General features: G+C 46.0%; 2 protein-coding genes and 1 non-coding gene across 4 annotated transcripts; 1 reads left to right on the top strand and 2 right to left on the bottom strand.

Moving 5' to 3' along the window:
- Positions 1-10,181: 10,181 nt before the first annotated feature.
- Ackr1 (atypical chemokine receptor 1 (Duffy blood group)) lies at positions 10,182-13,459 on the bottom strand. The gene is made up of 2 exons (XM_046429037.2): positions 11,614-13,459; positions 10,182-11,205 (listed from the first exon to the last, which is right to left on the bottom strand). Exons 1-2 carry the CDS (start codon positions 11,632-11,634, stop codon positions 10,204-10,206), a joined length of 1,023 nt encoding a protein of 340 aa, XP_046284993.1. The 5' UTR covers positions 11,635-13,459; the 3' UTR covers positions 10,182-10,203.
- Positions 13,460-14,531: 1,072 nt separating this feature from the next.
- Positions 14,532-45,617, bottom strand: Cadm3 (cell adhesion molecule 3). 2 transcript variants are annotated; one of them, XM_046429035.2, is made up of 10 exons: positions 45,385-45,617; positions 27,494-27,595; positions 25,026-25,166; positions 24,384-24,536; positions 23,574-23,711; positions 22,966-23,136; positions 20,612-20,702; positions 20,009-20,178; positions 16,998-17,123; positions 14,532-15,820 (listed from the first exon to the last, which is right to left on the bottom strand). In XM_046429035.2, exons 1-10 carry the CDS (start codon positions 45,464-45,466, stop codon positions 15,702-15,704), a joined length of 1,293 nt encoding a protein of 430 aa, XP_046284991.1. In that variant the 5' UTR covers positions 45,467-45,617; the 3' UTR covers positions 14,532-15,701. The 2 variants fall into 2 exon arrangements, with proteins under 2 accessions (XP_046284991.1, XP_046284992.1); XM_046429036.2 differs by lacking the exon at positions 27,494-27,595 and having other exon boundaries at positions 45,385-45,616.
- Positions 45,618-69,809: 24,192 nt separating this feature from the next.
- Trnar-ucu (transfer RNA arginine (anticodon UCU)) lies at positions 69,810-69,883 on the top strand. The gene has a single exon. It is a non-coding gene; the product is annotated as a tRNA-Arg (tRNA).
- The last annotated feature ends 1,053 nt before the right edge of the window (positions 69,884-70,936 follow it).

Genomic DNA, 70,936 nt, shown 5'->3' with positions numbered 1-70,936 from the left:
GGCATGTTTTAAGACTCTCTTTGGCTGCAGGTGGAATTGTTTGGGGGTGAGTCAGGCTGGAGCCTGGGAGGCTCTTCAGGAGGCTGGAAAAGCTAGCTCCCCCATCTGCACCAGAGAAGCTGCTATGTGATCCAAGCCAGCATCCTACACTGTGGCCCAGAGATGCTCTCTGCACAGTTAGGAGGCAGGTTAAGTCTGTCTTCGGTTTCTGCTCTTTTCTTTGATTTGATTTCTTATCTCTCCTCAGCTGCTTCATCTCCCATTGCCCTTGACCCTCCTCCCAGTAACATTTCTAATACATTAACTTGTAAGCAGTGTCTATTTAATTCATTTTCCATGTTAGAGAGAGTTCTAAAAGAAAAGAGGAACATAAGATAAGGCAGTGTTTACCAATGAGAGAGAGAGAGAGAATCAAACGGCAGTCACTTCAGGCATCCCTGCTGTGTGTAGAGAGGGGATTCAGCTGTGAGGGGCTCTGTGCCACCAAATGCATACGAGACCTGGCTGCTGGAATGGCGTAGCATGGCCTCTGCCTTGAAGGGTATGGAGCCCAGATGCAGGGTCCAGAGCAGGAGACTGTGTGTGGCTGTGCACATCATGTGTAAGCATGCTTGGTTGCCCTTGTGTCTGTGGATACAGGACATGGGACTCTGTGTATAGTGACCCTGTGTGGTCTCCTGCAACTAGCAAAAGCACTGCTTATCCACCCTGTGGCCAGCTGTGCAGTGCCCACCCTGACCCTTCTCTCCCTTTATCCCCGACGTACTGACCCTTTCCTGCAGTCACCTTTCCTTGGAGGCCTCTCCCACCCAGAGTAGAAGAAAAAAAGAAATGTAGGAAGACTTGTGCCATTTGTGGGGAGAGGTTTGGGGAACGTATATATTTCCGAGGCAGAGAGAGCCTAGGTAAGAATGGACGATGTGACTTTTTGTCACTTTTTCTAAAACATGGAAACTGTTCAGGGATTGACCCCACTGCATGGCGATTCTTCAGTTTTGAGGTGGAGTCTGGAGACTAGGGAAAGGACCTATCTGCCGAAGCTGGGCAGGAAGGACAAATGGAAGACTGTGGATAAAGACAAAGGCCATGTTGAATATTCAGCCAAATGTGGAATTCTTCTTCAACTTCAATGTGTGAAGTAATTGCTTAGGTTCTTGTTCAAGTGCAGATTCTGATTCAGCAGCAGGTCTGGGGAGGGGCCCAGAGTCTGCATTTCCTACAGACTCCCATATGATAGTGATATTGTGATCACAGCTCACACTTTTGAGTGACAGTAGAATATGTAGCACTTGCGTATTTTCATTGAGTTGGGGGAAGCTGAGCAGACAGATTCTCCCAGTGACTCCACCCTCTCATAACAAGGAGCTTCCAAATGACATCATAGTCCAAGGAATGGAAACCACAGGAGAGGAATCGTGAGCAGTATTGGAATGTGGTTGTTTGAGGGTCCCCAAAATAAGGTTAGGTTTGATCAAGGAGACTGCAGAGGGACCACTACTTTTTGACAGTCCATGAGTATTTAATGATCTTCTGTAAATAATACCATAGGGCAGCACAAGCGAGCCCAAATACCAGCAAAATGTCCACGAGTATCCCTTATTACTACCACTACCATCTTCTCCCCTCACCTCCATGTTGACCTCTCCTGTAAAGGACTGCTTCCGAGAGAGCTACCTATTAAACACAGTTGCAGGCAGATTCTGTTAGCCCTTTGGACACAAGGCTGAATGGAGAGGCAGGGACAGAGGTAGAAGGGTAATTCCCATAGACCAGTTCCCATATGCTCCTGCCTTTGGAAGAACTTCTCTTTAGGTGGAATGGCCCCAAAAAGCAAGGAACATTTTCCCAACTGGCTGCAGGGTAAATTTTTCTTTAATACTAATAGCAATGGATTTGCTCCCAGCTGTAATTCATTTTACAGTTTCCACATCTGTCAGCTCATTTAATCTGTACATCGGACCTGTGAGCTAAATAGGGCAAGTGTTATTACGTGATTTCTCACAGATATGAACGTTAAAACTCAGAAAGCTGGTTAGGGGAGGTAGCACAGGATACACGACCCAGGTCTCCCAACTCAACCCAGTGCTGTAGCCAACCACCCAAGACTGCTGTGTTACATATTTCCCCCAAGGAATAAAAATGACTCTGTAAATCCATGATTAATGGCCTGGTACCTTGAGGAAACCCTATCTGGTTAGTAAAAACTGTGTATCGCTCAACCTTCTCTAATTTTAGATCATCTAAGACAAGGCAAAAAAGGGAAATAGGGTGAATTTGGAAAGCAATTTCTGAGATCTGTCACTTCTAGTTTTTAACATGGATTCTAGGAAAGAACTTCCCAGAACATGTGTTAGACTCCTTTGCTTTCTTTTCTAGGACCTCTTCATTCCTCTTAGAGGCCCCCCTCAGCAAATTCCCAGGCCAAACCTGGGTCTGGAAGCAAAGTGGGAGCTGAAGTGACAGCTTCTGACCACTAGAGGGACCCCAGGCACCAGCTACATTTTCTGCAGTAATTGGTGCAGAGAAATGGTACCCACCTCTTGGAAAAATTCAGTTCAGGTGCACATCTGGCTAAGAATTCCTTCATTGTTCCACAAACCAGGTTCTGACGAGACCAAAGTATTCAAGCTTTAAATCAGAGTCATTTAATTTCCAGAATTCAAAGAGATTAAAATCATCATAAGGGAGACCCAGATACCAGAATCTATGAATATGCATTTTTATCAAGCTTTTTCATTTAATATATTACCATAGGGCTCCAGAGTGTCTGGGACCAAATATTCTGATTCATGGTACCTTAGGTTTGGTAAAAGACTATTGAAAATCTCTCTCCAGGTGGTTCTGATGCTCTGCCATTTGGGAGAAAGCCACTGGACTGGTCCCAGCTCTATCCCAATGCACAGTGTGTCCTCTACTGCATTCTGATGAACTGTTACTACAGCCTCACGTTTTGAATCTGTTCTAAAACTGTGAACTCACAACTCAGATTATTTCTACACTCTTATTCTCTTCTTGTTCATAGTCACACCAGTTCTTTTTTCTTATAACAGCATTTCTAATTTGCGGGGTGTGTGTGTGTGTGTGTGTGTGTGTGTGTGTGTGTGTGTTGGTATTTATCTATGCCTTTCATATTGGTCCCTAAAGTCCACAAGGGCAAGACATACACATGTTATGTTCGCCACTGTAAAACAAGAACATAGATCAGTGTAGAGCAATGGTGTTCTTATATGCATTATTATCTATCTACCTACCTGTTCTTCCTCCCTCCCTCCTTTCCTTCCTTCCTTTCTTCCATTAACAGGAATGTGACAGCCCATCCTTGCAGCAGATTCAACTGTGAAAAGCTTTCTCTAACATTCAGCCAAAACAAGTCTCCCTGTTATTTCTTTCCATCCAGTGATCCTAGTTCTGACATATACACGTCTAATGCTTCTTCCACAGCACAACTATTCAGCTATTTAAAGACGGCTAAGTATTTCCTGCACTCTTCCAGTGTAAGTCTCCCACAATCCGTACACACACCTTCGCTCCTTCAGCCCCGCTTTATAGCTAGCAGTAGCAGAGCTCTATTTTATCATCAATTTGGCCACCACCTATTAAGAGCTTTAATTTGTTAGTGGTTCTTTCAACACACAGGTCCCAGAGCTGAGCTCTCCATTCTAAACATGTCCTGTCCAGGGCAGGGGTGGTATTGCACGCTTCCTTGTCCCGTATGCTGTGCCTTAATGCAGGCTGAATTTGCATCAGCTTTTTGGCTGCCATACATACCATTGAATCATCGTTAGCCTGTAGCCAAGTGAAACCTCTAAGTCTCTCTTACAAGAACTTCTTTCTGTTGAGCCAAGCCTTTTCCATTGCACTTAGTGCAATTGATTTTTTTAAATGTAGGTTTTGCATTAATCTCTATTAAGTTTTATTTAATTTCTGCAGTTTTTGCTAGCTCAGTGACCTTCCCCCACTTGCTCCTTTCATATTCCCCAAAACTGTTCGTGGATAGTCCCTATCCATCAACCAAGTCTCTGAAGAGAGCTGTGTTGTTCTAAGGCTTGAAGAGGACAATGAGGTGGAAGAGAAGCACGGTTGTATTTTTGGCAGCTTCCAGGCTGAGGACAGAGGTAGTCCACTTTTTTCTCAGCTTTTTCTCAGATCTCAGACAGGAATAAACCAACCAATTATTGATCTATCTATCTATCGATAGGTCGATCTATCTATCCACCCATTCATCCATTCTTCTTTCCTTCCTTCCTTCTTTCCTTCCATTAGCAAGAATGTAAAAGCCCATACTTGTGGCACAGATTCAATTGTGAAAAGCTTTTATTAACATTCAGCCAAAACCAGTCTCCCTATTATTTCTTCCCACGGGTATTCCTAGTCCTGAACACTGGATGAACAGAACTTTCTACTCCAATGTTCCATGCCTATTCTCTCTTCTCTGGGTAATTTTTTTCAGTGTATCTGTACCTAGAATGTAGCACAACCATCTTGGAAATCCCCCCTTACATTTCTACCATCTCTGCACCTGCACATAAAGAACATTCCTAGAAAAAAATATTCTCTAAGTGGGTATGGTGGGGCATTGTAATCCTTAGCTACTCCTGTGACTGAGCCAGGAGTATAGCAAGTTCAAGGCAACCCTGGGTGAGACGCTGCTATAATATAAACTAAAAAATGCTGGGAGATGTAGCTCAGTGCAAGAGCAATCCTAGGCTCAATCTCCATTACCGTGGGGGTCAGGGAAGACCCTGAAGCTTTGGTATTGCCCGTGAAATAGAAGACTCATCTGGAAAGTCTGGATACCTGAGGGCTTTGAGGTTCTCCTGTATGTCCTGGGACCCACATATGTTCAGGGTTGTCCTGCAGAAGACCAGGAAATCTTGAGAACCGAAGAAAGAAGGGAGGGATTGGAGGACCCAAGATAGGTTCAGGGAGATGCTGATATCTAGAATTGCGTCTGACTTATTTCTACCTCTTTCAGGACTTCTCACAGCATCATCAACTTAGTGGGCAATAATTTCTGTAAGTGACACGAACTGTATACCCTTAAGTGCCTCAAAGGGTTAACCAAGTACCCAGAACTGCAGGAAGATAGATTGCCACAGGGGGGCGACAGACGCCAGGAGGTGAAAGGGGACTGGGTTCAGAGGTGGGGAAGGGGTAAGGCTGGCCCAAGCTAAGGGGAAACCGAAGGAAAAAAAATCAACACGGAGACTGAAATGACCTTTAGTTTCAAGGGAGTGTAGTTCTCTTTTTGAGCGTGATGAAATCAGAGGAGGCGGTTGGACTCTAAATTTGATTCTGGGCCAACAGAAGTCTCCTAGAATTTGGGGAAGTGTCCTGTGACTCGTTTTTCCTCAAGTACAGATGAAACATGACAGCCCTTCCCAGTTTTCCCCTGCTGTCCCAAGCCGGGCAGGGCCCCAAAGGAGAAGAAAGGACTCTTCCTCCAACACATGCTCAGGAACTGTGGGGAAGTCCCATCTGCCCCCCACCCCCCACCTCGCTCTGCCAGCCATAAATTGACACAGAAAGCAGGTTCATGGACCAGAAACCTTGTCCTGACAGTCCTTCAGGCTTTTCTGCCCTAAACAACTGGATGACATGAGAGAGAGATGCCCTAGAGGACTTAGGGAAAGAAAGTCACTTTGCAACATTTTTCTGCACCAGTTATTTGCTTGCTTGTTCCTGTTCCCCACTGGACTGGGGCCCTTCTAGCAGGTGGAGCCATGCTTTATTCATAGGGATTCAGTTCATAAATATATTTATCCCACGTTTACTGAACTCTGACTATGCACCAGCCACAAAAGAGAAAAGGGTCTTGTTCTCATACAGCTGATGCTCTAGTGGTGAAGGCAAGCAGTGAACCGGGAAGCCAATAAATGAGCGAACAAGACAGATTCTCACAGGAGTGCATGCTGCAAAGGAAACCGCCTGAGCGCATTGGTAGGGAATAAGTGGGTGCACAAGGTGACCGGGGCCACATTCCGTCTTTGAGGACTTGATATTTGCACTGAGACACCCAAGATAAGAAGGTGCAACTCTCACAGAAGGCACAGGACAGAGAGTTCCGGATTGAAGAGATGTCATGTGCAAAGACTCTTAGAGAACAAATTTGTCCATTTGTAAGACCAAAAAGTCTCCACCAGGCATAAAGCTTAGTGAGCAAGAGTCATGGGCTGATCGCGGAAGTCCTATGAGAGAGAGAGAGCAAAGCACTTGAGATTACCTTTAAGTATAGTAGGGAGGAACTAAATGCCAAATTTTGGGTATATTTTCTTAAAGAGAAACTTTGGCCAGTTTTTCTTTACTGGAGGCTGAACCGGGAATGCTTTACCACTGGGCTCCATCCCCAACCCATTTTCATTTTTATTATTTATTTTGACACAGGATCTCCCTAAGTTGCTGAGGCTGGCCTTGAACTTACAATCCTCCTGCCTCAGCCTCCAGAGTCACTGTATTGCAAGCATCCACTACCACACCTGACAACTAACACCAGATTTTCTAAGAGGTATATAATCCTTCTCCCTTCTTCCTTCTAAATAGTAGTAACACTTGATTTAAAGACAGAAGACAAGGCCCAGGCTATTAGAAAAACTAAAAAGTCAGAAGATACAGTTTGGAGCTACATAGAATATGTTCTTCTAGGACACTGAGAACTACCCAGGAAAAAAACACAATTATCCTTGGGGTAGGTGGGACTTGAGACATTATCATAGAAATCTTGAGGGGCAGGCAACTTTAAGTGCCTCCAGATATGGGAGGGGAGAAATGGCGGGATAAGTACATGCTGATGTAAATGCTAGAAACCAAGTTTGCAAATGACCAGACAGTGAATTATAGGTATTTGAGAATTATAATAAAAGTGCGTCTAAAAGATGTCCTAAAACTAAGTGCAATAAATACAAGGATACCTGATGTATCCCCCTAAAGTGTTGGCACCAAATTCTTCTAAACCAATTATCCAGAGGCCACCCCTTGGAGAGTCCCTCTTTCCTGTCTCTGATTGTTAAGGGAGAGATGACAGCTAACAGACATTTTTGCTGAACTGATTTCTAAATACTCCTTACTCCACTGTGTGTCCCACACCCCTCCTGCCCAAATCACCTAGATGTCTGGAGATGATTTGGAAGGACTTGGACTTGTTAATTAACCTAAACAGTCACATTCATCTGCAAGGTGCATTATTGTTAATTAAAACCGCGATTCTCCTTGTGCCCAGACGGCGGGCTGCGGTTGTCAGAATAATTAGATAGCATACGATGGTTTTCATGCAAATCCCTGGCAATTAGAGTTGGCGATGAATTGGGTTTAAAATCCCAGTGAAGTTCTCAATCAGAATTCCTCTGGGAGTGGCTGCAGGAAGACAGTGGTGGTGGGGATGGAGGATAGGGAAATAAAGGTGGATAAAAAGGTGTGAGGACCAGGCATTCGTTTCCTGGATCCTCCGGGAGCAGCCTCAGCCTGAAATACATGAATTATGAGCCTCGACATGATTTTTAAACTTCCCTCAAGAAACAAGTCCCTTTCCTTAATGCAAATTGACCCTCCCCAGGGTTTTGTGTACTCCCCAGAGCTAGCCTCCATGGCTCTCATCTTTCTGAGAGGATTTTTTTGCTTAGCCAGGAGGCCCCATAACTCATACACCGCTAAAGTCCCTGCCAACCCTCAGATTAAATTCTTAAGGGTTCTAAGGAAACAGGATTTGTATTCCTGAAGAGTCGCAGAAGAGATGCCAGGTTCAGGCCAATTTTAGAGTGGTCGGTGGCATGCAGTGAGTTAAATGGACAGGGGCAGCCGGTCCCCTGGAAAGCTTTAAAGAAATGGCTGAGGTCAGAGTTGGATGTAAGAAAGAACCATCCAGAAGGATAGATAGATAATGGCAGGGAAAGGGCAGCCTCTGAAGGGACCAGAGCAAGCCAGCAGGGGTGGGAATGAGGGGCAGATAACCATGGGGGACGCCAGTCTCCAACCCACTCTGACCTCTTATCAGTGACCGGCTTCTGCTTCTGCCTTTCTTTGGTGAGGGATGCGATAGCTGACAAGCTACTCCCCAAGAGTCTGGGCTCTCTCTCTACCTGGACAAGTGAGGAGGGACTTGTGTCTGTAGGCACTGGTGGGGCTGGGGGTGGGGGGGTGGTCTGAAACCAAGCCTTCTTCACATCAGGTTAAGGCTGGAAACTTCTGGAAATCCAAAACAGCCTCTCCTTCCCCTCAACTAGGTCGGCCTTTCCAAAAATCCGGTCCTTGGTCAGGGAGGAGGGCAACATCTGGCAGGACTGAGAGAGTGGTCAGAGGTTACAGGGGGGATTTTGGAAGGAGGCTAAAAAGGGAACAGGAGAAAACCAAACATAACCAGGAGAGATTTACCCACGGTGGTGAATATACCTGAGCATAATCTCGGTTTGTAAACTAGTTCCTTTTTCTTCATTTCTCTCTCTCTCTCTCTTGTCTTTCTGTTTCAGAATGTCTCCCGCGTCTCCAGCGGTCCCCAGATCCCGCCTCTCAATTTGGGCTGCACCAATCCGGAGCTAAACCTGGCGGTTGCTAAGAAACCAGAGGTGGGAGATTGAGAGGCCTTGTCACAGCACCCACCCAGGACAATTCCCTGGGCCTTCTGGACCCTCCTGCCCGACATGTTCTCCGTCCTCTCTGCTGCCCCTCCCATACCTCCTACTTATCCCCAGACCCAGAGTCAAGCAGAAATGCTTCAGGGAACAACTAGGCAGGGCCTGTTCTGGGGAAAAAATGGAAAGATGGTAACTAGGCTCAGACAGACGGGAGGGCCCTGCTCAGGTGTTCCCAGCCTTCAGTTGGGTTGTGGGGGGAGCTCTTTGTGGCTTCTCTGGGAAGAGGTGAATTTGTTGGCAATAGAGGTTGTGCCCCCATGTGAAGAGGGACTTGCTCCCCTCCCAATCGTCACCTAAACTTGGCTGGATACAGTGTGAGCAGAAGCTTCCGAGGTCATATTTAAACAGCAAGAGGATCAGGGGCCTATCTGGGAAAGAGAGGGCTTTGTACTTTGGGGTATTTATTTTGTGGGAAGTAAGAGGAAAGGTTTGTGTGGGAAAGAAACGTTAATTCAGTAACTGGGGATTGAAAGGGAAATTCTAGGGGATTCCATATAGATGAATCAGATTAGGGCCTCCCCGTTTAAGTTTCTCCATTCTTCATGACTTCTAGATTTTTCCTCCCTCTACATCGGGGGGTGGGGGGGGACACTGGGTAATTCATTTGTTTAAGGAGTAAATCCTGCAATCTGCTTCCGTTCCCTGAGAATGGGGATGGTCACAGAAGTAAGTGGGGAGAGGGACCCTGGAGAAGTCTGTGCATGCACACAGGGACGTAGGGTTCAGATACCGGCCCACCGGCAAGCACATGTAAAGAAATGTGTTATTGCATACGGGCATCATCGAAAATGCATTTAGATTCTAACAGACTGAGACACAGACATGTACACCACACACACACACACACACACACACACACACACAGAGGAATCAAGAGTAAACCTCACCCTGGACTGAGAATCATCTCTGAGGATACTTCTCCCTCCTTCCCCACCTGCCCTGATCTCTAAACAAAGCCAGAGAGGAGATAAAAGACAGAGGAGGAGTCTACACATGGTGAACAGGGAAGAGGAAATAGAGGAAATATACCTCTGGTTTTATTGTTGTTCTTCTCTCTCTCCAGTTTCTATTTTTTTTTTTTTTGGACCCTTTTCCCACTGAGCTACATCCCCAGTCCTTTTTAGTTTTTTTGTTCATTTGTTTGTTGAGACAGGATCTCACTAAGTTGCAGACGCTGGCCTCAAACTGTGATCCTCCTGCCTCAGCCTCCCTAGTAGATGGGATTGCAGGCATGGGCCACCGCTCCTAGCTTTTCCACTTTTTCTTCCTATCCCCTTTGCTCTCTGCACGAGCTTCTTTTCTTTGTTTACCTATTAAGCATGTCTGCTCCCATCGTGCTCCTGTTTCTCCTCTCTTCCCCCTTGAGAAGGCAGGAGCCTCACACCTCAAGAAGACATGTGTGTGTCCTGAGGATGTTCAGACCTCATTCCCTTTCTCCCCAGGCCGGCTCGCGAAACAGATGCTGCCAGGAAAATCTGGCAGGAAATGTCCTGCTCTCTCTCCCTTCTCCGTCCTCTCCTCTTCATCCCCAGACAAAATCAGAAACTACTCACTTCATAAAAGCCGTGTAAACTTTAATTCAGGCTGACAGGTGGGAAGGGAGGGAGGATTTGCCTTCAAAAGTGTCCAGATGAGAAGACCGTCTTGCAGGAAGGGGCAGGGAGGGCAAGGAGGCGTGGGTGGCCTTGTGGCAGAACAGGGCCACCAGCAGGGGAGACACGGCACAGTGCAGTATGGCCAGGGCTTCTGCCAGGTGCAGGGCCAGGTCCAGGATCTGCTGAGCCAGACACGTTGGCAGCAGCAAGACCTTGGACCTCACCAGGGTGTCGAATCCCAGAGCTACCCCGTGAGGCCACCAGAAAACGAACCAGACCCACAGGACACTGATCCAGGGACATGGCCCCCTGTACAACACCTTCTGCAGCCCCTTGGCTCCCAACAAACCCAGGGGCAGCAAGACAAAGATGCCAAAGCAGACTGCAGCGTGTGTGGACTGCAAAGTCCCCAGGCCCCTGCTGGACGCCAGGGTGCACAGGCCATAGGACGTGTCCGTGGCCAGGGTGATTGGCAGCCCTAATACGGCAGCCGCTCCCCAGAGCCCCACAGAGAGGCCGAGAGTGAGGCCCCAGGTGTGGCCTGTCCCCAGGTTAGGGTCCAGGCAGGCGTGGTACCCTATCAGCAGAGCCTGGGCGAAGGCTGAGCTGTACCAGACCCAGTAGCCCAGGCGGCACAGGGTAGGGTTGTGGGCGCTGTTTAGCCCTGGGGCCAGAATGGGCACCGCCATGCTGAAGAGGGCGCTTCCCACAGCCAGCTGGGCCAGGATCGGCCAACTGGGGCAGAGCTGCCAGTGGAAGAGAGATCTGCAAAGTGCCAAGAGGACAGCGCCACTAGCCACAATGCCCAGGATGCTGGCCAGGATGAAGAAGGGCAGCGAGGAGTCATCGAGCAGGTTACAGGAGTGGCAGGGGGCGACAGCGTCCGGGATGTAGATGTCCTCATAGGATTCCTCACCGTAGGAATAATTCCAAGCATAGCTTTCAAAAAACAACTGACTTCTGTTCTCGGCGAGTGAGGATTCCACCTGGAGGGTAACACACAGCAGAGGGGGCCATCAGAGCATCCGGGAACCCCACCCAGAGCCTCCTGGCACCTCGGGAACTTGGGAAGGGAGGTGGAGAAGGAGAGCCGAGGGAGGCTGAGTAGCCCGAGCAGGGACAGGGTGTGGAACAGCCAGGGAAGGGGTAGGACCCGAGGAACAGAAGGCAGAGGGCAGGGTCATCCAGGACCTGGATGGAACTGGCTGAGAAATGAAGGGAAAGGGAAAAGATGTTCAGGGGAGACTGGGTAAGGAGGAGAGAAGGAAGCAGATTGTTAAGAGGAGATAGAGCGAGGAGGGGGATAAGAGACAGGAGAAAAGGAAGGAGCTCGGGGCTCACCCAGGGCCATGGGGCCAAGAGGCGGGCAGTGGTGGAGGGGCTCTCCCACTCACCCGGGGCAGGCAGTTCCCCATCGCACTGTGCGCTCAGGGCAGGCCGAGAGAAGGGCTGGGACACTCTGTCTGCAGCTGTGGTTCCAAGATAAGTGCTGAGGCCTAATGAAGGCCCTCGGGCTCTGGGCAGGGCCACGGGGGCAGGGGCAGCGCTCAGGAAGCCTTACCCCCACGCCCACTGCCTGCCTGAGCCCGAGGTCCACATGGGAGGGCCTGGCCCCGGGCTTCCTGTTTTGAGGCTGGGTCTGGCAGGTCAAGACAGTCTCAGGAAAACACCACGGCCAGGACCAGAAAGGGGGCATTTTCCCGAAGATGGAAAGGGAGAAACCTGGGGGCTTTCCAGCAAGTGGAGACTCTTCAAGCACAAGGAAGGAAGAAAGGAGACGGCCAGGGGCGGCTTGGGGGGCAGAGACAAGAGAAGAGCTGGGAAGCTGGAGAGCCATGGCAGCAGATGACCTCAGAGCTGCCCGGCCCCTTGGACGGAGTCCAAGGAGAGAGTTCCAAAGCCGCGGGTGTGTGGGAAGGTGTGTTCATGGTGCTTGGGGTTGGATCTGTCCAGCCTCGGGTGGGGGTATGCATTTAGGTGGGGGGCTCTTTGTGTGTATTAGGTAGAACAATTTACCTCTGTGTGTGTGTGTGTGAGAGAGAGAGAGAGAGAGAGAGAGAGAGAGAGAGAGAGAGAGAGGTAGCCATGTGCCCCACATCTGAGTGTGTGTTAGGTGCTGGCGGTGTCTGGGGAGTGTGAATGGCTATCTGAGGTGTGGTGTGCTGGTGTGAGAGGGAAGGAGGACTGAAGGAGCTGCCAAGGCCGAATCATGACCCTCCTCTGGGGACTGACGGAGCATTTGCTTCACCACCTATGGGCTCAGTGAATGTCTCTTCCACACCAAGCGGAGCGCTTGGTCTGCCATGTTCAAGTAAGGCTCTTGGGGACAATGAGACACCATATTTTTTACCCCATGGGGTAACTTCTATTCATGTTTCTGTTGGGGACATAAGGGTTCTGGGGTTGCTTCATTGGCCTGACATCTCAGCAATAAGTAAGGTTTCTTCTGGGGGACAGCGGGGAGTGGAACTGCTAGTTCTCTGGATGGCAGAAACCAAGGGCATCTTCCCTGCAGGCAGATGCTCCTGAGCCCATGGCTCTTCTCCTTGTTGGGCCCTCCTTCGGCTGCTTTCCCAGGATCTCTGCTATTTCGTCACCCCCTTTCTGCATTTTATTTCTTCAGTGTGGGCTTTGTAGCCTGCATTTGGGGAGGCATGGGTCATAGAACGTCCAAGTCAGAACAGTGAGACAGGAGCAGGACAGGGGACACTGGGATTCATCTTTTCAAGAAAGCATGGAATGTTTTAACTCCAGTTCTGTCCAGGACCTTTATCTCAGTCACATAGAGGGGTACCTGGGGGCAAAACACCTCAGACCTTGTAGAAATGCCTCCATGATCTCCCAGGATACAGGGTCTCAGTTGAACAGGAGGAGGGCTGGAAAGCTAAGTTTGGCCATGATCGGGTCACTCTCCTTCCTGGACAGTGTTGAGGGTGCCTCCAAGGGCCAGGCAGAGGACTGGGGGAACAGTCAGATGTCCCACCCCAAACTCTCCCTGGAAAGGGAGGACCCAGCAAAAGGGGGTGAAGACACTCGTCTCCCTTGTTTCCAGACATAGAGGCTCTCGAGAGAACATGGCAAGGACACGGCAGCCCCTTGAGATGGCAGGTGCAAGGTGCAAGGGATTCCGGAACAGCCCTTGGCTACTCGCAGCCCTGCAGGGTGACAGCCGCAGAAAGGAGGCAGCCGGACGACACGGGTAATCCAGATATATTGAGGGTGATCCCTCTGAGATTAGCACAGGAGAGTTAGAAAGATTATAAAGATACACGATCCCCTCCCTGCTCCCTGCCCCCCTCCCCCCCATGGACAGACACACACAGCACAACAGCCCCGCTCCCCCCGCCCCCCGTACAAATATGGCTTCTGTGTTATATGGACAGAGTGGTTCAGCTCAAAGAGGAAAAATCATTTTTTCCCAAAAGCGGGTGCCGGGAGACAGGAAGCCCAAGAGACCTGGGGCCCCAGGCTCCCTTGCTGCTGAAAGAGGAGGGGGCCCTGGCTTAGGTGAGGGGGGAGGCTGCCTGCTGTGCCCAGGGCCCTAACCAGGGGCTGGAAGATTCACAAAGGTATTACCTGAACTGAAAGAGTGGGTCGACCTGCTGGAATGCAGATGTCCCATTTTGCACGCCCATTGTCAAAGCAGGGAGGACATGCTGGAGAGGGGGAGGGGAATGGCCAAGAGCATCCGGGGTCTGAGGGGGGGGGGGCAGGCCTGGCAGCACAAGGAGGGTGAGCAGCCTCATCTCCACAGCAGCCAGCTTGGCCACAGGAGGAAAACCGAAAACCCAAAGCAGGGGTGGGGACCCAGACCTATGGGTATCCACAGCTGGGAATCCAGGGACAGTGCCAAGGAGAGGCCTGTGGGGTGCATAGCAAAGGCTGTGACACTGACTCCATGGCTTGGAGGTGGGATGCTGAGGGAGGGGCTGGATGCTCTGTGTTTCAGGGAGAGATGAGATGAACAGCTGGGCAAAAACACATCCTGGGACTGTTTTCTCTGAAACAGATGGGCATTGGGGGGGGGTAGCATGGAAAAGACCCGGATGGAGCAACATCCCAGGTGAGGTACAAACCCTGACCAGGACTCCTCCACTCCCAAAGCCCTCCTCTCCAAGCTCCACGCCCCGTCCACCTGCCCAGGACCCCGGGTCCTTGGCCCTCCTCCTCCATCCCTCTCTGTTTCTCCTGCACACAGACACACACGCACATACAGCACATACACACCCACACACATTTACACACAGTTACACACACACACATGCGCACAGAGTTCACATTATTCCCTTAGTTTGGGCAGGAAACAGCTCAGTGCAGTGAAGCTCCTTTTAGTATTTTTGTTGTTATGTCTGCCTGGCTGCTGAGGGAGGAAGGACCAAGGGCTGGTATAGGGGACAGGAAGGGGCACAGGGTGGCACAAGATGGAGGCGGAGTTGCTGAGCAATGCCATGAGAGGAGCGGTTGCCGTGCAACAGTCCAGGGTGGTAGGTAAGAGTGAGGGACCCCTCGGCCGGGGAAGCAGATGCAGTTCAGGCCCCAGAGCAGCGCCTCTCCCACAGCTGCTGGGACTAGGAAGGGCAGCCGGGCTCTGCTGTCCCCCGAGGCCTGGCTTCATTCATCGTGAGAGGAGAGGGGTGGACAGGGCTCTTTCCACCATCCATCCTTCCTCTGCAGATCTACCCTTCCTCGCAGGGGCTCATGCCCTCGCAGTGGTAAAGCCCTGGGTCCCCACATCTCCCAGAGACCTTTTCCGCTCCGCTCACCCCTTCCTCTTTGTGATAGAAGGGAGAGCTCCAGGGTCACCGGCACCTGTCTCCCTGTCCAGGTGACACGGCTGTTCATGGCTCACAGAGGAAAAGCCACCGCCAGCCCCTGCTCACAACTTTCCCATTCCTGGGTTTCTGAAGTCTGGGAAACGCCTCTGCTGGGGGAATGGAGGGAGGAGGGCTGGGGAGAGCCCACCCTCCACACCAGCCCTATTCCTTCCCCATTTCCTACCCTTCCACCTCCATTCTCCTCGAGCGGTCCAGGTTTTCTTTTCTTTTCTTCCTTATTATTTTTTTTTTTTTGATTTTGTTTTTTTTTTCGTTTTGCGCTTTTTTTGTTTGTCTGTTTTTTTTTTTTGTTGTTGTTGTTTGTTTGTTTTTTTTTTTTTTTTGCTTTCCTCACCCCAGGAGCCCTGCCTCTCCAGCCTGGAGACGGATTTGATTTGGGATTGTTACAAAAATAATAATAACCCAAACGCAGAGAAGCCACGGAAAGGGCTGAGGGTAACCCTCCCCTCCCCCCCGCCCTCCTCCCTCCCCATTCCAAACCGAGTACAAAACCGCACCCAAAGCAGACATTCTGTACAGGGGGGTGGGTGGGCTGGGGAGCAAGCGGGAGGGGCGGCCCTGGGGTCGCTCTGTACAAGTCCGGGTTGGTGACGGCCCCAGCAGTCCCCACGGGGCCCCTGGGGGGCGCAGGAGGTGAGCAGGTGCCCCTAGATGAAATACTCCTTCTTGTCATCCCCTCCTGACTGCCCGCCTTCTGCGTTGATGATGGCGGTGTCCGCATCTGGGGCGTCGTCGGAGCCCTTGGCCTCGTGCGTCAGGTAGGTTCCTGTGTGGACAAAGAGGCTCCCGTCTCAGGAGCGGCTTCTCCGCCTCCGCAGTCCACCCTGCCCACTTCCACCTTCCCGCCCACCCACTTGCACAAGGCTTATGCACAAGGCTTCTCTCGCCTGGAGCTTGCTCCCCCCGCCTCACCTCCTTTGCATTTATTTGTTCCCAGCATCCCTCCCCTGACCACACCCAAATGAATACGGAATCCTGCCCTGATTAATTAGAATCTCCTCTAAGATACAGACAAGACAGAAAAAGAGAAAGAGGTGTGTGTCTGTGTGTTTGTGTGGGTGCACGCACATATATATGTGCAGGTACAGACTGGTGATGAGGAACTGCTATCTCAACTTATGAGTAGCTTTTTTTTTTTTTTGTTTTTTTTGCATACTGGAGATTGAACTCAGAGGTGCTTTACCACTGAGCTACATCCCCAACCTTTTTAGTTTGTATTTTGGGACAGGGTCTCACCAAGTTGCTTAGGCCCTCCTTACATTAGGAGGCTGGTGTCAAAATTGCAGTCTTCCTGCCTCAGCCACCCAAGCCAAAGGGATTGCAGGCATGGCCCACTGTGCCCTGGCTGTGCCCTGGCTGTGAGCAGCTCCGTGTGCAATGCAGTTGAGAGCTGGCTCATGGCACCAGCCCATGCAGCTAGGCTACTGGCTGGAACAATACCAAGGCAGGAGGTCTGAGTGGAAGGAATGGAAGAGGCGGCGTGGATATAGGAGGGAAAACAAACCCCCCGGACAACAGTACCCACAAAAGAGAGGAGAAACGAGATGGGGTGAGGCTGCGGAGTGAGGAGCTCAGAGAAGGAAGAAGAGGCTAACCAGAAAGGATGAGAGTACAGGAAAATGTGGGATGGAGTCATTTCAGGCGCTCTCAGTCTTACAGCAGAGACCCTGGAGGCAGGGCAGCCTGGAACAGCTGTCTGAGTGGGAAGGTTGGATTTTACTTGGATGATTACCAAGCCATTGGGCTTCTCTGTGGAGTTGGTGGTGCTCAGTGATCACGGGGTTGGCGCTCAGGGGCTTGACTCCCTTTTTTTTTTTTTTTTTTTCCCCTTCAAACTCTCCAAGGGGCAACTGAGTACCTGCAGGCCCTTGGTGTAGGCTACTTCTCCCTGCATGCCCTTGACCGATCTCCCAACCCACCCAAGTTCTCCTAATGCTTCTGACCTTTGTGCCGGATCAAGTAGTGTCCGAGGAAGATGAGCAGGATGAGCAGCAGGAAGACGATGAACGCCACGATCCCGCCGATGATGGCATGGTAGGTGCTGCTGGACGAGGGCACTGGACTGGGATCTGGAGAGAGGGAGGCACACGGTCAGATCTGGGGGAACCATTATCTCAGCATTCGAACTCAGCCCTGGGGAGTCTAACTCAGCAGAGAAAAGGCCCTTAACATCACATCGGGAGGCATTCAGCAAAGGGGAGCTGACATAGTTTGTTCTCAAGATGGCTTCGCCAAATCTGGAACATAGCAATCGTTTAAAAAAAAAAAAAAAGAAAAAAACCTGACATATTTGGGAATAAGTAAAATCTGCTCACATTCAATCTCCCAAGTGGGTTTCTTGGCACCAAAACATGACCTTGATCAAAGACCATTGCTTTAATGCCTGTTACCAACCTCTCTTTCTTTCTCACTTGTGGGTGATCACTTGTTCCTTCCCCTTAGGCCATGCCCTCTTACCCTCCAGTCTGAATGGGATTCGAAGCTAGTTCTTTAAGGGGCTTCTCAGCCTCGTTTCCTACTGCCCTGAGATCAGATAGGGAAAGAACAGTGAATGCAGCCCAAAATGAAGCACTTCAACCTTGTGCGGTGGCCCACACCTGGAACCCCACGATTTGGGAGACTAAAACCGAAAGATGGAAAGTTTGAGACCCACCTTGGAGACTTAGCAAGACCCTTTCTCAAAATAAAAACTAAAAAGTGCTGGGGATGGAGCTCAGGGGTCGGGCCCTTGACTTGTATGTGGAGGCCCCAGGTTCCATCCCCAGCACCACAAGCACAGAAATCAACAATAACAACAATGAAATATCTGCTTAGCATAAAGAAGAGTGTTCTTTCTTGGCAGGGAATCTTAATGCTCTGGTAAGCCTACGGCCTTTTGGCCTGTCTCAACAAGGAGGCCTGGGATTCCAACTGTACTGATCACCACCCAAGGGTCAAGGGACAAGGACTGACTTGTTTTCTCCCATGACAGTTGGTGTCTCTGCCACTGGATCCCCATAGCAACAGGGGATGGGTGTGGCAAAAACAGCCCCAGCCATAATCAGGGACTCAAATGTCCAAAGGCCAGTACACAGGCCCAGGACATGGTTCTGAGGTATCCAAAATTACATTAGCCACAGCTATAATTCTCCCACCCATGGAAGAGTGACTGTTTTACTGCTTTGCTTTTCAAAACTCAGCTTGAGTCTGGATGTCTCATTGACCACTTCTATATTTTTTAAAAAAACCTTTCCTATCTCTGTCTTCTCAGGCTTGACTAGACATGGTTTTTAGTTCCTTGCTTGTTTATGACTTATTTGAAAAGGAAACATTGAATCCAGGGCTGCTGATCTACATCCCCAGTCCTTAATTTTTATTTATTGATTTTTATTTTGAGACAGAGTCTCTCTAAGTTGCTCAGGGCCTCGCTAAGTTACTGAGGCTGGCCTTGAAATTGTGATCCTCCTGCCCAAGTCACAGAGATTACAAAGGCATGCCACCATTCCTGGCTTGTTCACTGGTTTCTCGTGCTTTAGAGACAGGGAGAGGATGGGTCCCCGTGCACCATGAGAGGATCGAGTGGACGTGATGGTATAACTTGGAGGAAGCCGAAGGAGTTTAACACACTATTTCCTTCTGAGATAGTACATGAGACAGTGTACACATCGAAAATTAATCCTGGATAATTATTCCAGAAACTATGGATGTGGAAATGCCTTAGAAGAGCACAAGTTTCCACTGCCAAATGACCTCTGTAGAGCCCCTGTCTCTATATTTAATTTCATCCTTGGCAAGTTTTCCACTTGGATGTTCCTGGAAGCCAAATGCAGTAACTCTGTTGGCCACCAGGCGTCAGCACTGGCAGCACATGAATCAAACGGGACTCCCTCTGGCTTTTAAGCACAGGGCAGAGAGAGGAGATCAGCAAGATACCAACTGCAGGACACAAGAACTTTCTCTCACTGCCAATCACCGTCAGACTTGGTCTGGAGTGATCTGGGGGCAGAGACCAGAGCTCAGTTCTTTGTCTTTGCTCCTGGCATCTTACAATAGCCCCGTTTGTTGTGCCGAAGCAGCTCCCCCATGCTGTGATTGGCTCCTGAAGTTGGAATCACCCATCTAGACATTCTGGTCCCAAGAACTCAGGCCTCTTATCTCCCGGAACTTGGCTCTTATCCCCCCAGGCCCAACACACATACACACACACACACACACGCACACACACGCACGCACATACTGTATTAATGGGCATTTCAAGTTAGGGAGTCTCTGAAGTTCCCATGAAGATGCATTTTCCCTATACTGCAGAAAAGTTCACAAGACTTTCTGGCAGGACTCTGCTGCCATTGGGATCTTAAAAAGAATTCTTTGCAAAGAATCCTAGAAGGGGACTCTTTGCTGGGTTTGGTGGTTGCAGTTTTGAGAAGAACTTCAGAAAATGAGCATCCACTGGTCCCTCTAGAAAATACAGCAGCTGAGAAAAGATTCTGACTCTTTCTTCTGCACAGTATAAGTTTCTCTCTTGTTTTTCTGCCTGGACCCAGTAGAGTACTACTCCCCAAAATCTGGAAACGACAGCAACTAACTATCAACCTGCATCTGATAGTTAGTCCTAGAAGGAGGAACTCTGAGATCAATTTGTTGGCCTGGGAAATACACATACACTTGAACCTGACAGGCTCCAGGGCCTCTAGGTGCAGAATTGTTCTCCTGAGGTTGGAAGATGGTACCAGTAGTTGTTGTTATTGTTTCTAGACAAAGGCAGGTGAGAACCCACCCTTTCACTGATTTTCCCTTATCACACATCCCAGAGTAGACCTAGAGCCTAAGTCCTCAGCCCTCCCGTGAGTGAGCTGTTTTTCCTTAAGTCCACTCCCAGTGGACTTAAGGGGAAAGCTCTCCGGAAGTGGGAAGAAGAAGAGTGTGAGATGCATAGAGAAGGGAGACGCTGGGAGAGGGGACCTGGAGAGCTCACCGTTGACATTGAGAGTGAAATAGGCCGTGTAGCTGCCCATGTTGCTGATGGCAGTGCAGCCGTAGATGCCGCTGTCACTCTTGTTGAGGAAGGGGAAGATGAGGGCGCTCTCCTGGGTGGTCTTCAGAGGCGGGTCACTGCCCTCCTTCATCCAAAGGTACTTCTGGGGGCTGTTGAAGTAGAACAATTACAAGTGTTAAGGAGAGCCTAAGCCAGGGGGCTGAAGAAAGAAAAATAAATGGGGAGAAGGGAAGTCAGGAACGGATAAGGCTCAAGAAGCGGTAGGATTCTGAGGGTTCCAGAGGTGGCGGGGGGGAGGGGGGGGAGGTGGCCTCTTGGGTTAATTCTAAAGGAGGAGGAGATTTCCTAACTTGCATCTTACTATAACTTTGTTCCTCGGGAGAGGCTAAGACGCTAAGCTAGAGAGGTGTCCCCACCCACTTCTGATGTTTTTCAGAAGAAACACTCAAAGGATGGATGTTGGACAGAGTCAGAGGGTTGGAGGCTCAGCTCGGACAGTGCAGGGGAGATGGGAAGAAGACATCCAGTGAAGGTGACAATCTGAGAGTGTGGAGGTATAAGAGGCCAGCAGGCGGATCTTACACGGGATTGCCACGACCCTCACAGTGCAGCGACAGCTTCTGGCCTTCACGGGGATGTGGAGGGTCCGGCCTAATCATTGCAGTCGGTGTGTCTGTGAAGAAGGAAAGGTTGTCAACACAAAATTCCCCATTCCTACTTAGGAGATCTCCCAAATCTTGAAATCACCCCGTTACACACTATGGCTTTTACCCATCAATGTCTCAAAAATCCTAAGAGGCTTTCCTTCCCTTAGACTAACCACCTAGAGATAGGGTGATCTCAGAGGGTCTGCCCTTGGTGGGGCAGACAGGAGGTCTTCACAGAGCTGAGAAGGGGAATAAGTGATTTATTCATGCCTAGCCAACTGCCTTGCACACAGACAGGACCTAATGCATATTTTTAACGGAACAAAGGCACCTGAACTTGACACTGACGGAGTTCACAACCTCTTAGTTCTGTGTACTCTGCCAGGGAGCTTAGAACCGGCAGCAACGTTTGAACACAAAACAGCACTTCGAAGGGTCAGTCCAAACACAAAATGAGAGCTTTGAAACAGCAAGAGATGGGGGGGTCATATTTTGGCTGCAAAAAATGGACTGACACAATACAGATGAGCTCTGGGAAGGAATAATGGCATCTGCCATTGACGCCAAAGGGCTGCTTAAGAGGCTAGGTCCAGATGGTGGCTTAGAACAATACCACCAGATGCTGGTTTAGAACGGCAGATAAAGAGACTGTGCTTCCCCTAAGGAAAAAGCCAACCTTAACAACCAGTTAATGAACGTGTTCCAATCAAATAAAACAGGCCAAAGAGAGTCAGGCCAGGTGAGAGAATGGGTGTTCTGGGGCCCCACAGCCGCAGAAACCTCTAGCACAGTGCCTGGAGTACAATATTTGTTGCCTGACTGCTGATCCACGCTTGGGCCAGAAGATCCCTGGAGAGTGATTGCCAGATGGTCTGGTATCTCACAGAGGAGTTAAGAAGGGAAAGGGCCTTCTTTACCTGGCCAGAGAACAGGGCTCAGGGGAAATGCCCAAGGCCAGGAGGCTCACACTCAGAGCTGGTGATTACGGGGTCCTTTGAAGTTTACAGAGTTCTTTCATATGTATTGTTTCATTTATCCTCAGGATAACTCAATGAAGCAAGCAGGAGGCACAGAGAAATGAAGCTTTGGTCAAAATAACATTGCTAGTAAGTAGAGGCACTGCGGCCAGCTCATCCGTGTGCAGACTGAGTACCCTGCGAATGGTCAGTGGTGCTACTCTGCACCTACTTCATGTTCAAGTTTGAATAATGGGTCTAGCCACTGATGAAATGGCATTGAAGTTAAGAAGAATGCTCCACCTGATTATCCCATAAAGAGGTTAAGGACTTCAGTTATTTTCAAAAGCTGCCCAACTGTTTTTTTTTCTTTTTTTAACGTTAGGACAAGAAACCCATTATTTTGTTACTCTTGAATCCTCTACCTTTGGATTTTGGCTATTCTTTTCCCCTGGGTTCCCCGTACCTAAGGAAAGTTCTTTCAGAAAATTTCCTTATTTCTTCAGATGAGAAACTTGCAAGTGTCCAAACTTCCTCAGAAGTTTCTGTCCATGCTAAAGGCAGATTCCATAGAGGGGTCATAGATCCCTGGAAAGGGTGGGAGGACTGATGGTGACGGTGGACCTTGCAGCTCAGCAGACCAAGAAAATTCATGGAGCTGGGGCAAACAGAAGAGTAAAGATCTGGGAATAGTTGGGAAAAGATCTGGGAATAGGTGATGGGTGCCAGGAAGACTGTATTTTCCTTGCATTCGTACTTTTTGGAAGTCATAGAATGTCAGCCCCAAAGGAAGCCTCAGTGATCCCCTTCTCCATCTGTCTTGTTTCACAAATAAAGAGTCAAGTTCCGTGGGGTGAACTTAACATCACTTAGCTAGTAAGTGGTGGAGGACAGACTAGAAACTATATCCTGGGACTTCTGATTTGCTCCAGTTATCGCTGTAATTTGCAATCTAATTGCCTACGGTACACTGGCTGAACTCCGAGGTTGGTAAACTGACCCTTGGACCAAATCCTGCCAGTTGCACACCTTTGTAAATAAAGTTTTATTGGAACACAGCCCAGCTCATTTGTTTGCCTACTGTCTGTGTCTGCTCCCCTGCAGCAAAGGCAGAGTTAAGTGGTCAAGAAAGAGACTGTATGACTCTCCTAGGCTACAATATTTATTGCTGGGCCCTTTACAGAAAGAGGTGAAGCACTGCTACCTGTGGGCTCCTTTTTACGTTTTCACTTCCGTGTGTGTGTGGTCCCTCATGGACATCAGGCTCTCTTTCCTTTGTACCCAACCCCCAACTCATACCTGGTCCTTCTTCACCCCCAAGCCCATGACATACATAAAACTTCAATATGTTGAGAGGTGGATCTGTCAGCTCCCTTTAGAGATTCGTGGTTCACTGAGCACACAATGTCTGCTCCGTCGTCCTCCCGGGTAACCTGTAATGTCACTGAGCTGCTCACAGTGAAGGTCTTCCCGTTGGAGTCTTCCTGTATTCGGGTTGGTTCTCCTGGAAAACAGAAACAGGAAGACACACACAGATGTGAGTCCTAACATACAGCTATCACGTGGGCCCTCCTGAAGACACAGATGGTGCGTCTCAACTTAGACAAACTGTAGATAGGTGTTACTTGTAATCCCAGTTACTCAGGAGACTGAGGCAGGAGGTTTGCAAAATCGAGACCAGCCTCAGCAACTTGGCCAGGTCCTTCTCAAAATAAAAAATAAAAAGGTCTGGGGATATAACTCATTGACAAAGGACCCCTGGGTTCAACCAGTTGACAACTGGATCTGTATACACAAGGAGAATGTAGGCCCTGACACATACCCAAATATCAGCCATTCCCTTTCTCTTTCTATCCCATGGCTCATATGCACATACACAGACATATACCCACCTTCCCAACACCCCCTCCTCCTCCCATAGCCCGAGTGGGAGGTACTCACCATGGAGTTCTTGGTCACCCTTCCTCCAGGTAAGCTGGGCTGCAGGTTTGCTCCCAGAAGAGTGACAGTTTAGCGTCATTGTGTCCTTTTCTCGTAATGATGATTTGTAACCAGTGATGATGGGCTTCTGTGGGATTCCTGCCATGGATAGGGGATGGCCAGGATAGGAAGGAGAGGCACCATGAGGTCACACTGCAGCTCTCCCTGTGGAGATAGCCTCTCTAGGGGTCAGTACATCTGGTGCTATTTTGATTTAGAAAGATGAAGAGAAGACTAGAGAAATCATCTTTCTCTTTGATCTCCTTTCTGAGAACCAGAAGAGAGGACATAGGGGAAGAGGTGTGCTAGCAGGTAGATTACCATACCTGAGAAAATACTATGTGACTGGACACCCCAGAGCCCAACTGAGTAGCCACAGAAATACTGTGAGACTCAAGGAAGCAAAGACTCAAATCGAAATACAGTATGAAGATGGCAGTCTACAAACAACTGAGATATATGAAAATGATAATTAACAATACATGTACATCTTCTGTTTCCCTCACACAATTTCGGGAGATAGGTGGTATAAACATGATTAACCCTAGTTAAAAGTAAGGAAATGCCTGCTTAAAATAAGAAGTTTGTCCCAGATCAAACAGTAACTACAACAGAAAGGATTAGAACTTAGGCTGTCTTTGCATTTTTATCCCATGGCAAGAGAAGCACACGTCAAACTTTCAAAATTCTTGGAGGCCAGCCTGGCTCTGGGCTGCTGCAGGGGCCCACCTAGGAAGCGCTGTTTGCAAAGAAGCATGCTGGGGGCCTCACCGAGCACAGTGACGAGGGACTTGGCGGTTCGCACAGGCATCGTGAAGATGGAGCAGGTGTACTCGCCCTCATCTGCCAGGGCCACGTTGCTGATGCTGATGCTGAGCTCGTGGGGCGTGGAGCTAACCAGCTGAATACGATTATCTCGAAGGGCTGGAAAGATGGGGGAAAATTGGAAGCCAGTTTTCTACTGGCACCTTTCATGTTATTTATCTCACAATCCCAGGTCTGCTATCTTTGGTGGGGTAGAGACGGCAGACAGAAATCTGCTTCTGAGTTTGAGCGGTCTTTGGCTCATTCAGTGACTTTTTTTGGGCCACTGGACCCAGTAGCCTAAGAGAGACTCAGAAAAGGAGGTTGGATCTAGTCTGCTTCTTTGTGAAATGCCTGGTACAACAATGATATCAACTGCCTGGTAGGGGTCCTCTGGGCTCAAGCCCCTCTAGGACCCTATAGGACCCTGCATGGTCAAGTTCAGAGATGCATAACTGAAGTTTCTGTGGATCCATGGAGAAGCCTGTGGTCTGTTCCTTCTCCAGATAGCACATCTCTACATTACTCAGTCTCTGGACCACAGGGACAGTACCCCTCGGGCTCAGCAGTCCCCTTTCCCGAGGAGAGAGAGAATTCATGGCACACTACCTCTCTTCTCCCCAAAGTAGAGAGTCTGCTGGGCAGGATTAGACCACTGCAAGGAGGAATCCTCATGATCTTTCACTTGGCACTTGAGCACCACAGTGCCACCGGCCACCACTGTTTCATCGGATGTCCAGGGCTGACTATCTGCAAGAGGAGAGTTGGATTAGCATCCCGAGGAACCCTTAGAACTTCTACCCATTTCTGGGCCAAAGTCCATCTCATCTAACTCAGAACTATCCCAGGCTTTGGTGCCCAAGATCTCTGTGTCCTCTTTAAGACTTCATAGGGGACAAAAGAGAGGTGACGGTGGTGGTGGAGGGGAGACAGATCATATTTTCTTTTCCTTTGAATACATCAAAAACCAGTCACTTGTTGAATGTCTTCTGAATGAACTGACAGGGCCACAAACGTTGAGAGGAATAAAGGCACCCCAAATCTGCACATACTATGGCACATGTGTCTCTTCTAAAAGGTTCTACCGTTCGTCTTTGAGAACACACATACATGTCCGTCATCCTACATTTTGCCTCCCTGCCACCACCTACATGTAAAAGCAAAGACAGGAGGAGCAGTTGTGACTCATAATCCCAAAACTAAAACAGGGAAGAGGCCAAACTAGTTCCCGGGTTGTACATTCATTTATGTAACAGCTAATAAAACTGCAAAACAAACAAACAAAATATTTAAAAAAAAAAGACTGACACATTTTGACATACTTTTCAATATTTCTAACAAAAATTTTTCTTCCAACAAGTCTCTTAACACATTTCCTTTAATAGAAGTACTTCCCACCTCCCAACATACAAACCCAAACCACCATCCTGATATAAAGAGTTGAAGGTTTAAGTAATCACAGGGCATGGTGGTGCAGGCCTGTAATCCCAGCGACCCAGGAGGCTGAGGCAGGAGGATTGCAAGTTCCAGGCCAGCCTGAGCTACTTAGTGAGACCCTGTCTCAAAACAAAAAATTAAAAAAAAAAAAGGCTCAGGATGTAGTTCAGTGGGAAAATGCCTCTGAGTTCTATCCCCAGTATAAACAAACAAAAAACTTGAAGTTTTTCTTTCAACATGATAAAAGCACATTTTTCTAACCCCTCTGTCCTGAGTTAAGTTAAAAAGCAAAACAAAACAAACAAACAAAAAAAACTAATGAACAATCTTATGGATGAGCCTTTTAACCCCAAATGTGCCTTGGAGACAGGCTCAGCTGGGAGTCCCTGAGACTAGGACACCTGCTTCCTCTACCCAATATTGTTCTATGTCCCCCACAGCATGGATTCTGATTCCTAATATTGATTCCCTCATCTCTAGAATGACTTTCTATGACCCAACCACACTGACCTTCACAGAACTAATCTAAAATAAACACCTTCCAGCTCTGATTCTGAAACATCTACAAAATCGGCTCTAAGGCATTAAATTACCTAGCCAGCATTGTTCCTGTCTGAGTTGGAAACCAAGAAACTTACTTCCTATATTCCTCTATTAAGCACTTTCAAAACAATCCCACGTTCCTTCCTCTTCCCTTGTCCATTTACAATAGCCACTGACCTTCCCCTTCCCTTGTCCATTCACTCCTTCCTTTCTTAGTCACCAGAACTCCATTTCCAAGAAATAGATAAACTGAGCGTTCCTAGCAGACAGGAGCCCCTGAACAGGGAAAGTATGTGTGCTGGAGTTGATGCCCAGCATCCACCAGTCAGGGTGTCTGTTTCCAAATCAGAGTACAAAGCCTGGTAGTTACTTTTACTGTTTAGAATGTTAAAAATAAATAGAAAGATAGATAGATAAATAAAATAAAAAGAACAACAATGAAGAAGACTTTAAGAATCATGGAATCTAATTACTTCATTGTACAGGCAGTGAGGCAATGGAGGTGAAATGACTTTCTAAGGTCACTCTAATTCTAGATGGGACTAGAACTCTACTGTCTCTCCATGCAGTGCTCTTTTTATTGGAATGCTTCTCAAAGTAACTATTTAACTTGAGAAATAAAACTATGATTTTGAGATTAGCTTGCCAGTGACTGAGCCGGCTGAGTAAATTTGCAAGCGATATATTCTTAAAACCTCTCCGTGAAAGGTTTGAGAAACCTTTGATTTACCACAGCCACAGAACAATTTTTAGCTAGTAATCCCTTTGTCTCTGACTCCTTTTGATCATCCTTGATTGGATCTTTCCAGCACCTCTCTATTCTGAGTAACCTATTTCTCTGGAATCATTTTATTTTTGGAAAGAGGTGTAGGGGTACCGAGGTCTCTGTACTGGAGTGAGGGAAGAAGGAGGAGCAGGTGCACGGTGAACTTGCTGGTGCAGAACTAAGAACTAAATGTCAAATGGGAAGGAGGAAAAAGTTGTGTGGTAATGAGGGGGGTGGTGAGGACATGGTGTGCAGGCAAGATGAGTGGCAGATGATGTGAGGATGAGCGAGGGATCCGAGGGACGTTGACATGAGGGGCCTGGATTCTCACCTTGACTGGCCAGCATGTCAGGGCTGCTCCAGACTGTGGAGCTGATGGGCTCGTCCAGTGGAGCCAGAGTTCCCAGCTCCAAATCCTGCTCCTGCCAGTAGCCTGGGGAGAGAATCTCCATCAAGGATGAGCCCTGCATATACTGCTACAGTTTGGGTCTATACTTTCATTGTGGGGATGCGGGAGAAGCTAGGCCCCTATGGAAAGGAGGCTCATCAGGATACCTAAGAGAAAGGAGAGACATTAACTAGAGTCCTGAAAAAAGGAAGTGATTTCTCCTTTGACAGGGTAAATTAAAGGAGGATGCTGCGTCTTATCACATGCTAGAGGCAAAGAGATCTTAAGGATCACCGGGTCCATCCAGTTCTTCCATTTCACAGATAAGGACAGTGAAGCCCAGAGAGACTATAAGTGGATTGGTGAAGGGCAGTACAGAAACATGATAGATAGCCAGAGATTTTTCATTTCTTATGCAAGATTTTTTTTTTTTTTTTGCTGCACCATATTATCTACCAAAATGACTACAGGTTTAATTATTAGAAGACACTTTCCCATTTAATCCTTTGACTAAATCTGTAAAATAAGTACCCTGGCATTATTCCTGTTTTGGAAGCATAACAAATGACTTGCCTAAGGTCATACAAATAGAACAAAGACTAGAGATTAAAGGACCAGATTCCAAATACAAAGCTCTATTGGTTTCAAAGTGAGACTCTCATTATCTCCGAGTTCAAGGTCAGGGTTGAAAAAGCCCCGACGTGCCTTGCCAGATTGTCACCTCTTGTGGGGTGCTGAGAGTCTAGGTTTTCCTTTTGGGCCTTCCGCCCCCCTCTCCTTCCTCAGGCACGACACAACTCCTTTCTTCTTCCTCCTAGGCAGCTCCTAAACCTGTTTGTTAGGTACCGAAGTGTGGCGGGCCTGCTTCTCCAACCCAGATCCAACAGGCAGAGGGACAAAGAAACTGGCCCCGCGAAATCCTTTCAGGATCTCCCGCCAGAGAGCCCCGAAGTAGCCAATCACGTGCCTAAAAACTCCGTGAGGTCACCGGCTGCTGAGCAGAGCCTGGGGCGGCCACTCCTCCCCGGCCCGGGAGTCCCCGGGAGAAGTTCACCAGTGGTCCCTGCGCGCTCCTGAGCCAGCGGGGGACCCGCGGCTGGGCGCGGGGGCAGAAAGGACAAGAAAGGGGCGCTGGGACCCAGGCAGGGCAGGTGGATGGGTAGAAACCGAAGTAAGAAGTGGGGCCAAGGCTCTGGGTTCCCGGGAAAGAAAAGGGACCAGGATGAGGGAGAGAATTGTTGAACCAGAAGAAAAAGGAAAGAGGGGGGGGGGACAAGGGGTAGGGGAGAAATCTAGGGGAAAGAAGAGAGGGGGAAAAAGAGGGGGCAGGGGAGAGGGGTGGGAGTCAGGAAGGAAGGGTGAGTACCAGGGATTTTCTTGCATCAGAAAGGGCTCTAAGAGAGAGCTTTAGAGGTCCACTGCCTCTGCAGAGGCAGCTCCTCTTTCCCGGACATCTCCCAGGAAATTTGAGAAATTGCTCTGTTCTGCCCAACTGGGGAGAGGGAGTAAGGCTGAGAAGCCAGAAGCCCTGTTAACAGGTAGCAAGTAGCAAGCAGTGGGCAGGGGAGGGAGATGAGGGCTGAACTCCTGAGAGGCCAAAGAAGGGTCCAGGGCTGTCAAGTCCAGCAGAGAGGCAGTCCCTGGGTGCCCAGCCCTTGCCCTGCTTCTTTCTCTGGACATCAAGAATGGAGGAAACTTGAAGTCGGTGAGTGTCTCCTATTATTTTCCAGGTTGGGTGTCTGGGTGTGCTGTATCAACGCACAGTAGAAAACCAAATGGGTTGTACACAGGTATGGGATGGTGGAGGGACAGAGAGAAGCCAGAGAAGGGATCTCTGCTCAGTCCCACAGTACTGGTACCCAGTGCACAAAATCAGCACCCAAGCAGTGCACTTGCTCAGTTGAGCAGAGGAAAGAGCCATCTTAGGGGACTTTCAGTTTGCAGAGTGGATTTTTCAACCATGAATTCCATTAATCTTGAAACAGTTCTAGAGTTAAGTGGCCATCTTTAAGATGAAGTCCAGAGAGTATCTAAGGTGCACCCAAAGAGCATACCTCTTATGAATCCTTTCTCTGGTGCTGCTCCCCCCCAAAACTTTTTGAACAACTCCTGTTCCGGCGTATGGCATTGTGATGGACTTATTTAGTTCCCATTCTCCTCTGCTAAGTTTTGAGCTGGTTAAGAGCCGGAGCCTCACCTTTTTCCTATTTGATCTTTAGCACTTAGCCCATCGTGGGCTGTCAGTACATTTAATTGGCTCTGGTAATGCGTTCAGCTACAGTTGGTCTTGTGCTAGGTGTACTGTTAATCAGGCAGAGTATGCACTGTGTCCTTCAGCTTGGCTGTAGTCTTCGTTCTCCTGATTCTTCTCTCATCAGTGATTTTTTTTTTTTTAGCATTCTGCTCATGTGCTTTTCTCCTTGTTTCTATTTCTTTGATCCCTCCCCTCTTCCTGCATTTTGTTGTCACTGGTTTTGTCTGCATAGGAAGAATAAATGCAATGGTGATGTGTGTCATTCAAACCACCCGGAGTTGTCCAGATGAGGGGAATGGTGGCAAACACCTAAAATAAACGGCATATTTGGGATATTTATGATATATATTGCCTCTGTAGGTTTGCAGAGAACTCATGTGTTTTAAGAATGTTTAAGAGGTGGCTGGGATTCCCCCGCCCCCCCCCCCCCCGCAGGTGACATGTTTCTCTCTAGTACTAAAAGGTACTTATGATCTCATGTCTTCTCTTGAGAATTGTCTGTTTATGTGTCCCAAAGTTTCCTTGCCGTTTTTATGAAACTGTAGACCTGTACTGATAAATTCTGAATGGTCATCCCCCTGGGAGTGAATGAGTGACTATAATGCCATCAACAGAAGCATGGATAAGTAGCAGAAATTAAAAGCTGGTTTATGAAAGGCTTGCATCTTCTTTGGTTTCAGATTTTACCAGTCATTTATGACATCATCATGATTTCCCTCAAAGAATTCAGATTGGAACGGGAAGGGAGACCAGGAGTGTTCTGAAAGGGAGTTGTGGACTTTGAAGTGGAATTAGTAAGAATTCTGCTCAAGGACCTTGGAAGGAGCTTGTGTCACATAAGTCAGACAATTGAGACCACAAGACCATTACTGAAGGAAGGCCCTTGCTGTTTGGGTAGAACAATGGATGGATGAAAAGACTGGCTAAGAGCAGGAGCCTTGGCTTCAGTCATATTGGTCACGTTTTATATGCTTAGAAACCTCCACTGACTCTCCAGATAACATCAGATGTGCTAAGCTGGCCTTCAAGGTCCTTTAACAGTCTGAGGTCAAATGCCTTTCAATTTTGTCTTTTCTCCACTAAACTCATCCCATATTCCAGACGTATGAGCTATTTAGAATTTCATTTGCTCACCTGTGTCTATTCCCCTTTCTGTAATAACTTGGTTGCTGATGCTCTGCACCCGACTTCACATGTCTAAACCCTGTCTCTCCTTAAAGCCTACTGTTTGTAAGCACCTGTTTCAAGAAGTTGTCCCTGTTGGTCACACAAGAGAATAATGTCACATTTCTCTCATTTACAACACTTTATCTGCTTTTCTTAAATGATGAATCATTTTTCACTTTGTGCTTCACATTTAGCTTCCCTCCTAAATTATAAAAGTTCTACAAGCAGGGTTGATAATTCATCTTTGTATCCAATACTGACCCCATACATAGAGCATATTGCATATAGCAGGTGCTCGATAAATATCTAATTATTAAATGAATCAGATGCTGAACATCTACTATTGTGAGACATAGGCTCAAAATCTGTCCAAACCCAACAGAATAGGAAACATCAGGCCAAGGAGAGGGGAGACCTCCTAGAAATGGAAGCTCTAGAAATATACAAGACAGAGGGACTTCATACTTATCAATACTTTATGTATGTCAAGATTCCAGTAAGTTGCTCCATATACTGTATTCCAGACAAGATTTTTTTTTTGTGTGTGTGTGTGTGTGGTACTGAACCCAGGGGTGCTTTACCACTGAGCTACATCCCCAGCCCCCTTTTTATTTTGAGACAGGGTCTCACTGAGTTTCTCAGACTGGCCTTGAACTTGCAATCCTCCTGCCTCAGCTTCCCAAGTAGCTGGGATTATAGGCATGCACCACTGTATATGCTTTTAAGAAGAATTATCATGCACATGTTAGAGCTCAGTTAAGGAAACTTGTCCATATAATTCATCTAATAAGTGTTGGGATGTGATGGACTTTGAACTTAGTTTTCACTGACCACACAGCCCAGGCTTTCTGCATCTTTTCACTGAATATTCTGTTCTCCTTTGCAGAATTATGTGTTTTTTTGTGTGTGGTGGTCAGTTAGAGATAAGAGGGGAAAGATCCCTTTTTTTGTGTTGCCTTCCCGGGAACGGCTCCCCTAAACCCTATTCGTGATGCTCACCTGCGGTATGATAAGAACAGCACAGCAAGTTGGAAAGGGCTGCTTCTGCTGGTGGTGATGCTATGATTGGTGCCCACTGAATTACATTTTCAACTGGATCTCTGAATTGTTCACTATACCTTTGGTCCCATTTCTTGTACCCCTTCAGTGATTCACGATGTGGGATTTTTAGTTAATCAAGCAACAGACATGTTTAATTAAAAGTAACAAAATCTTTTCATGTTGTTGTAGCATTCTAGCACTTAGGCTAAAAACGAAAAGATTATCTTCTTGTTTGCCTTCAGTTGCTTTGGGGCTTCTTGATTCTCGTCTTGTTTACCCATGGGTTCTGGTATCTTTAGGATTCTCAGCATTTTAAAGGACAAAGTAGCCCTTTCACCCACTGGTTTCCTTCTGATTGATTGTTCATATTAAGAGTAGCAGAGGTGGGAATTGGAGACTTACTAATGTGCTTCTTTAAAGCATACATTGACACCTATGATTCAGCTCTTCACTGCAAGCACAGGACCTCACACATAGTAAGTGCTCAATAAATATTTATTGAATAAATAAATGAGTGACTCAAATGAATAAAAATGTATTATGTCTCCAATTTAAGTGACTCTAGGAGGGAAGTCTATGATAGTCTGCCAGTGTAATATCCTTGATTGCTTGGTTTATGTATCTTTCCTGCCCTGTGTGTTTTGAGAGCTACAGTGCATGGGCCCTAGGGCTGTAAATAGGGTGCACATTCAGGATGGCAGGGCAAGGGGGCAGGAGCCATCCTGTATAAATGCTGATGGTCTTACCAGTGCTTGGGGCCGGAGCCCCACTTCCCTGATGGTAGAGAAAACCTGCTCCCTGAGTAGGAGTTGATGGGGATGATGATGATGGTGGTGATGACTCAGCATTTCTCTAGCTCCAGAGTTAAAAATACTGCTCCTCCCAGCCTACTTGTTATTCCTCACGACTACCATGACAGGTGGGTGGAGGAGTGTTATCTCCAAGGCAAACACATATTGGGGGCTGTGGCCCAGAACACTGAAGGGACCCACTTTTAGAAGGCTGTAGCCACCATTAGGAAGCTCACTGCTAGGCACCTTGACCAGAGTCTCCCACTCCTAATTTCTCTCCCACTCCAGCGTCTTCGTGAATTCTTACGTATATTTGGGTTGTACATGGAAGGCAATGGTCATGGTAAAATCAGGCTTACAATTTGACTCCTGGGGCTTTGGTCTATGCTTGGAGCCACAATTCTGTTTGGCAGACAACGGCTGATGGTGCAATTGGAGGAAATGGGACCCATCTGAAAGCCAGATTTGATAACTCTAAGATATGGGGGAGTCATTTTGACTTTAAAGCAAAAAAAAAAAAAAAAAAAAATCCCCTTCCTCCCACAAAAAACCAACAAGAAACAAAACCTACCCTGATGATAAAGAACTCTCTTTACACTTCATTTCTTATAGTCACTCTGTGTAGCCATGATCACATCACATTTGCTGAAGTCACTGTGGAGTCACCAGTCTTGGACTTGGTTGGCCTGTGTTCCAAAATATTCCCTCCTGCATTCCTCCATTCCCCTCTAATTTGGCCTGCCCTCCCCTAAATTTGCTATTCGCTAATATCCGTGATAGTCCAGCATGGTCAAATGGAAGCTAGGCCCTAAGAGATGGCCCAGGGTGTCTTCAGGGACCTTCTGTCTTTTCAGGTGTTGGGGGTATGTTCCTTCTTCTCTGTTGCTCTTCAGGGATGAGCCTTGGTCACCCCACAGGCAGCAGAATGTCCTCAAGGATCTCCTCTCCTTCTTTCTGCCCCGCTCCAGCTAGCAGGCACTTCAGAACTTCCCAGCTGAGTCCTGCTGCCGGAGCCTCCCTCCCTGATCTGGGCCTGGGGATTCTCGCTCCCTGCCACTCGCTCTTTCTGACCAGGCTACCGTGCTCCTCCTTGCTCCTCCCTCTATCGTGTCTGCTGCTGTCTGGTTTCTCCACCTGGAGCCTTGTTTATCAAGGAGCCTCTTGGGCCCCATGTGCCTGCTGCCTCCTGGCTTTGCTGTGCTCTCCTAGGACGCATGCCAGCTAGAATGGAAATAGGCGGTAAATGGGGGTGGGGACAGAATCTTCTCTCTCGCAAGTTTCTAGCATGCGGGTGAACCCCTCAACTTGGTAAAGCTTAGACCAGACATCTAGGATTTATAGACCCAGAGGTCTCACACCATTAGGTTATCCAAGAGATTTAGGGTCTGGAAGGACTCAGTCTGGGCCTAAACAGATTTTATAGCGCACCTCGCAGAGATCTTTTGGTTCTGGCCCCCACAGGTTGAAAATGAAAGGTTTTTATTTCCTGGGTTTGGAATGGTGTGTGATTGGGTGAGGAGAGACTCTCTGGGGTAGTTTAGTTAGCTTGTTGTGGTGGGCGTGAGGGTGGGGTTAAAATTAAAAAAAAAAAACACTTATTTTTCTGTTAATTCTTGGTTCTTATTAAAAATATGGCTGGGGATACAGCTCAGTGGCTGAGCACTTGCCTAGCATATGTGAAGCCTTGGTTTCTCTAGTACTAAAGAAAAGAAACAAAAATAAACCCAAAAAACTCCAAAACAAAAAACAAAACAAAACAAAACCAAAACAAAAACCCAAAACACATCACTTACTCAAAACTTTTCCATAGCCAAATATTAAGAATAAAGTATCAAACTTATTTATTTCATGTATTTCCTAAAGGACTGCAGTCAATTTGTATATCTGGTCATTTTCTACCAACTCCTAATGGCCAGAGGTGGTTATTCTTATGATCTTTGATTCTACCAGAAAGGATGGAACTCATGCCCTTTCTGACTCTTTATTGCCCAAATTCAATAATTCTTTTCCTCTTTCTGTTACACCTCATTCTACCTAAAAGAGTTTTCCCTCTATGATTTTTTAGAAGTATAGGCTTTTAGAGTTGTTTAGACCCTAAGTGGTATTCACTCCTACCCTCCCGTGTGTGTGTGTGTGTGTGTGTGTGTGTTGGGGGGCGGGGTGTTGGTTTAGGCAGTGTTGAGGATTGAAGCCAGGGCCTTGCACATACTACCACTGAACCACATCCCCCAGCCCAGCCTTCTCATTTGAACAATGAGGAACCAAGGCTCAGAGAAGTTTAGGAGCTCAAGCATGGCCACACCAGCAGTCAGTGGGAGCTGTGGTTATAGCCCCAGTCTCCTGAGCCTGTTGTCATTTTATAGCAGGATCCTTGTGGACTAGCTTACTCAAAGCTTACTGATACATGTGATTTCACACCCAGTGACATCCACACTCCCTACTTCCCTGTCTCCCCTTAATGATAGTGAGGAACTCCAGGACCCCAAACCTCAAGGAAACGAAATCTACTAAGTATGAGGTAGGTTGGAGAAGCTGGGGGCCGGGGGAGAGGAGGAAGGAGTTCCTGAAGATGCAGCAGATGGAATCTTTACAAATTTCAGGCCTTCCTGGCATGTTCTAGTTCCCAAAAAAGAGGAGGCTGAAGGGCAGAAGCTACTGACATGTCCTTAGGAGCTAAAAGGAGTGACTCTGAGGTGTGTGTGTGTGTGTGTGTGTGTGTGTTGTACCTGTGCACATATCTGCCTGCATGCACATGCACTGTGGAGCGCCGTGGCCATGCAGAATTGAAGTGGGAGACAGGGGCTAGAAGAGATGGAAGAGAAAAAGCAGAGGAACATGTCCTATTCTTGAGCTCAAGAGAAAAAAAATCTGGAGGCAGAAGTGGGCTTGTGGTAGGCTGGGGGGGGGCCCTCGGAGACTTAGTTAAGATTCCGAGGCGCAGAGGCTGGCAAGTGGGTGGCAGGGAAGGAGGTGGGGACAGCTGTTGCTTTGATTTGCTATTGAGTCAGTGTTCTCGGTGCATTAGCACTGGGAGGGAGCCCTGGGCTGGCCCCCAACCAAAACAAGCCCCTCTGCCGCCAATATTGACTCGTAACAAGGAGAACTGCAGTCAGGTGGAAAAGGAGGGGAATCTGATCCCCAAAGCGCCCCTTTCTTGGCTTAGCTCCTTCCTTCTAGGGCTGGGCCGTGTGGTGGGGAAGCATCTAGTGGTTCTGCAGAGAGGCTGTGAGGGTGGGAGGGGGCAAGGCACAAGGGAAGGCTGAGTGAGGACTTCTGGAGAGCTGGTTCTGTGCAGGTACTGACTCTTGTTGGGAAGATGACAGCTTTGAGCCATTTTAGGAGTGTCTGTTTACCCCATCTCCTCATTTCCTTCCCACCATGATCACATACTTCAGAAATCAGGATGGGTCTGACTTGGGCTCTGCATTCTAATACAACAGAGCCAAGGAGTTGGACTTTGTCTGAGTTCTTAGATACCCTTTTAAACTGAATGCAAGGGGGGATTTTGTACCCCATCCGAAGAAAGTATTTGGGAAAAGATCCATTTAACTCAGTGGAAGGACCTCTCTAGCTCCCTGGGCCTCAGGACCTGTCTGAATACACAAATGGATTCCTTTTCTGAACGGGCTCCATCTCACTCTCCTCTGAGTTTTATGCTTTGCTGCAGATATTTTAGGATGATGTCTTGGTGTGTTGGGCTAACAATGCTTTGAAAAAGTTTAATTTGTTAGAAGGCAGGCAAGAAAGCATTTATCTCTGCTGGTTCTGATTTTCCTGACTTGTTTTTACTGCTTGCCTTCACTGGGTGATCAGAGTCAGGGTGCGGATGACAGGTTCAGGGCAACGGTTAGGAGCATTACATGAAGAAAAATGTGTTCCGCTCTACACACCCACACGACTCCCATTTCCCCGATTTCCCCAAGCCTCACCGAGATTTAGTCTCCCCCCCTCCATCTTTTCACTTAAAAACTAAACAAAACCAAACTGTATTTCTAAAACAGCGGCACTTAGTTCACACGAGCCTTACTTTGTGCCTTCCTGGGAATTGAACTCTCCCCTGAAACAGACAACATTCCTCCAAGTCTACAGATCTCACAATCCCCCAAATGGCAAAGAATACTGTTTTGACAGAAATATATCTTCCGCTCTTCTTTAAACCTTCATTGAGTGTCTCATCTTTGATGTGGATATATGCTCATTTTTGCTCTCTTAAGACACATGCGTTCTCCAACCTACTTACTCTTTTCCTCCAACACACATAAGAATGCACTGTGATTCTCATTATCCATATCTCTGTTTTTATTCTTTTTTCTGACATAAACTCACAAGCTTTTATTATGACCCAGATACAGAGCCCTTTTCACATGCCCATATTAATCAGAAACCTTTACTTCCAGAAAACCATATGGCTTAAACTCAGAGATTCTCCCCAAAGCAGAATTTAGGCTCGCTCTTCTGTTCAAACTCCCCAGGAGAGGGCCAAATCCTCTCCTCCCCAGGGCTGAGGCTCAGTCCATCTGTCACTGACATTGGACTCCAGGGCTTGGAAACCAAAAAAGAGTTGGCATTAAACAGCAGTTGAGGATAAATGAAAATATGAGAGACCCAGGGGTTTAGTGATGGTGTTTTTTTTGGTTATATTTGGGTGAGATTATAGGATAGAGATTGGAGGGGAAACATATAATGTATGTTTGGAAAGATTTCATTCTTAAGAAATAAAAGAACTAGTGAGTGCCCTTGTCCCACTGTAATTTTTGCATTTTGCTGGGTGACAAATGGTTAGGAGCAGATGGTAAAACTGGCCCCTCGTTTTATAATAACGGAAGAACTTGGCCGCAGGCTCTTTCAAGACTGAACATGATGATAGATCCCTAGCTACCTGTCATTGATGTACGTATTAGAGTCTTGCTGGGTTTCCAAGAAGTATCAGATAGTTAAGTCAGAGACTCAGTAAACTAGTTCACCTTCAGGAGCTTTTTACCCACCCTGTCTGAGGCTTTAGCTGGAATTCTAGATTCAGAATTGGAAGCAAAGAGCCAGGGCCAAGGAGATGAAAAATAAACATGTGAAACAAGAAACTGCATATTCCCAGTGAAATCCAATATGGGAAGCACTAGTTCTCCATCTTACCTTGCCAATATTTGGGAGTCTATGACGGAAAGGGGAGAGACAGGTAATGGCCATCCTAGAGATGAATGGCATGAGCCTTCATTTCTTTTTCTTTTTTTCTTTTCCCTAGGGCAAGGTGATGCACCTGACCTTCTTGACCCTGAGCTGGAAGTAAATGAGCTAAAGGTGCTTATAATTTAGCAATCAATACACAATTAGTATAAGTCTAGCTGGGGGGGAAGGGAAAAGAAATCCTCAGAGCATACAGTATTTTAATTCTTTTAAATATTATTTAGCTTTCTTCTCCTTCTCCTGTAGACCCCCCACGAGAAAGGGAGAAAGAGAGATGAGAGGGTTAAAGAATCCCAGAGATAAAAGAGTTCACACAGTGGGATGATGTATATATTTAAAAATATGTTGGACTCCCTTCATTTGAGTCTTTCCTGAAACGTGTCTGTTCTTTGTGAGAACTGGGTCTTAGGCAGATGAGTAGAAGCCAGATACTCCAGATGTTACTGTAACCCCCATTCTGCCTTCCTGAAGGCTTACTCATAGAGATAAATCACTCCTATTACCTGTCCTTGAGGATGAAACTTCTCCTTGATTCAAATGAGGGAAGGAAGGAGGGGCTCTAGAAATTTATTCTGGAAGCCTGCTCCCCTACCTAGATTTTGCTGTAGGTCATTCCTCAGTATAACTACTATATAAACTATCATGCAGAAATTGACATGGGTCAGTTAGCATTTAGGAAAAGAGGAACTTGTAGAATTCTGGTGTGATATGGGGAGCAGCCTGGCTGGTCTAAGACTGACAGGGGCTGAGCATTCTCGGCGCTCTGCCATACGTTACGTCATCAGCTTACTGGCAGATGCTCTCAAAGAGTAGCAAAGTCCAGTTTAAAGATGTGTATACTGAAATCTGGGTGTGGTGGTACATGCCTGTGATCCCAGCAGCTGGGGAGGCTGAGGCAGGAGGATGGCATGTTCAAAGCCAGACTTAGTAACTCAGAGAGGTCCTAAGCAACTTAGCAAGACCCTGTTTCAAAAAAACAAAACAAACAAACAAAAAAAAAAACCAGGCTATGGATTTGGCTCAATGGTTATGCACCCCTGAGTTTGATCCCCAGTACTGAAAGAAAAAAAAAATGTCTACTAAGATTACTGCCAAGGACCTAGACTTTGGGTTGGAAAACTTAAGGCCATTTAATTCTGTGCCAGATGGTTATAAAAGTGGGGGAAATGAGTCAGGGTTTTGATATTTGTTTTCTGTGTCTCTCATATATTGGATTCCTCTGTTATCCATTTTGAAAACCCATTATTACATATTGTCTTTGCATTTGCTAAGGTTGAGGGGAAAGGGAAAATAAAGCACCATGTCAGAACACTTAGAGTGATTGTCAGGCTCAGAGTGCTGGTGAGAGGTGCATGCTTATGAACCCAGTAGGACTCACTTTGCATTCCACATCTGGGGTGTACACATACTGTTCATGTATGAGAAATAATGTTTCAATTTAAAATAGGACTGTAGTTCTGTTTTTAATCTACGAGTCCAGATATAGGAAAACATTTAGTTAGTTATTTGGAGGCCTTCTGAGGTCACCGCTGATCCCAGTTTCTTGAGAATCTCAAAATACAGTTTTTTTTTTTTTTAAACATGAGAACTACTTGCTCTTTTATAATCTCCTACAGTTGATTAAAAAATGGTCACAAAAACTCACCAGATCTATATCTAAGGGATTGGTTCCCCTTGGAGCAGCTCAGGGACCACAATCAAGATCATGAGTGTGTCTGTGGTCGGGGTGGGAGGGAGATTCTAGCCCTGTTCTGAGGGCTGCACTGTGGAGAGTAAAGAGAATATGAAGCTTGGAGGTAGAGCAGGACCATGGAGAGCAACGAGAAGAGCCTGAAGTGTCACTGTCAGTGGCTAGCACCATGGAGAGCTCAAAGCACAGGTAGTTTGTTCCACAGAGAACAGAGGAACTGGGATCATAGGTTAGGGCAGCCAGCTGTCATGCAGGCAGACCTTGAACAGACATCAGGGTTTCTGTGAGGACCATGCTACACCACTGCCTGTTCTAAAAGACCTCCTGAAATACTTTATTTGAACCTGCCAGATATATATCCAAAAGATTGTACTAAAATATAGGGTATACCACCAGACTTAGTTTATGAACACATGACTGACTTTATAATCATGTCAAATGCCTAGGCATTAGTAATGATGGTGCGGGTTTTACTTTGCAAGAACTTACTATGAATAAAGTTTGGCTTATCTTATAATAAAGGAAACAGTCCAGAGTTTGGCTCATCTTCTAATGAAGGAAAATAGTCCAGAGACCCTGTGAGAAACCAGGACATGAGGAAGCCAAAAATGTGTATTCTCACCAGGTAGGTTATGAGATGTTATCAGAATGCCCTGGCACCCCAAGCTGCTAGAAATAGCCCATACTAGATACACACGGAGAAGAGGTATGGGGTCATGCCTCTTAAGAAGGGTATTATCCTCCAGACTTAGAGACCTCCATGTTAGTTGGGAAAGTTAGTCACTTTCTTTCAACCCTAAGGGAAATTTTATTCAAGGAATAAGTGATTCTTTCTTCAATACTTGCTGCTTCAGTGAGAAATGTGTAGTTTTACTGAGCCTCTGTTTTTTGAAACTTAACAGCTTCATATGTTCATGACTCTTGAGAGTTTGGCTTCTTATTACTAGAAGGGATGGGTTTGTCGTGTATAATAGAATTGGATTGCATTTTTACTTGCATAGTTATGAGTCCTGAGTATCAGCTGGTCTGACTTTGTAAGGAATCACCACTGCTGTTGATCTTAGAGGTAGAGATGGATCTTTGGGCCTAGAGACTTATTCTTCTTTGCTTTACAATGACATGGATTATTTATTCTTAATTTGAGCTCTTAGAGACCTGTTTCTTTTCCTAATGGCTTGCTTCTCCAGGCTCTCTTTTTGATGGGTTTGCTTCTCTCTGTCTTTCTCTTAGGAGCATTCCCATGAGGATTGCTATTCTCAGAGCTTATGGGTGGACCTCTGGGACATGACCCCATACAGGAAACGAAATGTTCCAGTATATTGGCCTATAGCCACTGGTTAAACAGGAAATATGAAATTGTAAAATTAGAAATAAAAGAAGATATAATTACCCAAGCTTTCTAATGCCCTGGATTTTTCATTTCACTAGTCAGTAAGGAGTTGGTTCAGTCCACAGCTTGCTTTTCAAAGAGAATCTGGAACCTAGATTGCCATCCTTAGATGAGGTTCCACTGACTGAGAATTGAATAACAAAAAGGGATTGCTGAGCTAGTAGACAGTTCCTTCCATTTTATTTCTCTGGTGATAACCATGAAGATAGTTTTCCTAGCAGGTGACTTAAGGAAAAGCAGCTTTTGATCCCATTCTACATATTGTTTGAACTACCAGAAAGTATTTGTCAGCAGCAAGGAGTACCAAAATAAAAATCTAAAGATTTATGGAGCAATGGCACGACTACACAGTCTGCTGTTTCAAAGTGACCAGAACACCCAAAAGATGCCATCTGTGGAATCTTATGGCTGCAGAACTATGAGTCACCCTCTCTAAGTGAATACTGAATATCCCAAACAAGACACTCTTGGAATTAGATCTGGACCTCCTTTCTTCTCCAGTTGGGAAAGGAAAGGAAGGAAGCCTAAGGGTCTATACCGGGCTCCTTCTACTCTCAGCCTCAGGCAGAGGATTTTGAATTGTATAGCAGAACCCAGGTTGTTCCTTGAGGATTCTAAGAGGGCAGGAAGCCAAGGGGAAGGCAGCAAGGGCTACAGGTCTTACTTCTCTATCTCAACAAGAATAGTTCTCCTTTGATGTGTTTTGCTTGTTTGAAAAGGAGTTTCACTGAAATAACCACAGGCCTAGAGAAAACTACTAAAACCAACCATGCTGTCAGACCCAGGGAGAGCTGAGGATACAATGTTTGGCATGACTGCTGGGAAGGCCGTTGATATTCCCTAGATTGGGCTCCACATCAGACAGCCTGGTTCTTCATGGAATTCACTAAACTGTACTCTATCATAATTTCTCTGTGATGGTCTCAGTTTCCCTGTGCCAGAAGATGCCTGCGTCTTAAGGGAGAGCATATCCTTCCTAATAGCTGCCACTGGGAAGAGAAGAGGAACAGAAGCGGAACAGTTACCACTGCAACTAGACCAGAAACTGGAAGGAATAGCTCTGCCAAGCAGATCCGTGGGCAGCAGTGGAGTGAAGGCCTGCTGGACTTCTGGAGCACATTGGGCATGATCTTCACACTGGGCAGCTGGCCAGGGGGCTAGAGAATAGATGGCAGTGGACAGAAGGTCATTGGGAAGGAAAAGATTTTCAGGTACGGGACAGTGAAGCACAAGGTTAAATTGCTATAACCTGGTCTGAAACAAAACAAGGCCGTCCGTCCATCTGTCTCTCTGCTAGGTCAAATCAGAGTGCTGAGCATACTGGGGAAGGAAGAATCCAAAGGAGGCTGGTCACAATGTTGAATGTCGAGCTGTGCACCAGAGCTGACCGCATTGTACAATCCTAGGCCTTACATCCCTCAAACCTGGAGTTGCCAACTTCTGCCAATACCAGTGGAGAAAGATAAGGAGGGACAGGTGGCAAAATTCTGAGCTTTTAGCCAGAGCACTAATAGCCAGGTTCAGGTATCAGTTCCTTGCCTTTTCCCCAATCTCCAGCCCTCTTTCACCTTAGCAAGCTTAAAAAATTTATGCTGTACTCTGGGGAGCTATCTATCCCAGCAGTCCATAAAGTTTGTTTTCCTTATTCTAAATGGAAATAGCCACCCACCCACAACACCCCTGACCATTCAAAAGCATTAGGATATTAGGACGTTTTAAACCTTCACAACCACATCTCTCCTAGTTTGGGTCAAACATTACCCATTAAGATCTGTACTACCTCGTCCCACGCCCAGGGCCTCCAGGACAACTCAGGGGTATGAGACACACCTCCTACATGATACTGGTCAGAATGACCTTCAGGACTGCTATCTGTGAGCATTCAATCCATGCACCTACCTCCCACCATCACAGCTGGCCTTCTCAGATCCAGAACCTCAGGGGCAGAGTTACTTAAAGATGGATGATCTTGTGGTTATGTCTCATACATCAGTATATCCCAAGATACTGCCCACTAGACAGATGCCCACTTTCTGTAGACCTGATGCTTTACAAGCAAAACCAGGCACAATGTGACTTTTCTTTGGAAAAGGACCCCATCTCCCATCTCCCTACCTCCCACCTCTTCCCTTGAAAGTCCCCATTCAGAAGTTTCTGCCTTCCACTCTTTGCCTCAAGCCACTGCTCTGAGAATTATTTCTGAATTTGAGAATCAAGCATTTTCTCTCAACTCTAAGCCTGAGTAGGGGCTGGGCTCCCAAGTTGAGGACCAAGAAAGAATAGTGCAATTGGTGAAGGAAGACTTGGCTAGTGCACAGATTTACTCTAGTCTCTAACATTTATACCCTGGAGTAGAAGAGCTTGAGGCTTTGGAGAGGACATCTTTTTTAGGACCCAGCCTGGCACATCAGTCCCCACTGCCAAATAGTTATAGTTTGCGTGACACTTGTCCCCTTTAACTCAGTAAGCAGGAAGGGAAGGCCAGGGGCTGCAGTTGAAAGTCCAGGCCCAGTAGGAGTCTCATTATTGAGGCACACACAGCCAGCAGCCTCTCTTTGCCTTGCACTTAGCCTGCTCTCCCCCAGGACTCTGCTCACCTCCTCTGTGACTAGGGTCATCAGAACAGTTCTCTGGAGATGGGGATTCCATATAGGGGAGAGGAGAGGCTCCTGTCTCTGTGGTGACTGGGCAGGAACTCCCCTCAGGGAGTCTGATGAGTAGAGGGTGGAAGAGGTCAGCTAGTCTACTGTAGGGAGGGGATCCCCAGGGTCCCCATACCAGGGGAAGCTCTTGCACTATGATGGAGACAGGGCTCGGGGAAGAGGTCAGGCAAGGTGGAGCTATAATTCCTCCAGCACCCTGGCTCCTCGCCTGTTTTCCTCCGATGAAATTCTCTACATCATCCTCTCTACTTTCAATCCCTCCCCTCTCCACCCCGCCCCGCCCTGTGCCCATCCTTGCTGGCCACTGAGTCCAAAGCCCAGGAGCCGCCTCCCCTTTTCTCCTCCCCTGCGGTTCTTCTGTTTTTCGTTGGCATCTGGCCGGGCAGAGCCGCCCTCCCCCCGCTCTCCTCACTTCTCTTGGCTCCGCAGAGGTCCTGTTCCCTCTTCTCCTCCCCCACCAGCCCACCTCTGACCGAGGCGGAGGAGCGTGGAGGAGGATACATTCCTGTAGTCCCTTCACAGCCCGCCCTCCCTCCTCTGGGGACTTGAGGCTGGGAGCTGAGGCTCCCTTCCTGCTCTCCCTACAAAGTGCCCCCATGCCACCCCATTAACCATCAGCAGCCTTTAAGAAGGCTGAGGTGCCCCCACAGCGCTGACCTACATAGCCTGGCCCTGGGCGGGAGGGGCTCTTCCCCAAGTCCCCTCACCCCTGGCCCCGCCTCTTTCTTCCCCTGACTCCCTTCCTTCCTCCTTCTACCTTTACAAACCAAAGGTTTGAGTTGTAGACTTGGGTAACGGAGCTAGGTACCCTACCCGACCCCAAATTGGGGGAAATCAATGTTCAGCCCAGGAAAGCTTTAGATTTTCCTCCCCAAACATCTTGATCCTTCCTTCTGCCCAACCTCCCCTCCACCTTCTTCCCCCTCTCCTGTCTGGGCGTCTTTTCCGATTCTGCCACCGCTAGGGATACAGCCAAACTGGGGCCCCCTCCGCCCTGTGTTGTTGTTTTGCTCCAAGGAGAAGCCCCCCTTCCCTTGCCCACGCCCCCCTCGGCAGCCTCACCCAGGCCCCCTTCCCTGCCCACTCAGAGCTCGCCCGTGGGTGGTGGTGGGGGGGACGGGCGGGGGAGCAGAAATGTTTGCACACAGCAGTTTGGGGATGGCTCTGGTCACCCAACCCCTACAGACATACATACACAAACAGCCGACACACGCCCTGACTGAAACAGCGACAAATCTCACTCCGCCCCCAACACACACTGACACAGACATACACACAGATACTGACACAGAAATGCAAAACCAGACACCAACACAGACGCGCACACCCAGACACACACACACACACGCACACGCACAAGCACACGGACATCAACACCTCCAGACCCCGGGCTGCTCCTCATAGATGTCAACCCCGAGATGCAAACCCCGGGCGCATACGCAGATGACACCCACTCGACGGTGTACACGGGAGGGTGCACACGCCGGCACACCCCACGGTCCTCGGAGACAGGGATGCTCAGAGACAGACACAAGGGTATTACAGCGGCTGGCGACTTCAACCCCCCGGTTCCAAACAAAGCCGACAGGCTCCCAATCCGAACCCTGGCTTCGGGTCAGTCCCCACCTCCCCTGGCGCCGCCCCCTCCCTCACTCACCGTCCTGGGAGAGGTTGGCCCCGCCGGGCGCCCAGCAGCAGGCGAGGAGCAGGAGCAGGGCCAGGGCGGAGGGGGCCCCCATCGCGCTTCCCGGCCGGCTCCCTGGCTGGGCGCTGGCGATCGTGGGTCTCCAGGGACTGGGGCTGGGGAGGGGGCCGACAACGTCGCTGGCCGAAAGGGCGCCCCCGAGCCGCTTCCAAGCCCGGGGCCGAGGCGGGGACCGGGAGGGAGCCGGCGCTGCTGCAGTCGCGGGGATTAAATAGGGCGCTCGGAGCAAACCATTCGGTTGGAGGTGGAGGGGGGGTGACGGGGGGCTGGGCTGGTCGCGGGGGGGGCCAGGCTGCCGCATTCCCCATTCCCCCCGCCTCCCACACCCCCTCCGTGCATTGGTGGTGCCTTCCATCTTCTCCCCCGGGAGCTCCGCCAGCCCTGCTCGGGTGTGGAGCAGAGGGAGGGAGCTGGCTCAGCAGTGGGACCCCTTGCACGCACCCCTCTTAGTCTTGGGGTGGAGGGAGGGGAGTCAGGCAGGGCGGTGGGCCAGCTGGCGGGAGCGGCCACTGCAGGCCTGGGCAAGGGCGTGCCCACTAGCCTGAGGTCCTCCAGCCCCGCCTTCTCCTTTCGCACTGGGGATCCCCCCAAATCCCGGGCTCCCCCTATCTATACTGTGCCCAGGGTTAACTCTCCCCCGTGGGTAACTAGTTACCATCCCCATTCTCCTAAACACAAACATCCCTTGTTCTTACTCAAGAGCTTCTAGTTATTTGCTCAGCAACAATTTGTGGCCCCAGCTCCAAAAACATCTTCTGGGAGATTCCCAGGCCATGGGTGTCAACGTCTCCTACAAATGCCAGTCAAAGAAATTACGTTCCAAAAAACATGATTTCATCTCAGACTGTCATCCAACAAAGCAGCATAAACCAACTCAGTATTTTCTCCCTTAACTCTATTATACCCCTTTATTCCCAGCCCTTGCCCTCAGTGTTTTTCTTCTTTTTTAATCTTTCAGAAGATCTGTTGATCCTTCTCAAGTTTTAGTTAGTGAGATGCCTGCGTGAATGAATGTCTGATCCACAGACCCTTTTAAGGACCCAGTGCATCTGTGACTAATGCAGCTCTTGTCCCCTAGACCAGAGACAAGATGAATGAGAGAGGCAGGGTGTTTGCACTTGCTCATGCTCCAAGAGTCCCCGAGTCCCTGGTGTTTGCTGTTCTTTGTGATTGAGGATCTATAGAGGAGTTTTGGTACATCTTAGAAAAAGGATCTGTCTGAGTTAGTTTTGTTGAAACTTAGCTTTGGGGAGTTAAATTTCTAAGTTTTAGGATCCTGGAATTAAATAATTTCAGGTATGTTAAGAGTTCTTAAAAAATATCTGATCTAACTCCTAAAGTATACTGGTATAACAGACCAATAGGAGGTTAACTGACCTATTTGGGGTTAAGCTGAGAGTTAATAAAAGATGCTGGTGCTGGCTAGGATATGGAACAATATGTTATTACAGTGTCTTCCAATCCTGTGAGGCCAGTATTTTGTCCCTAGATGACGGATTTGGGTGCCTGTTTTCTAACTCCTGGATCAGTTCTCTTTCAGTGCTGATCACTGTGCCTCCTTGTGCTCATCTTTAATGTTGGAGTAGTCTTTCCTTTTCCAAGATAAGGTATGTTAACTTTCTGTGATGTAGTTAATGCCTCTGTCATACCAGAACTCAGAGTCAAGGATGTAGAAAGCACTTTGTAACCAGTAAAGTCCAATCTATATAAGGGACTGTCAATGAGGGAGAAGCAGACAGAATATTCTCTGGATAGTCAGGATGCAGCTCTCTTGTCTTTCTCTTGCTGTTTCTAGAGCATATGGTTTCTGGAGAACATCTCTGCCTGCCTCTGCAACATTTCTTGAGTGTTTAGGTAGTTGTTATTATTTCTTGCAGGATGAACTTGCCTGACTTGATTTACTCAGTGACTTCGAGCTATTCTGCCTCCCTGGGTTTCTGGGCCACATCGGAGTCTCTGAGAAGTGAAGATGGAGGAGGTGGTGTTGTAGGGGTATGCAGAGATCTGGGTGCAAAAGAAAGAGGCTGTGAGTGGGGCATCTGGAGAGAAAAGGGGAAGGTCAGATTTTTCTAACAGAGGTGGGACCAGGTTGGCAGGAGGTTTAGTCCTTGAGACAGAGGAGTGTGTGTGTGTGTGGGGGGGGGGGGTGGGGGTTACAGAAGGAATCAGCTTCAGTGGGAGAGGATCCAGCTGTTCTAGTTAAAGGCTCCCAATGGATAAAGAAGGTTGTCTTTGGAGCTGGAAGAAAACTTAGAGATCATCTAAGTGGGCTTAAGAGAGGGGACAGGGTAATGGGGGCGGGGGTGAGAGTGGAGATGAGTGAGAAGGAGAGGGGAGGATGTGGGATTAAGTCCCTGGGTCCTCTAATTAATTGCCTTTTCCATCTGCTGCTCCTTAGTGATCTCCTTCTGCCTGTCCCTCCTTAATTCTCTGATGGCTGCTGGTCGGGGCCCCACCCTTTACTGTAAAGGCATGGGAGAGTACCAAGGGTGGGAGAAAGGAAGGAAGCTGTTTTGGAGAGAGAAGTATTAAGGTTAGCAAATGAGACTCTGGAATGCTCTTTTCCTACTGGCTCCTCTTCCCTTTTCTGCACCATCAGCATCATTTTGGCAGCAGTTTAGGTCTTGGGAATAGGAAGGAGTCATTGGCTTTTAGAATCATAGAGTAAAAGAGTATTAGAGTTGTAAAGGGCCTTACAGATGATCAAATTAATAATAGTACTTGAACAGATGAGGAAAATGAAACTCAGAAGCTAAGTGACTTTCTGGGTTCATAGAGCTAAAGAGGAAAGGACTTAACCAGTATTGGATTGGGGAGTTGGAAGGATAAGGATCTCATTCCCAATATTTTAGAGCAGTGCCCAATTTGAGGAATTCCTCATTCTTGCCTATCTCAGAATGGAAAGGTAGTTTCTCCATGAGCTACTTACTCCTTCCTCATTTAAGTAACTCCTTGAGGATCATCATTTTAGTGCTCTTTTCACCTGTGCCCCCAGGCACCTTCTCACTTCTCCCTCCCTCCCCAGGAAGAAAGATTAGCCTACAAGAATTTCTCCTCATCGTAAAAATAGGTAAAGTAAAAGTGTCCATGTTGGATTGGGATCTCTATGGTTACTCCCTGCTCTAAAATGCTATGACATACAGTGTGCGTTTCCCAGGGACTTGCACAAAGTCTGGAGAAGGTTGCCTGTGGGATTTCAGAACTGGCAGCCACAGTGAAAATTGTGGGGAGCAGAGAAGAGGAGCGAAGAGCAGGAAGGCTGCTTTGGCCTCCTGGATGCCCTGTCCACTCAGCAACAGCCTGGGTAGCTGGGGGTGTGGAATGTGGTGCTGGCACCAGTGCTGGGCTGGACACAGCTGTGTGGGCCCTGGGCATTCCTTTCCCCACGCTGCTGCTGCTGCTCTGCTCAGGAGAGGAGAGGGAAGGAACTCAGCCTGCATGGGGCGGGGGGGATTGACATATTCGTCTGGGGGAGGGGATGGAAGCACCTGGAGGGGAAATCTCAGAGGACTTGGCTCAATATCCATTCAGATTCTGCATCACTCTCTAACCCTGCTCCAGCTCCCATTATCGGTGAATTCTACGTAGGTTTCCACATTGCTTTCTTCTTCTTCAGCTTTCCACCCAGCTAATCCAGTACTCCTCACGCGGCTTCTCACTTCTATTATCCAGTTTTAATTAACACCATCCTTAATAATGACCTCCGTATGCATTTTAATTCTAACCTTAATTGAATTCTGATTTCAGTCCTAACCCTAATCTGTTACAGACTTTACCTACTCATCTGAATGCCAACCCCAATTTAATTGCCAGTTTCAACCCGCATCTTCATGCTAACCAGTTTGAAGCCGACCACCAGGAAAGCAACTTGAACGTAGTAAAAAATTATCACAAGTTGCATTTCTTTTTTTTTTTTTGGGGGGGGGTGTGGAATTACCGGAGATTGAACTCAGGGGCACTCGACCACTGAGCCACATTCCCATCCCTGTTTTGTATTTTATGGAGAGACAGGGTCTCACTGAATTGCTTAGTGCCTCCCTTTTGCTGAGGCTGGCTTTGAACTTGTGATCTTCCGGCCTCAGCCTCCTGAGCCGCTGGGATTACAGGCAGGCGTGAGCCACCTCTCCAGGCTAGGTTCCATTTCTTGAGAAACCATCATGTGCAGTGCTTTGTGCTGGGTGCTTCACATATACAGTAGTATCTCATTTTAGTACCTCAAAGGACACCGATGTGATTCTGATTCTAACCTCCCTTCCCAATACTAGGAAACAAAGGAATAACAAGATTATATAATTTGTAAATAGTGGATCCAGATTCAGGCCTGCTTGACCAGAGCAGCTGTGGTCACTCCTCTTTCTGTTAAGAAATACTTTTTGATTTGGCTTTTTTTTTTCATTTTAATTTTACATAACAGTGGGAATCACTGTTACATATATGTACATGAGCATCACATAATTTAATTGCATTCCCCTGTACCCGTCTCCCTTCCCTAATGAACACTTTTTGACTGAATTCCTCTAAAATCCTAAATAATACTGACTGGGATGATTTCTAAAATGATTTCTAAAATTCTGAGTTTCTTAAAAGCTTATTGTGATTAGCTTCGTTCTTTTTAAAAATAAATAGTAGCACAAAATAGAAACTGGCTCTTCAAAATAAACTAGTCCCAAATCTCCCTGCCCAGAGACCCTATTGACACTTTAACACATTAAGGTTAATTTATGGATAAAGTTAAAATATTCAAACTGTAGAAAGAAACAACTGCAGAGAAAAGCCTCCTCTTCTTCCCAGAGTAGCCATATTGCACAACCCCAGGGGGCGTCGCTCTAATTGGAGTTGTGGCGCAGCAGCAGTGCCTCCCACAGCTTTCCAGAAAAGCAGATAAAGTCAAGGTAAATATCTACCAAATTAAATCACCCTGTGTGTGTATATGACTTAGGCATGAAAATCACTAGACACTTTGAATTTATAATTAGCAAAAACTTTTAGAGGCCAGACTCGCTACAAAGCCCTTTACACTTCTCACAATATGCACAAGCCCTGTTTGTGGTATTCATTATCCCTTTTGTGGAGGAGGACAGTGAGGTTTGGAGAAGTGAAATGACTGACCCAGAAGCACAAAGATGAAGGATGAGAGACCTTGGCTTCAAATGCAGATTTGTTTAAAAAAATCCTTAGCCTCAAATCCTTAACCTTTCCACCTACCCAGGAAGGCTTTTAGCAGGAGGCCCTTTGGGCTTGGTTCTGAAATCCAGAAGGGGAGTTGCTTGATATTAGACAGGAGGACGACTTGGAAGACTGTAGATGGACTCAGATGGATATAGGAGGAGACAAGGCAAGGAGGGAGGGAGGCGGATAACTGCATTTCACAGGGAAAGGAGGAAAAGGTGAGAGAGTAAGAGTGGAACAGAATAAATGTGAGCAGAGACCAGGCAAATTTTCTGTGATAACTTCAAGCAAAAATAAAATCATGTAATAAATATGTGTGTCACTATTGCTTCAGCTACAGGCTGATTGATGTATTGTGGAAGACAGTAGACACATATAATCATCTGCAAACAAAAATGTGCATTTTCAGTTACATGGGAATCCGTAACCTCTCCAATAAAACATCTCCATGTTCCCCAACTTGCACTCGGTGCTCCAGCAATAGCAAATGGCTTGTAATTTCCCGAACATACTGTGTTGTTTCATGCCTCAGTGTCTTTGCACATACTATTTCCTATACCGGGATTTCCCATCTCATTAGATTGGGTGAAAATTGTGCTTGTGTTTATCCATCCAAACTTTGATTAGCTTTTGCTGTCTCTGTGAAGCCTTCTACCTAGAGGTAATCACTTCTTGCTAAGTGCTACCACTGTATTGAATATGCACCTCCACTCTAACACATTTTTGTGTGTCGCAATGGTCTGTCCACTTTTTCTTCTCTAACTGCACTTTTTAAGGGCAGAAATGATATTTCATGAATCTCATTATTCTCAGTGTGTAGATAGTAAAAAAAAATAGTAGATTCTCAATTAATTCCGGATTAAGATAAAATGTTTATAAAGGCTTAATCAACTTTTTTCCATAAACACATACATGCATGTGTGTAACCACACTTCATCGGTGTACTCCGTGCAGGTGGGTATGCATTTGATAGCAGAAATACATGCTATGTAAGATAAAGGGATTGATTCTAATACACATATGCAATATTTTCATCCACTTACTCAAGATACATTTTGTAATTCTTGGAATTGACCTGAGCATATCACAGCCTTTTACATCACTTCACTTTGTGGAAAGTGTTTATCATTGGAAGATAGCTTTTAATTTTGAAAATAGCCACATATCTTTCCAATCCGAGCTTTATGGATAAGTTCATAGTTCATACTGGGAAATACAAAAATAAGATTCTTCTGCAAAGTGATAGTAATAGCTTATAGTTTGACTTAGATGTTGGTTCTTCAGGTGGTTCCCAAAGAGATATTCTAGAAAATTTCTGGGTAGAAACATTCTGTTCTATTTGTAAGTATAAATGAAGTCAAATAAGAATTTCCTCATTTTATAATCACGCCTGGTGAGCAAACTTGGTGTGTATAAGAACAGAGCTCCCTAATCATTCATTCATTTATTTATGGTTTACTTTCTATGTGTCATGCTGAATGCTAGTTGAAATTGATTGGTGGTTTGACCTGATTGTTTTTTTTCTCAGCATACAAAAGATATCTTATTAACTTTCAGATTTTCATTTTTTTAAATTACAAAATAAAAGACTCAATGGATTCTCTTATCCCATCCCTAGTTCCCACATTTTGGGGCCTCATTTTCTCTGTGAGAGTTAAGGACAGGATAATATTCAAGGATGCAAATACTTGATAATTAAAACCAATCTGATAGTAATGCTTTGCTTTTCAGAAAAAAATAAAATGGGAGTGGATGTTAAAAATGCTATGAGAAAATTTCTATGTCTGGTTCTAGTCACTTGAGAGTACAAAGATGAGTAAGTAATGAAACCTACTTGCAAGGAACTCATAGTCCAGTGGGGAAGATAGGTTTGCAAGCACAGAATTACTATACCATGTGAAAAATGCTACCGTAAAATTATCCAGGGGGCACAGTGGGAGCAGAGAAGAGATAGAGATTAAATTTATGGAAAACCTTAAGATTAGGAGTTGTCCAGGTGTAAAAGGAAATGCAAGACCTTGTGAAAGAGGGAACAGTATATGCAGAAACAGCAAAGAAGGAAACCACATAGTTGTGGCTGGACTGAAGGGAATTCATATTAGAGATTGCTCTTTATTCTGCAGACAAGGAGGCATTGAAGGGTTTAAGCAGAGAAATGTCAGTGCCAGATTTGCATTTTAGAGCGATAACTCTGGCAGTAGTGGATGGATGGATGGATGGGAGGATACACATCATTTGATGCAGAAGTCTGACCCTTCTGGGGACCACAAATTCAGTGCCATAATGTTGAATGGGACCCACTGAGTGTGGTCCTGTCTTGGATTCTATGGGTAAAGTAGAGAAAACACGCAGGACACTGTTATAGGACCCCAACACCAATACATGATGTAGACATTGCTGTCAAGGAAGAGGGTAGAGGCCAGTTGAATGGGAGGGAGAGAGAAGCAAGCCTAAATAAGAGACAGACAATGGAGGTTCCACTCCACTCTCTGAGCTCTTGGACTTTCTGGTGATAAGGAAGCTTTGTAGGCTCAAACAACAAGCACTACAAGCAGGGAAGTGAATGTGTGTGTGTGTGTGTGTGTGTATAAAACATTTCATTCATGCATAAGTTTCCTATTTTGTGCATGGATTTATTCATTCAGCATTTACAGGGTGCCTACAATGTGCCTGACACTTTGCGTATGCTGTATTACTTAGTATTTATGCAGGGCCCTGCAACTTGCAGGTAGTATTTATAAATGAGGAAAATGAAGCCGGGGAAGTTTGGTAACTTCCTTTAAGTCAGTATGAATTGGCGAAGCTGAGATCTTAATTTAAGTGTGTCTCTAAACTCTCTGGTCCTTCCCATCTGGGCTTGATGAAAAGAGTTACCTGGGGGTACCTGTTAAAAAGAACACAGACACCTAGAATATTCCTGTTTCATATGCTAATAAAGAAGATTCCTGATCGGAATGCCAACAGTTGTTCCCAGGTGATTCCTACACCCTGAGGATCTCAGAAAACAACTCAACTTCAGCCTGCATCTTCTGACCAAGAGCTCATGGAGGGAACCCTGTGTGTAAATACTCTTAAGAACACAGTTGCATTAAGGTTCCAAATTAGGGCTGGGGTTGTGGCTTAATGGTAGAGTGCTTGCCTCTCACACGTGAGACCCTGGGTTCCATCCTCAGCACCACATAAAAATAAATAGATAAAATAAAGGTATTGTGTCCAATTACAAATAAAAAAAATAAAAATAAAAAAATTCCAAATTAAAAAACCACCACTGAGTCATTCAACGAGTTTTCTTGACTATTCATCTCTGATGATCCCTAACATTGTAAAAGCCTGCTTAATCTGCTTTCCTGTTTTATTTTTATTTATTTATTTTTAAAAATATCTCTAGTCTGCCATGCACTTGTCCACCCCAAACATGTGCACTGGCTGATCGGAGTTGGAACCCTTCTCCTCTGCCCTAGGCTGAGCTGTTCTTGCTTTTGCATATCAGCTTCAACTTCACTTTCTCAGAGATTCCTGCCCATTCCGTAGTAACTTATTTTTAAAATATAGTCCTTTTTCTAATAAATGTAAGCTCCACGGGAAAAGAAACTCTGTCCACTTTAATTAAAGGTGTATTGCCAGAAACTTAAAGGGTATTACACATTAAAAAAAAAAAGCCTGCCACATAACAGGTTCTTATTAAATACTGGTTGAATGGATGCATGAAAGAATCCGCTACTCATCAGCATCTTTGGAGAAGAGTGTTCAAATTCTTTGATTTTTACAGTTTGATTTTATAATTGAGAAGTCTTGTCTAAGTCCAAAGTAAACCTCCGAGTGCCATTTAAGGCTTTTCCCTCTGGTTCGTGAAAGAAGACATCCCATTCTGTTTACTAGCCACTATATAATGTCCCTCTAGGGGCCTTCAGACTGTTATTAAATTGTACCTCAACCTCTTATACATTAGGTGAAACATCCCAATCCTTAACCTTCGGCCGGTTCCGTTGTCATTTCAGGACTTCTTGTCTGATCCTTTTCTTTTAGATAGTTGGGTTCAGGACAGGTCCCAGTAGATAAGTGAGGCTGATGGTTATACGTTGAACACAGATGGTATTCCAGTCCCTCTTGTATGTTTCTTGCTATTCTTTATTTTTAAACTGTCCTCTCTGGCTAACTTATGGTATGTTGTGGTCCATTTGAGTCCTAAGATCTCTTCAGGACCCCCAAATTCTAGAGCTTGCTACTTCTAGAAGAGTTAATTCCTCATCAGATGGTGCCTGTTGAAATTTTTCACCAGAGTTTCCAGTCTCAGGGCTTCCATGTGTGCTAGTGCCTGTGTGCACATAAGATTGATGGTTATTCCTACGATTACACCAGAAATAAAAGGGAATACATTGAAGGTGTTCTTGCTGCCTTTATGTGAAACCATAGATAGCTTTCTGTGGATCCTGAAGGCCTAAAAATGACTTGTGTGTCCAACTCTAAAAAAGTTAACCGGGTTTTGGGCCCATTTGAAGGAGACACCTCTGACTCAATAGAGAAGTGTGGATTTTGATGTTGGACTTGCCTGAGAGTTAAATACCAGCCGTGCCATTTTGAGATCAGACTTTTCATTGGTTAAGTATTAGATTTTAATTATTGTCTATCTCAGAGATTTGTTATGAAGATAACTAAGTGAGGATATTTATGTGAAACTCCCAGCATCTAGAACTCACTCCATGCTAGTTACCTTTCTCAGGACCTACTCCTTCTTGGAGATGTGCCGTAGACTGTTGTCCTGTGCTCATTGTGTGCAGGTAAAGAACTCCTTGGATCCAGATTTTCAGTTTCAGTAACTCCTTCCCTTTAACCCAGGTCTCTTCTGTTTAGCCTGCTCTCTGCTACCCTCGTGTGGCCACCCTGACCCCTTGTCATTCCTGATCCTCTGCCCCCTCATTGCGGTGACTTTGCTGTAATGCAGCGCCTTCCCAGCCCCTTGACAGACGCAGCCCAGCTACTCTGAGTTTTGAATGCATACCTGAAACATTTTTCAGTTTCATTTGTCTCTTCTCAGGTAGTGTTATCTCAGTTCTTTTAACCTTTCTTCATACCTTTCTACTGCGAACCTTGCTGTCAGAGATGCGGCATGAAACACATCCTGCATCTTGCAAGTTTGGACCCAGTGAAGTCTCTTTGGGTTTCCCAGCATCCATTGCCTTGCTTGGCACCAATAGCTCTGTCCCACAAATACTGAAAAGAACATGAATTTCTTTAGTTATGTAGTTGTAGAAAGCCCTTATTTTCCTTCTTTAAGTTAATGAGGAAGACACACCTACTCTTGCCTCGTGTCTTATGGTGTGAAGGGTGGACCCAGAATGTCAATGCTTCAGAATGAGAATGGACGAAGGATGTGTCTGCTCTCCCCCTCTCCTAATTGCATATTGTTTCTAACATAGGGAATGAAGGATTATTTAGCATAGAGTTTGGTTGAAGAAAACTTTGTGGATAACAAAGGAAAATAAATTTGGTGAGATGGCTTTAAACCAGACATGGGAGGGTGATACTTGACAATTTGGCCCTGAAAATATTTTTTTTTCCTTCTTTTTCTAATGCTGTGCTGGGGATTGAACCCAGTGCCCACCATGTGCAATGCAAATGCTTTACCACTGAGCTATATCCCCCGCCGTTGAAAAGCTTAATCTTTAATCCAACATCAGTTGAAAAAAGAATTGTAGCAGGTTATTATGTGAGTTGATTAGTATTTAAATATGAATCCTCATTTTCAGTATAGTTAAGCTGTATTAATTTTTAATTTGTAAATTCGGTATGGCACTATGTTAAATTTCAGTAAGATGTTTTATGAAATTGACCAGACAATTCTAACATTCCCTTGGAAGAGAGAACCAAGAATAGGCAAGATTTTTTTTAAACACATGGGGATAAGGGGAAACAGGGGTTTTGACCTGCCTTAAGGTATTTTACAATTATATCAATTATTGATAAGAGAGAGCATAGCTACAAACTGACAAATTTAGTGTATGAAGAAGAGTCCTGTCTTCATCGTATAATACACGTGTAGTACATCGTGTAATACACTTCTGATCAATGACCAATTGATGGCATTGAAATCATTTGTCATATGTTTGTCTGTTGGGGTGACAAAATATAACTCTAGCCTTTCCTAATTTCATTTGCAACAATATATTTCAGAAGTACTGGTGCTAACAATACAAATTTTTTAAACTACTGAAAAAAAATTTAATCTTGGAGTGGGGCAGGCCTTCTTAAGCAAACACCAGAATCCATAAAGGAAAGAATTGGCAAGAGTTACTACATGAGTTTTTCATTGACATCGTTGTAAACATAATAGACAAAAAATTTAAAGATAAGTTATAGGCTGGGAAAATTTTATTTACAACACATATACCAAAATATTAAAGTTTATAATAAACAAAGTATCCAGTAATTAGACATGAAGGAGCAAACATTCAGTAGAAAATTGGGCAAAGGATAGGAGCAGGAATTATCAGAAGAAAATATAATTGTCCTATAAACATCTAAAAAGATGATCAACTGCATTTGGATCTTGAGAAATGCAAGTTAAGGCACCAAATAGGCCTTAGGTTGTTACAAAGCAACAAAGAGACCCATTAGATTGTTAAAAATTAAAATAGCATTCAATGTTGGCAATTGTTTGGGGAATAGGCACCTTCATATATTATGATCGAGAATGTAAATCGGCAAAGCTTTTTGGGAGATGCTTTGGCAGAATGTATCAAAATTAAAAATGGAAATACCAGAGTTGCTATTTCTACAAATTGTGCTATAGATCTATTCACACATGAATGCCATGATTTATGTACAGAGGTGTGCATCACATCATTTTTTTCCAGTCGTAAGAAATTGAAAACAACCCAGATATCCATCAATAGTGAATTGGTGAAATAAATAATGCTATATCATACTTTGTAATAACAGGTTACAGTTAAAAAGAATGAGGTAAATTTATATGTACCAAGGTGGAAAAATATCCAAGATGTATTATTGTTAAGTGAAAATACAAAGGCATACACATAATATTACTCCTTTGGTATAAAACAGGAAAAAGCTTAAAACAATATAGGTGTGTATGTTATATTTTTATATACATGCAAATATGTATTAAAGGAAATGAATGATTGCTTATTGGCTATGTGACCTCAGGCAAGATACTTAGGCCTCTACACATTTTCTTTTCTTTTTTTTTTTGCCTTCTAAATTTTAAAAAATTTATATAGAACAGCGGAATGCATTACAACTCTTATTACATATATAGAGCTCAATTTTTCATATCTCTGGTTGTATACATAGTATACTCACACCAATTCATGTCTTCATAAATGTACTTTCGATTATAATGATCATCACATTCAACCCCACACCCCCTCCCTTCCCCTCCCACCCCTCTGCCCTATCTAGAGTTAGTCTATTCCTCTCATGCTCCCCTTGCCTGTCCCACTCTGAATCAGTTTCCTTATATCAAAGAAAACATTCGACATTTGGTTTTTTGGGGATTGGCTGACTTCACTTAGCATTATCTTCTCTAACTCCATCCATATACCTGCAAATGCCATGATTTTTTTCTCTTTTATTGCTGAGTAATATTCCATTGTGTATATATGCCACTTTTTTTTTATCCATTCATCTACTGAAGGGCATCTAGGTTGGTTCCACAGTTTAACTATTGTGAATTGTGCTGCTATAAACATTGATGTGGCTGTGTCCCTGTAGTAGGCTGTTTTTAAGTTCTTTAGGTGTAGACCAAAGAGAGGGATTGCTGGGTCAAATGGTGGTTCCATTCCCAGTTTTCTAAGAAATCTATTTTATTTTCTTTATATGGATATCAAATACAGGAATTATACAGATGCCCTTAGGGTTGTATGATATGTGAGGATTACAGAACCTATTTAATATTATTTGAATAGTGACACAGTAGGCACTTGTTCAGCGTTCCTATTATTCGAATGCATCTTGAATTCTGACAATTATCATTTATAGAGTAGGAGTTTTAAGTCATCAAGGGGCTATAATTTTTTAATATAGTATGTTTAATATTTTTTGCAGTGATTATGTGCTTACCTATCGAACAATCAAAAATCTAAAGGCTTATTCTAAAAAGATCAGCTAAAAGGTGATTACAGAAATCCCAAGTCCAGGTAAAATAGCCTTCAGAGCTGGGAAGGGAAAGGAGGGGTTCATGTTTGGGGCTGGTTATGGGAAGCCAGAGGGAGAAAGCAGACAGCTCCCAGCTTTGGCATGTGAGTGGCTTGAAAATGCTGAGCCGCGGAAAGATATAGTGGAGTCAGGAGAAGATTTTTGTGGGGTGCAGTATTTTGGGATGAAGGAAAGATTTGTGTCTGAGTTCAGTTGCTGTGACAGAATACAGCAGTAGGCTGGGTGCTTCAACACCAGGCATTCATTTCTCATGGTTTTGGAGGCTGGAAGTCCACGACAAAGGGATTGTCTCACTCAGGGTCTGGGATGTACTGTCTTCCTGTTTGCAGACCACCTTCTCAATGTGTCCTTGAAGGGTGAAGAAAAAGATCCTCTCTCTTGTGTGTCTTCTTGGAAGGAGACAACTCTCATCAACGGGGGTTCCACTCTTATTACCTAATTATGTCTCACCTCAAAATGCCATCACATTGGGGATCAAGGTTTCAATCTATGAACTTGGGAGAGACAGGAGCTTTCAATTCATAGTAGTTGGCTTTGTTTAAGTCATGCTGAGTTTAAGCTGATAGGAACCCATCTAATAGGAAATACTCAGTAGACTGGATATGAAAACTGGAGATCCAGAAAAAATGGAATGTTCTACTCTGTTGAGATGGAAGAGTGGAAAGGTCATGAAGTTCTCAGGTCTCATTTCATGACTTCTCTATTATTATTTCCATTATAAAAATTAATAAAAATTAAGAATGGTGATATTATGAAATGATCGCTGGGAGAGGACAGAGACTTCTTCCAGTGATTTTGGTTGTTCATTCATTTTTTTTATTTCTTTATTTTTTCAGTAAACGTACGTTGAACAACCAGCATGTGCCAAGCACTGCTCAGACTGTCAAGAGCAGAAAGAACTTGAGTTGCTTACCGTCTGGTGGGAGACAGACAGGCACAAATTAATTATATAATACACTGGGCTCAGTGCTCCAGTAGTCATATGCACTGGTTGCAGTAATGGTGTGAAGATGGGTGGGATCCAATCTGCTCCGAGTTGTAGTGGATGTCAGGGAGGATTTGGCTGAGCTGAGTCTTCAAGGAGGAAGAGCAGTCTTCCAAGCAGATGTGAGGGTGGGGGAAAAAAGAAGGGCATTCCAGAAAGAGGCAACCTCTCCGCGTACCAAGGCATATTAACAAGGAACTAGAACCTTTATTTATTTTTTTCTCATTTAAGGAAAACACACTGCAAGTGTGTTGGCAATGCACAACCAAGGCGAGGGGTAAAGATGGAGACAATATAAACGAAGTTGAAAAGATGGGCAAGACTCTGATCCTAGATGGCCTTTAGCTTATCTCTAGGTGATAGAGAAGTAAGAAATATTGAGTTTGGCCTTCAAGAAAAATCTCCGTCGCTCTGCTGGTGATGTGGCAGATGGGTGGAAGAGGAGGAGGAGCAAGACAGTTGCTCATAGACAGTGAGGAGTTATTAAAATATTAAAACCGTGCTTGTCACAGAGGATGAACTGTTTGAACTAAGTCGGAGGCAAAGGCAAAGTGAGGGACAGATTTGAGAGCCGTACAGAAAGCAAAACAGATAGAACTTAATAGCTGATTAAATTTGGAGGATCAAGATGGGGAGAGGAGTCTTCTCAGACTCCAGGACTTGGGCTTAAATGACTGGATGGCCAGTTTGGTCTTCCCAGTTCTGCTCTGACCAAGTCAATTTTCTCCCTTCCATTTACTCTTGTGTGTGTAGCCAGTTTTCTATTATCCTGGTTGCAATCTCCATTATAATTTACCTTGACTACTTACAAAAGCCTCCTCCATGCCCTTCTGAAATCATCCACGAAATCATCCACCGCACAGCCGCCAGACTACTCTATCTAAAATGCAAATCAAATCCTAGTTCTCCCTTCCTTAAAACCCTCCACTGCCTTTGCATCTCCTGCAGGATTAAAATCAAAAGCCTTTAACATGACATCGGAGGAGCTTCACGGCCTGATCTCTGCCGCCATCCACTCTCTCACTTCCTGCCCTCGAAGTTTAGCAACATCTCATTTCTTGTAATTTTTCACCCAGATATTTTTTTTGGCTTTATTTTTATGCATGCTGTCCTCTCTTTAGAGTGCCTTTCTTCCTCAGTTTCCCTCACACACGTGCACACACACAGACACACAATCTATTTCCCAACTCCACTTTTTTTTCTTTGTGAACTGGTTAGCAGCTGTTCTTCTTTTAAACCTCGGTTTAGTTCTGTAGCTTTAGAAAACTCCTCAGACTGGACTGGTTTGCCCATTTTTATTTTTGCGGCATGCTGGATGTATCTCTACAGTTGGGAAAGAATTGTTTTATGACTCCCTTTATGTTCGTGACTTTATTAAGGGCAGATATGATGTTGTCATTATCTCTTTATCTTCAATGCATAACACATTTCTTGGCATACAATAGGGGCTCCTAGGTTTGTGGAATGAACAAACTAATAAATTAGTGGGTGGACATTGCTACTACCATTAGCTAAGTTAGTGGATTACAAAGATCGTATTTATGGGGCGATACGAGCACGGATGTATTCTGCAGTTGAAATGGCTCAGAGTCAGAGAGATGACAATCTTTGGGCAGTTGAGTCTACCAATCTGGATTTCTTGTGAGATGTCTGTTTTTAAGCTATGGATATGGAGGTTTTTCAGCTCTTAACTGATAGTGTGTGCTATATATGCCATTCAAACTCACCCAGGGAGAAAATATAAAAGAAGAAAACCAAGGCATACTTAGTACAGTATGTTTGACCACAGACCACAGAAAACTTTATTTACATTTTGCTATTATCTAGAACACACATGCTTCTTGGATGCAGAATGTCTCTCAGAGGTATGTGTGTAAGACTTGGTTCCCAGGTATTGGGAGGCAGGGCCTAGGGGCAAGTCTTTAGGTCATTGGGGGTGTGCCCTTGAAGGGGATATGGGACCTTGTCCTGTCTTTCTTTTCCCTTTCTCTCCATGGCTCATGTTAGAAGCAATTTTGATGTGCCATCATATGTCCCCTACCATTGCCATCTAGCACATCCATCAGAGGCCCAAAGCAATAGGCCCACCTGATCTTACTCTGGAACCTCTAGACCTGTGAGCCAAATGAACCTTTTCTCTTTATAAGCTAATTATCTCAGGGATTTTGTTGCAGTGATAGAAAGCTGACTAACATATGGGCTCATACATATTCATGTATGTGTAACTAAAAGATACGTAAGATTATGAAACAATAAATGGTTTTATTAGAGGGTAATGTCCTCTGGTATTTTCTTTTTTCATTCTGTCTTGTCCTTTCCTGTCCTATCCTATCCTACCTACCATTTCTCTCCTCTTTTATAAAAATGCAACCAGCATTCTATTTTGCTGTCTGATGAACACTGCTCTTCAGATAGCTGATACTTAAGAAAGAGAAGGGGCTGGTGAAGGAATCTGGAAAGAAGGAATTGAGAAATAAAAACAAAAACAAAACCAAACAAAATAAACAAAAAACAGTAAGAAGAGAATAGCATGTGCCACAGAAGCCACTGGACTGAGTCTTTTTTTAAGAATGAAGCTGTGGTCACAAGTGTGAAATGCTACAGGAAGGTGAAGCGAGACTATTGAATTTGACAATTAGGAAGCTATTAGTAACTTTAGTGAGGACACTTTAGCAGTAGCTGGATTGAAATCAATTGAGGAGTCATTGAGGGGAAGGAAAAAGAACCTGAGCCTACGCTCTTTTAAAAACAGAGACGGTGGGGCTCAAGTCTGCTCAGGATTTTCTCACCTTTTATCTCATTTGTTTCTTATTATGACCTTACAAAGAAGGCATTGCTACTTGTGTGGATTTTTAAAGGCAGATGTGTAATCTGCATCTCAGAGAAGGTCATTCAGGTGCTCAAGGTCTCTATCATCACACAGTAAGTCGCAGAGTGTGATTTAAACCCTGCTCACCCCAACTTTAAAGTCTGTAGTTTTCCAACTGGACCATAATGCTTAGTGTATTTTTGTAATATTGGATAAGTAATTTAATTTCTATGGGCCTGAGTTTAATAATCTATGTAATCACAGATGGAAAGGGTGGATAAAAATTACAGACTCCAAAAATATGGAAAGTAAGGAGCAAACATTCACCTACTCCGCATTTTCAATTTAATCTTCAGACTGGTTTTTTTTTTTAAATTTATAGAAGTAATAAGAGCATAAGCCAACATTTCAACTGATGCATAAGGTCAAAGGAAGCTTAATTATTTAAAAACCCTCCTCTATTTTTGAAGATTCTGTGATTCTAGGCAGAGGTTATTCTATCCTTTTAATTTCCTGGTTTATCAGTTAAGACGGAATATAGAGCATTTTTGCTCTTCCTACCCTCTCCTTCCCCACAGCAGAGACTATTTGGGGGATCAGTGACACTATAGTGAAATAAGAAGAGCACTGAATGAGGAGTCAGAAAACCTGGAACTGAAGAACAGCTGTGTGAGTGACCAGCTGATTGATTTGGAGCCAATCGCTTATTCACTCAAATGGACGTGAGTTTCTTATGTTTTGACTTAAGGTAATTGGGAAGGAAATGGGCTGCTGAACAGCAGACCTCCCAGAGCTCAGTCACCTGAGGCTGCTTGTTCTGTGTTCCAAGTGTGGCAACATTGTACCCCACCCCGTGGCCATTCCCAGGCCTGCCTGGCCCTCCTGTCCCGTCTTAGGACACCAATCTGAGAGCACCAGGCTTCTCTGAGGACCCTTTTCCTGGAGGCTGCCTGGAGTGGACAGAGGTCAGGATGCTGCAGTGTTGCAGCATGATTTTGGGAAAACTTCCTAATGTCTTTGATCAAGGTGGTTCCTTTGTAAAAGGAAGACAATGATAATAATATTCTCCCCACAGTCTGGGATAGTTCTGATGATAAGATGAGATAAAGAATTCAGAACACTTTTGTCATCATTACTGGCTTTTGCTTCTTTTTCTTTGCCCAGTACTGGAGATTAAACCCTGGGCCTTGTGCACACTTTTGTGGCAAGTGCTCTGCCACCGAGCCCCCAGCCTCAGCCACTACCATCATTATTAGTACTGTCTCATGATCATAGAAAGATAATATGAAAAAGGACCATTAGAAATTCAACTCCCACATTATTTACAAACTGTTTTTCAGCACTAAGGATTGAATCCAAGGTCATTCTATCCCCAGCCCTTTTTATTTATTTTTTTTTAAATTTTGAGACAGGGTTTCACTAAGTTGCCCAGGCTGGCCTTGAACCTGCGATCCTCCTTACCCCAGTCTCCTAAATCAGTGATATTACAGGTATGCACCACCACACCTGGTTGAACTCCCACCTTCTAAAGAAGAACTTGAGCCTGAAGGAGATGAGCTGATTTACTCTGGATAGAACACTTCCCCTTATTCCTGTCTTAAGTACAGAAATGGAATATTCTTTAGCTACAGACTTTTGAGGGCTGCTCCTACCTAGGTAGTGATTGACTGTCATAGAAGGACGAAACACGTATGACCCTGTTGTGATCTGTCAGACCTAATATTCTTGTGTAAAGAGACAAGTTTAGTCTCTGAGACTGTTTAGATCCTGAAACTTCCATAGTAATGTTTTTTGGCAGTAGGGGAATTGAACCTAAATATGCTCTACCATTGAGCTACGTCCCCCATCCTTTATTTTTTATTTTAAGACAGGGTCTTGCTAACTTGCTGAGGCTAGTCTCAGACTTGCAATCCTCTTGCCTCAGCTTTCTGAGTCACTGGGATTACAGCATGCACCACCACTATCGTGCTTTTTTGTTTAATTAAACTGACACAATGTGAAAGAGGAACACCTACTACTTGACTAGGTTCACCTCAAGGTGCCTTCCAGGATGAATGTGAAATGTCATCTATAGCAAGCAAATGACAGAGAAAGCCCAGTTCACTTGTGATATTAGGCAAAACCAATGCTTTTGAATCTCTATATGATTATTGACTCTTTAAGGATCTGCCTTCTGTTCTTTGATCTCTGGCCCAGAGTACCTGACCTTTCGGGACCAGGGTCCCACAGTAACCATAAAGACAGAGGAGACTGGTTTCCAGCTCATATCCAGGGAAACTCAGTGCCGTGGGTATTAGCAGAGCCCTGGTCGGGACATTTCAGTTGTAAATCCTGTGATACACAGAGTCCTAGGCAAAGAGTTAAAGAGGCACAAGTGTGTCGTAGAGCCCCAGGTATCTGAAGGTGAACGGGGGGGGGGGAGGGGGAAGAACGGAAGGACAGACAAGTCATCTGGACCAGCCTCAGGAAGCTGGCACCAGGTGGGCTGAGTAGAAGGGGACTCAGAAGAACAGACACTATAGGTTGTGCCTTCAGAAGAAGTCTGTCTCTGGGGAGACCAGGACTAAATGGATGATGGGTGAGTAAAGAAGTCTGAAGGATGAAATCCTGAGGGAGGAACAAAGGGCCTGAGGCTGAAGGGCTGATGGTGACTCAGACTCTGGGTAGCAACCCAGCGTCATGAGAGAGGAGTCTGGAGGCTGGGGAGACTCAGGGAGGCTTCAGGCTGATGGCTAAAAGGCACAGAGGTCGAAAAGGGTAGTGGGCCAGGGCTGGGAGAGACCAGGAGCAGTGAGTCTGGGCAAAAGTGTTTGGAGTAGCTGAGAACCTGGTGGGGCTCGGCCAAGAAATTGAACTTTTCCAGAGAGTGACAGGGTGGTAAGAGGATCAGGGAATGCCAGCTGCAGAATGTGGGAAGAAGTGCAATGGACATGAGTCATAAGAGGTGTGGACGGAGGGGAAAGGAACATTTTAAAGCAGGAACTTACTGAGGGTTATGCATCCTGAGGAAGAAGGAGACGTCGGTGGGGATGGTGGGAACTGGAAGATGACAGAAGTGGGGACCCTAGAAAGTGAAGGGTTGGGGGTTGGAAACAGAGGCATAGAGAGCCCACCTTCCAAAGAGGAAAAGTGGGGTTGACATGGGGAGTTGGCACCCGAAATTGAAGCATTTTTTGGAAGGTCTGGGTGAACCAGAAAGTTTTTTTTTTTTTAAATTCCCATAAAGATCAGGAGGAATCTGGTAGCCATTGCCCTTCCACCCATCAAAACTGCTGGCGCCCCCATCCTTCCCGACCAGAGGGAGACTTGCTCTCCTTGGAGACATACTCCAGAATTGTCTAGACTGTTCCTGGAGAAGACTGCAGAGGCAGGAGAAAGACAGGAAGCTGAGAAAGATTCTATCTCCAGATGCTCCACTGTTCTCTGATTCCCTAGGGGGTTGACCTCTGCGGGGAAGTCATTGTGACCTTGACTACCTCCAGGATACAGCACATTGACCGGTTAGAGTGGTCTGGGTCTACTTTTCTGGAATGCTTGAGAGGACTGTGTCACTTAGCTGGACTGAGCTAACGGGGAATTATTTCTGAAAGTTGGAGATGAGTGAGGAAAATTGGCTCTGCATTTGTCTTCCTTTAGTTTGATTCTCAGGTTTGATTATTACCTGGATCATCTCCCGTCTTCCTTCTCAGGGAAGAGCAAAGCGGTGAGGAGGAAGCAAACAGTTTGCAGGAAGGAGGGACACAGGAGGCTTTGGGAACAACATAGGTGCTTCCTTATGATGGGTTAGGAACACGCATGACAGGAGTAGACCAATGAACACGGAACAGGATTCCAGAAGGATGGAAGAATGGAAGGACCTTGGGTTATAGGTATGTCCACTTTATCCTTCTTTAAGGGATAGGGAGTCAAGAGCTGACCATCTGTGGATTCTGCAGAGGAGGCCTGGCACCAGAGGCCCAATATTGCCAACCACCTTTTTCAGCCTTCCTGGGAGGTGCTCACAGGAGCCATGAGGTGGGTGGATTCCCAGGGGTGAGCTAGTAAGAGGGAGCTGACGGACCACAGGTGGAGGTGTGAGAAGATGGTATATGGAAAGCATTTACACTGGATTGAACAAATAGGGCTGGGAATGTTGTCGGGACTGGAATCTGAAATTAAAGTGTCTGAGGAGGCGCTATCCAAGATAACCCTCTCTTTGTCTTGCTCTGGTAATATCCTTTAGTTTTTAAAATATGGACTAGTTGATATAGGTTCCTTTAGGAAAGCTCTAAGACCATGTAGAATGCGGGATTTGATTGTGGTTTTTTTTTCCCCGCCTCTGGACCAAAGAGAAAAAATTTTCTTTTTGTATTTGTCGTATGTATCCCAGCAACACTTTATGAATGAAATAATGCATGAGCATCCCAGTGTGTCTGTAGGGTCACTGAGTGGTATTCAATTAGAGGCATGAGTAATGTTTGAGTCACAGATCTTTGGAGAATTAAATCAGTATTTTTTTTTTTTTTTGGAAAGGAAATGTACTTATCTTCTTCTTAAGGGTTTACATAATCACAAATAGCATATACCTGCTTTAAAAGAAGAAAAAAATGTACTGTCCCCAGCCAATTTTGAGTGGCTTAACCTCATCTTTCCTGCCCCTTTAACGTTCTAGCTTTATTTGATTGTTTCCTACCTTATTTTTAAGTTGGAAACATAGTTAGGAGACATTATTCATACCGTTGAGAAGCTTGTCTACCTTACGGATGATAAAACAAAAGATGTCAGAGAGACAAAGTCCAGTATTTTTGTTGATACAGATTATAAGTACAGAGTGTCCCTGAAAAAGTTTTTTTTTTTTTTCTTGGAATAGAGAGATTTCTGTGGGAAAGCAAGAGGAAGTTGAAGGAGGGGGATTTCAAGGGAAGGAAGAGACCCAGGCAACAGGGTCTCTGTGTGGACTTGGAAACTTGACTCCTTATTTGCTAGGCAGTAGAATGATTCCTTGTTTTCTGCCATACATCATTCAGGGTCATATCCATATTGGAATTTACCTGCAGGATCTTTGAGGGTGGGATTTACCTTCTGAGTCTCATCCCCAGCAACCAGTGAGAGCATTGTGAATGAATGAAGTTCCCAAGGGAGCGGAAGATGGGGGGGCCTCTACCTTGAGGTGGTGGAGAACACATGATCTAAGAGGCGGTACAGCTTTGGCTTAACTAGGGACCGACAGATTTCTTGGGTATAGGGCAGTGTCTTTGCTGAAACCAAAGGCTCTGTGTGTGTGTGTGTGTGTGTGTGTGTGTGTGTGTGTCCAAAAGATCGTGGGCCTGGCAGGAAGTGTCCTCCCAAGCTGACCTTGCCTTTCCTTTGCATATGAGCAGCTCTTTGCTGCCCTGTGAGATTGAGCTTCCCTTTGTAGACACCTGGGCTTCTTTGAACTGCTCCCTGACCAGCCCCTTGTGAGCGGCCACTGGGAGTACTACAGGGTCTGCTGGCATTCAGTTTTGTGTCACAGGTTCTTGAACGAGTCTAGGGTAAATGTATTAAGAAAGACCAATTCTTTGCCTCCTTCTTATAAGTTTATAATGTACATTGATTTCACTTTTCTGAGCGCCTGGCTGGAGGTCCTATGTGGAAGGCCATCTCGGTTGAAGTAGGTGTTGATTTTCCCCCTGGTGGTAGAGTCTTCTGCTTTCACTCTGGCCCTGAATCACCTTGGTGGAACTTCCTACCGGGTCTCATTCTTGGGGCCATAAGGATGGGTAGAGAGTGTGAGTTCAAGTGCTATCTTGGAATGTGGAGAGTCCTTGAACCTCTTCCTGACTGGGTATTTATATTGGTCCCTTACTTGCTCAAAGCCTGGTCTGACAGGTTAGGACTATCTTGGGTTATGATTGGAGTCTACTGTCAGAGTTCAGAGCTGTGGGTTGTGGAGACACCATGAGGGAGGAGGAGAGGAGTCTGCTCTCTGCTTTTACTGTAACCTTTTGAGAGGGAGTGGGGTGGTAAACACTGAATCAAATCTTTAAATCAATGCATTAGCATTGGAAGCATAGAGGTCAATTATCCCAGTGTGTCTGGGAAAAGATAGGAGAAAATGAGCTGAGAGTAGGATAAGAAGGACTTGGATTAGACATTCCAAAGACCTGCCACAATGGAAATTATAAACAACAGTGATTGTAGAATTGTCTTCTTTGGGAGGCTTTTGAAAATGGGAAAATATTTTTTTTTTTGGATCTGAGCTAGGTATGGGAGGTTTTTATATATGATTATGGAGGGATAATCAGTTTAATTGTACTTGGATGCCTCTAGCTAACTTGGACAGCTGAGAAATCCTCCTTTCTTAAATTAGGAAAAATTTTTCCCTGAATGGAAAGAATTGTAGGGACTTAGGGATAGGGTGGGTGCAGGGGAAGGGACACAGGTTTTCAAAGACTGTGTCCCTTAACTGTGAGACCCACTTGTATTTCATTAAAGAAATGCCACTCTTACCCTCCCTCCCCACGTGTACACACGCAAACTCTTAATTTCTGTCTCACACACACACACACACACACACACTCACTCACACTATACTGCTCCGTCTCCACTCCCGACCTTAATTCTAGTGAGGATGCTGAAGGCACATCAGACTCCTGGTACCTCTTCTCTGGGCTTGACAGATACAATTCTGACAGCCTAGGAACGGGCCAGTTTCCTGCAGCCCAGCTTTCTTTCCTGCCATTCTCTCTCTGCCGCCATTCAGTGTTTCTTCACAGAAGCAGCTCCTTTGTTTCTGAGATCTAGGGTTTTCCCCAATCCCCCAGCTTTGCCCAGCCCCAGCCTCAGAATAGCTGGACCGAGCGACCGGGATGAAACCACAGTGAAGGAATGGGGGTGGAGGTAGAGATGGCTTCTGCCTTCTCTGCCAGGCTGGGTGCACTCGACTTCATTAGCATGAGAATAGGAAGACTTTCCCCGCATCCTTCCTGAGGGATGGAGAGGAAAGGAGAGCAGAGACTCTAGCTCTGTCCTCCCCTATCAATAAAGATGCTGCGACTGGGAAAATGACCACTGTCACATTCCTCCTATCCTCCGAGAATCCTAGGACCCACAACGTTGAGGAAGGCTTTCATGGAGCCGGCTGGTGGATCTCCACTCCAGATTTTCCAGCTGTCCCTGTCCCCCCCACCGCTCAGAGAGCAGGATGCTGAGATGGCTCGGTGATGCAGAAGGTATGTGCTTTTTCAGTTCTGGTGCTGATGCTGTGTGTGCGGTGAGGTCTCTGTGGCGCAATGGACGAGCGCGCTGGACTTCTAATCCAGAGGTTCCGGGTTCGAGTCCCGGCAGAGATGGTCACCTGGCAGGTGCCTCTTTTGTTTCGAATGCTGTCCTGTTAGGTTGACAATTATATTTATTCCTCCCTGGAGGCTTTGGGGGAGAGAAAGGAAAGCCTTTTCCTTGGGAATTCCGGATCTCCTTCCCTTTTCCATTCCCTCCCTCTTCATTCTTTCTGTTTCTCCCTGATTGATTTTCCTTGTCTAGAGGAGGTTCAGATGTCCGCTGCATCTCTGCCCAGTCCGACCCACACAGCCTTTTTGAATCCTTTGCTTCATAATGAGATAATTGATACATTGCGACCAAGACGCCAGCTCACGGGTTCTGGAATCACTGTGGTTCTCATCCGTTTTCCCTCTGGGAACACAAAAAGGCAGACTGACTCTTATGCAAAGGAGGAAATGTCCAGCTGTCCTCTAAGGTAATACCCTCCTTGACCAAGCTCTTCTTTTGGGGCCAGGAGATAGTTGGGGTCATGCAGAGAATAATTCCTTGCACTTTGTCAATTATTCTTTGTATTCCTGGGGCTTCCGGGGGACTATCGCTGGTAACTCACTTCCTCTTACATTTCAGAGGTGAAATGTAATCATTACTCTTTGTCTCAGTGGAATAAACCTCACAGCAACACACTAATTACCAGTGGTAACTTGGATGAGCTTGTCCCCAGGAAGGTAAAGTTCTTATGCTCAAATGCTTTCACTGTGAAGTTTGCTGTACCCTTTCTGTTTGCAGGACAAGCTTTGAGGGTTGTGTTGTGAATTTCTTTTTTTTTTTCCCCCCAACAAGCTGATGATCACCTCATCTCTCATCCTGCATTCACTTCTGTTCCCTGTCTCATCCAATGGGCCACATTCAGCCAGATTGGGAGCCTGGTCACATCAGGATGTAGCTCATGTTTCTATTTTGGGCTGGCCTGGCTCTCTCCCTTGCACATTGCTGCCTCTAGCCTATTAGCTGGAAGGGACAGCCCGTGCCAATGACTGACCTCCACCTCAGGTGAACCCAGGAAACCCTGACAGGACCGCTTCCTCTGCCTGGCGGAGAGTCAGCATCCCCCCCACGTGGGACTC

The sequence above is a fragment of the Marmota monax genome, unplaced genomic scaffold, assembly GCF_021218885.2.
Source record: "Marmota monax isolate L192 unplaced genomic scaffold, Marmota_monax_Labrador192_F-V1.1 WCK01_AAM20220418_F8-fsc00145, whole genome shotgun sequence".
Lineage (NCBI taxonomy): Eukaryota > Metazoa > Chordata > Mammalia > Rodentia > Sciuridae > Marmota > Marmota monax.
The sequence above is the reverse complement of the archived record's forward strand: the minus strand, read 5'-3'. Positions and strand labels throughout refer to the sequence as shown.

Bases quoted from the DNA above. Each gene is read 5' to 3' on its own strand.
- Ackr1 (XM_046429037.2), bottom strand. From the start codon at position 11,634: ATGGGGAACTGCCTGCCCCGG. The intron at 11,206-11,613 runs GTGAGTGGGAGA...GTTACCCTCCAG, and splicing joins TGGGGAACTGCCTGCCCCGG to GTGGAATCCTCACTCGCCGA.
- Cadm3 (XM_046429035.2), bottom strand. From the start codon at position 45,466: ATGGGGGCCCCCTCCGCCCTGGCCCTGCTCCTGCTCCTCGCCTGCTGC. The intron at 20,703-22,965 runs GTATGTCATGGG...CCTTCTTCACAG, and splicing joins TCAACATATTGAAGTTTTAT to ACACACCGACTGCAATGATT. The intron at 17,124-20,008 runs GTGAGCTCTCCA...CCCTCTCTCCAG, and splicing joins TTTCACTCTCAATGTCAACG to ATCCCAGTCCAGTGCCCTCG.